This window comes from Lolium perenne, chromosome 4 (assembly GCF_019359855.2).
Source record: "Lolium perenne isolate Kyuss_39 chromosome 4, Kyuss_2.0, whole genome shotgun sequence".
In the NCBI taxonomy this organism is placed as follows: Eukaryota; Viridiplantae; Streptophyta; class Magnoliopsida; order Poales; family Poaceae; genus Lolium; species Lolium perenne.
In genome coordinates this window covers 226,680,436-226,752,524 of record NC_067247.2, presented here as the reverse complement: position 1 = coordinate 226,752,524, position 72,089 = coordinate 226,680,436, and the positions used below count along the sequence as shown (strand labels likewise).

Below are 72,089 nucleotides of genomic sequence, written 5' to 3'. Positions count from 1 at the left end.
CCCAAAACCACTTCTCTTCATGCTTGACTTCATAAGACATAGTTTAGGGGTTAGGGGGTAGATACATGATTTGTAAGGTTTGAATATGTCTAAACATTGTTTATCAACTTTAATGCTTACTATATGACATACAAGACTATGTGCTTTGGTTTTTGATTTTATTTTTTTTGAATTTTCTGCCAATTTGGTTTGACCAAGATTTAGACAAGTTTTACACGTGAAAACGAATAAGTAAGCCTGGTTCCTTCTTAGTCACTCCAAAATGTACCAATTGATAGGTGTGTTAACTCTGCTTCATGGAAAAAATAATGTCATGTAAATGAGTTAACTTGGATTTCCTACCCTTGAATCCATAGGAAACTTTGTTCTAATGCACTATAATAATCAACCGAGTTTTTACACCAACGGGTCTGTCACTTACGTGTGGTGCCCATGCGTGAGGTCCCACACTTCAGTGAGCACAAGTCACGTGCAATAGGTACGCAAACTCCCAGCCATTTTCTATGTCAAGAGAAGACGCATCAGGATTCAGGATGCGTATTGGGAGTCTGTGGGTCCTTCTAGATCCTTCGGTTGTCCCTCTCACAAAAAAAACAAATCTCTCTCATTCTCGGCCTCGCTCGACTCGCTCGCTCGCTCGCACCTCCTGCTCATCGACAAACCCTGCACAATAGTCAACATCGTCACCCGAAAAAGGGGAGACACCATAATGCTCTCCCTTCTTCTGTCCTTCCGAGTGATCCCTCTTCCTCCGAGTTTCACTAGCTAGACGGGCAAACACACATGTGCTGCATAGTAATAATAAAAAGGTGAGTAGAAAAATCGACCTACGAATCTATAATTTAATAGGTTAAACTAGGGTTTTGCCCAGTACTACAGATCAAGGTTCAAAAAAATCAAACTACGGGGTTCGAACAACCCCATTTCTAATCCAAGAATTTTTTCGACCTCATCCAATGGCCTCAAACTATAGGGTTAGCATCTAGTGCAGTATGTGTGAACATGTATGCACTATGTGTGCTATAACTTGTATGTCTTTCAAATTTGAACCAAATTTGAATAAGTTTGAAATATTTGAAATGGGGCTTTTGCTTTAAACGTTTGAAACCCAAAATGACTTCTCTTCATGCTAGACTTCATAAGACCGAGTTTAGGGTTAGGGAGTAGATACATGATTTGCCTAGTTTGAATATGTCTAGACCTTCTTTATCATCTTGAATGCTTACTATATGACATAAGAAGACTATGTGCATTGGTATTTCATTTTTTCATTTTCATGCCCATTTGAATCTTGGTGAAATCCTAGGTTTGAGCAAGATTTAAACAAGTTTAACACGTGAAAACGAATAAGTAAGCATGGATCCTTCTTAGTCACTCCAAAATGTACCAATTGATAGATGTGTTAACTTTGCTTCATGGAAAAATTAATGTCATGTAAATGAGTTAACTTGGATTTCCTACCCTTGAATCCATAGGAAACTTTTTTCTAATGCACTATAATAATCAACCGAGTTTTTACACCAAACAGGTCTGTCACTTACGTGTGGTGCCCATGCGTGAGGTCCCACACTTCAGTGAGCACAAGTCACGTGCAGTAGGTACGCAAACTCCCAGCCATCTTCTTTGTCAAGAGAAGACGCATCAGGATGCGTATTGGAAGTCTGTGGGTCCTTCAGGATTTAAACAAGCATAAACATGAAAATGAAAAGGTAAGCTTGGATCCTTTTTAGTCACTCTAAGATGACCAATCTAGTTTAGGGTTAGGGGGTAGATACATGATTTGTCGGGTTTGAATATGTCTAGACATGCTTGTTTATCAACTTGAATGCTTACTATATGACATAAGAAGACTATATGTGCGTTGGTTTTTCATTTTTTTTTGTTTTTTCTGAATTAATGTTTATGCCCATTTGAATCTTGGTCAAATCCTAGGTTTCACCAAGATTTAAACAAGTTTAAACATGACAATGAAAAGGTAATTAATCATGGATCCTTCTTAATTAACCAGTCAGTCTAATTAAAATGAAGCTTTTGGGAGGTTTTTGAAATTTCCATGTTTGAAACCCAAAACCACACTTCTCTGCTTCATGATTGACTTCATATACAATTAAGACAGAGTTTAGGGTTAGGGGGTACATGATTTGTCTGGTTTGAATATGTCTAGATCTTGTTTATGAACTTGAATGTTTACTATATGACATAAGAAGACTATGTGCTTTGGTTTTTAATTTTTTTTTTGAATTTTGATGCACATTTCAATCTTGGTCAAATCCTAGGTTTGACCAAGATTTAAACAAGTTTAAAACATGAAAATGAAAAGGTAAGGCTGGATCCTTCTTAGTCACTCTAAAATGAAGCTTTTGGGAGGTTTTTGAAATTTCCATGTTTGAAACCAAAAACCACTTCTCTTCATGCTTGACTTCATAAGACGAAGTTTAGGGTCGATAGGGGGTAGATACATGATTTGTCTGGTTTGAATATGTCTAGACCTTGTTTATCAACTTGAATACTTACTATATGACATAAGAAAACTATGTGCTTTGGTTTTTCATTTTTCTGATTTTTTTTGGAATTTTGATGCACATTTGAATCTTGGTCAAATCCTAGGTTTGACCAAGATTTAAACAAGTATAGAACATGAAAATGAAAAGGGAAGCCTGTATCCTTCTTAGTAACCCTAAATGAAGTTTTTGGAAGGTTTTTGAAATTTCCATGTTTGGAACCCAAAACCACTTATCTTCATGCTTGACTTCATAAGATAGAGTTTAGGGTCGATAGGGGGGTAGATACATGATTTGTCTGGTTTGAATATGTCTAGACCTTGTTTATCAACTTGAATGCTTACTATATGACATAAGAGGACTATGTGCATTGGTATTTCATTTTTTGATTTCTATGCCCATTTGAATCTTGGTAAATCCTAGGTTTGAGCAAGATTTAAACAAGTTTAACATGTGAAAATGAAAAGGTAAGTATGGATCCTTCTCTTAGAAACTCCAAAATGAAGCTTTTGGGAGGTTCTTGAAATTACCATGTTTGAAACCCAAAACCACTTATGTTCATGCTTGACTTCATAAGACAGAGTTTAGGGTTAGGGGTAGATACATGATTTTTCTGGTTTGAATATGTCTAGACCATGTTTATCAATTTGAATAATTACTATATGACATGAGAAGGCTATGTGCTTTGGTTTTTCATTCTTTCGATTTTTTCTAAATTTTTATGCCCATTTGAATCTTGGTCAAATCCTAGGTTTGACCAAGATTTCAATAAGTTTAAACATGACAATGAAAAGGTAATTAATCATGGATCCTTCTTAATTAACTAGTCAGTCTAATTAAAATGAAGTTTTTGGGAGGTTTTTGAAATTTCCATGTTTGAAACCCAAAACCACACTTCTCTGCTTCATGCTTGACTTCATATACAATTAAGACAGAGTTTAGGGTTAGGGGGTACATGATTTGTCTGGTTTGAATATGTCTAGATCTTGTTTATGAACTTGAATGTTTACTATATGACATAAGAAGACTATGTGCTTTGGTTTTTAATTTTATTTATTTTTTTTGAACTTTGATGCACATTTGAATCATGGTCAAATCGTAGGTATGACCAAGATTTAAACAAGTTTAAAACATGAAAATGAAAAGGTAAGGCTGGATCCTTCTTAGTCACTCTAAAATGAAGCTTTTGGGAGGTTTTTGAAATTTCCATGTTTGAAATCAAAAACCACTTCTCTTCATGCTTGACTTCATAAGACGAAGTTTAGGGTCGATAGGGGGTAGATACATGATTTGTCTGGTTTGAATATGTCTAGACCTTGTTTATCAACTTGAATGCTTACTATATGACATCAGAAAACTATGTGCTTTGGTTTTTCATTTTTCTGATTTTTTTTGGAATTTTGATGCACATTTGAATCTTGGTCAAATCCTAGGTTTGACCAAGATTTAAACAAGTATAGAACATGAAAATGAAAAGGGAAGCCTGTATCCTTCTTAGTCACCCTAAAATGAAGTTTTTGGGAGGTTTTTGAAATTTCCATGTTTGGAACCCAAAACCACTTCTCTTCATGCTTGACTTCATAAGACAGAGTTTAGGGGTTAGGGGGTAGATACATGATTTGTCTAGTTTGAATATGTCTAGACCTTGTTTAATTACCAACTTTAATGCTTACTATATATATGACATAAGAAGACTATGTGCGCTTTGGTTTTTCATTTTTCTTATTTTTTTTGAATTTTGATGCACATTTGAATCTTGGTCAAATCCTAGGTTTGACCAAGATTTAAACAAGTATAGAACATGAAAATGAAAAGGGAAGCCTATATCCTTCTTAGTCGCTCTAAAATGAAGCTTTTGGGATGTTCTTGAAATTTCCATGTTTGAAACCCAAAACGATCTTTCTTCATGCTAGACTTCATAAGATCGACAGTGGGTAGATCGATACATGATTTGTCTGGTTTGGATATATCTAGACCTTGTTTATCAACTTGAATGCTTACGACATGACATAAGAAGACTATGTGCTTTTGTTTTTATTTTTTTATTTTATTTTTTGTGCCCATTTGTATCTTGGTCAAATCCTAGGTTTGACCAAGATTTAAACAAGTTTAAAACATCAAAATGAAAAAGGAAGCATGTATACTTCTTAGTCACTCTAAAATAAAGTTTTTGGGAGGTTTTTGAAATTTCCATGTTTGAAACCCAAAACCACTTCTCTTCATGCTTGACTTCGTAAGACATAGTTTAGGGGTTAGGGGGTAGATACATGATTTGTATGGTTTGAATATGTCTAGACATTGTTTATCAACTTTAATGCTTACTATATGACATACAAGACTATGTGCTTTGGTTTTTGATTTTATTTTTTTTGAATTTTCTGCCAATTTGGTTTGACTAAGATTTAGACATGTTTTACACGTGAAAACGAATAAGTAAGCCTGGTTCCTTCTTAGTCACTCCAAAATGTACCAATTGATAGGTGTGTTAACTCTGCTTCATGGAAAAAATAAGGTCATGTAAATGAGTTAACTTGGATTTCCTACCCTTGAATCCATAGGAAACTTTGTTCTAATGCACTATAATAATCAACCGAGTTTTTACACCAACGGATCTGTCACTTACGTGTGGTGCCCATGCGTGAGGTCCCACACTTCAGTGAGCACAAGTCACGTGCAATAGGTACGCAAACTCCCAGCCATTTTCTTTGTCAAGAGAAGACGCATCAGTATTTAGGATGCGTATTGGGAGTCTGTGGGTCCTTCTGGATCCTTCGGTTGTCCCTCTCACAAAAAAAACAAATCTCTCTCATTCTCGGCCTCGCTCGACTCGCTCGCTCGCTCGCACCTCCCTGCTCACTGACAAACCCTGCACAATAGTCAACATCGTCACCCGAAAAAGGGGAGACACCATAATGCTCTCCCTTCTTCTGTCCTTCCGAGTGATCCCTCTTCCTCCGAGTTTCACTAGCTAGACGGGCAAACACACATGTGCTGCATAGTAATAATAAAAAGGTGAGTAGAAAAAGCGACCTACGAATCTATAATTAAATAGGTTAAACTAGGGTTTTGCCCAGTACTACAGATCAAGGTTCAAAAAAATCCAACTACGGGGTTCGAACAACCCCATTTCTAATCCAAGAATTTTTTCGACCTCATCCAATGGCCTCAAACTATAGGGTTAGCATCTAGTGCAGTATGTGTGAACATGTATGCACTATGTGTGCTATAACTTGTATGTCTTTCAAATTTGAACCAAATTTGAATAAGTTTGAAATATTTGAAATGGGGCTTTTGCTTTAAACGTTTGAAACCCAAAACGACTTCTCTTCATGCTAGACTTCATAAGACCGAGTTTAGGGTTAGGGAGTAGATACATGATTTGCCTGGTTTGAATATGTCTAGACCTTCTTTATCATCTTGAATGCTTACTATATGACATAAGAAGACTATGTGCATTGGTATTTCATTTTTTCATTTTCATGCCCATTTGAATCTTGGTGAAATCCTAGGTTTGAGCAAGATTTAAACAAGTTTAACACGTGAAAACGAATAATTAAGCATGGATCCTTCTTAGTCACTCCAAAATGTACCAATTGATAGATGTGTTAACTTTGCTTCATGGAAAAATTAATGTCATGTAAATGAGTTTTAACTTGGATTTCCTACCGTTGAATCCATAGGAAACTTTGTTCTAATGCACTATAATAATCAACTGAGTTTTTACACCAAAAGGTCTGTCACATACGTGTGGTGCCCATGCGTGAGGTCCCACACTTCAGTGAGCACAAGTCACATGCAGTAGGTACGCAAACTCCCAGCCATCTTCTTTGTCAAGAGAAGACGCATCAGGATGCGTATTGGAAGTCTGTGGGTCCTTCAGGATCCTTCGGTTGTCCCTCTCACAAAAAAATCTCTCTCATTCTCGGCCTTGCTTCGACTCGCTCGCTCGCACCTCCTGCTCACTAACAAAACCTGCACAACAGTCAACATCATCACCCGAAAAAGGGGAGACACCATAATGCACTCCCTTCTTCTCTCCTTCCGAGTGATCCCTCTTCCTCCGAGTTTCACGCGACGGGCAAACACACATGTGCTGCATAGTAATAATAAAAAAGTAGAAAAATCGACCTATGAATCTATGATTAAATATAGGTTAATCTAGGGTTTTGCCCACTACTACAGATCAAGTTCAAAAATATCCACTTGAATGGTTCGATTTTGGGCTACTAATGTGCGTTGGTTTTTTAATTTTTTCTGAATGTTTATGCCCATTTGAATCTTGGTCAAATCCTATGTTTGACCAAGATTTAAACAAGCATAAACATGAAAATGAAAAGGTAAGCTTGGATCCTTTTTAGTCACTCTAAGATGACCAATCTAGTTTAGGGTTAGGGGGTAGATACATGATTTGTCGGGTTTGAATATGTCTAGACATGCTTGTTTATCAACTTGAATGCTTACTATATGACATAAGAAGACTATATGTGCGTTGGTTTCTTATTTTTAATTTTTTTCTGAATGTTTATGCCCAGTTGAATCATGGTCAAATCCTATGTTTGACCAAGATTTAAACAAGTTAATTTAAAACATGAAAATGAAAAGGTAAGCATGGAACCTTCTTAGTCACTCTAAGATGAAGTTTTTGGGAGGTTTTTGAAATTTCCATGTTTGAAACCCAAAACCACTTCTCTTCATGTTTGACTTCATAAGACAGATCGAGTTTAGGGTTAGGGCCAGGGTAGATACATGATTTTTCTTGTTTTAATATGTCTAGACCATGTTTATCAACTTGAATGCTCATTATATGACATAAAAAGGCTATGTGCTTTGTTTCTTTTTGTTTTTTTTGATTTTTTATGCCCATTTGAATCTTGGTCAAATCCTAGGTTTGACCAAGATTTAAACAAGTTTAAAACATGAAAATGAAAAGGTAAGCATGGATCCTTCTTAGTTATTCAAAAATGAAGCTTTTGGGGGGTTCTTGAAATCTCAATGTTTGAAACCCAAAACCACTTCTCTTCATATGGTTGACTTCATAAGACAGAGTTTAGGGTTAGGGGGTAGATCGATACATGATTTGTCAGGTTTGAGTATGTCTAGACATGCTTGTTTATCAACTTGAATGCTTACTATATGACATAAGAAGAATATATGTGCGTTGGTTTCTTATTTTTAATTTTTTTCTGAATGTTTATGCCCATTTGAATCTTATTGGTCAAATCCTATGTTTGACCAAGATTTAAACAAGTTAATTTAAAACATGAAAATGAAAAGGTAAGCATGGAACCTTCTTAGTCACTCTAAGATGAAGTTTTTGGGAGGTTTTTGAAATTTCAATGTTTGAAACCCAAAACCACTTCTCTTCATGTTTGACTTCATAAGACAGATCGAGTTTAGGGTTAGGGCGAGGGTAGATACATGATTTTTCTTGTTTTAATATGTGTAGACCATGTTTATCAACTTGAATGCTCATTATATGACATAAAAAGGCTATGTGCTTTGGTTTTTTTTATTTTTTTGGTTTTTTTGAATTTTTATGCCCATTTGAATCTTGGTCAAATCCTAGGTTTGACCAAGATTTAAACAAGTTTAAAGGTAAGCATGGATCCTTCTTAGTCATTCAAAAATGAAGCTTTTGGCGGGTTCTTGAAATCTCAATGTTTGAAATCCAAAACCACTTCTCTTCATATGGTTGACTTCATAAGACAGAGTTTAGGGTTAGGGGGTATAGTAGATCGATACATGATTTGTCGGGTTTGAATATGTCTAGACATGCTTGTTTATCAACTTGAATGCTTACTACATGACATAAGAAGACTATATGTGCGTTGATTTTTCATTTTTTTTTGTTTTTTCTGAATTAATGTTTATGCCCATTTGAATCTTGGTCAAATCCTAGGTTTGACCAAGATTTAAACAAGTTTAAAACATAAAATGAAAAGGTAAGCCTGGATCCTTCTTAGTCATTCTAAAATGAAGCTTTTGGGGGTTCTTAGAAATCTCAATGTTTGAAACCCAAAACCACTTCTCTTCATGGTTAACTTCATAAGACAGAGTTTAGGGTTAGGGGTACATACTTGATTTGTCGGGTTAATTTGAATATGTCTAGACATGCATGCTTGTTTATCAACTTGAATGCTTACTATATGACATAATAAGACTATATGTGTGTTGGTCAAATCCTATGTTTGACCAAGATTTAAACAAGCATAAATCCTGAAAATGAAAAGGTAAGCTTGGATCCTTCTTATTCACTCTAAAATTAAGCTTTTGGGAAGTTTTTGAAATTTCCATGTTTGAAACCCAAAATCACTTCTCTTCATGCTTGACTTCATAAGACATAGTTAAGGGCTAGGGGGTAGGTACATGGTTTTTCTATTTTGAATATGTCTAGACCTTGTTCATATCGATCAACTTGAATGCTTAATATATATATATATATGACATAAAAAGGCTATGTGCTTTGTTTTTTTTTTGATTTTTTCTGAATGTTTAATGCCATTTGAATCTTGATCAAGTCCTAGGTTTGACCAAGATTTTAGCAAGTTTAAAACACATGAAAATGAAAAGGCAAGCCTGGATCCTTCTTAGTCATTCTAAAATGAAGCTTTTGGGGGTTCTTGAAATCTCAATATAATGTTTGAAACCCAAAACCACTTCTCTTCATGCTTGACTTCATAAGACAGAGTTAAGGGTTAGGGGTAGATACATGCTTTTTCTATTTTGAATATGTCTAGACCTTGTTTATCAACTTGTTGAATTAATGCTTATTTTATATGACATAAGAAGGCTATATATGTGCTTTGGTTTTTCATTTTTATGTTTTTTTTTAATTTTATGCCCATTTGAATCTTGGTCAAATACTAGCTAGGTTTGACCAAGATTTAAACAATTTAAAAACATGAAAATGAAAAGGCAAGCCTGGATCTTTTTTAGTCACTCTAAAATGAAGCTTTTGGGAGGTTCTTGAAATTTCAATGTTTGAAACCAATACGACTTCTCTTCATGCTATGCGCGCATGGCATACCTTGCATATCATTCGTGCATATATTTCAATATATATTTGAACATATTCTTGGGGATATATATATATATATTTCAATCTCTCTCTCTCGATCTATATATCGTTGGTGGCCAAGAAACACACTTATATATATACGCATGCACTTTATGCGCAAAGGCGCGGGTGCCTCCAATAATGTGTGTGTGCACTCGATCGATGATCCCTAAACCTTAAACCCAAAAACCCTAATCCCTAATCCCTAATTATACCCTAAACGTACACCCTAAACACCCTAAACACTAAAACCTAAACCCTAGACCCTGAACCCTAAACACTACACCCTAAGACCTAAACCCTAAACCCTAACCCTAGACCCTAAACCCTAAACCCTAAATATATTTCAATCTCCCTCTCTAGATCTATATATCGTTGGTGGCCAAGAAACACACTTATATATATACGCATGCACTTTATGCGCAAAGGCGCAGGTGCCTCTAATAATGTGTGTATGCACTCGATCGATGATCCCTAAACCTTAAACCCTATGTTTGACCAAGATTTAAACAAGTTAATTTAAAACATGAAAATGAAAAGGTAAGCATGGAACCTTCTAAGTCACTCTAAGATGAAGTTTTTGGCAGGTTTTTGAAATTTCCATGTTTGAAACCCAAAACCACTTCTCTTCATGTTTGACTTCATAAGACAGATCGAGTTTAGGGTTAGGGCCAGGGTAGATACATGATTTTTCTTGTTTTAATATGTCTAGACCATGTTTATCAACTTGAATGCTCATTATATGACATAAAAAGGCTATGTGCATTGTTTTTTTTATTTTTTATGCCCATTTGAATCTTGGTCAAATCCTAGGTTTGACCAAGATTTAAACAAGTTTAAAGGTAAGCATGGATCCTTCTTAGTCATTCAAAAATGAAGCTTTGGGGGGGGGGGTTCTTGAAATCTCAATGTTTGAAACCAAAAACCACTTCTCTTCATATGGTTGACTTCATAAGATAGAGTTTATGGTTAGGGGGTATAGTAGATCGATACATGATTTGTCGGGTTTGAATATGTCTAGACATGCTTGTTTATCAACTTGAATGCTTACTATATGACATAAGAAGAATATATGCGCGTTGGTTTTTATTTTTTTGTTTTTTCAGAAGTAATGTTTATGCCCATTTGAATCTTGGTCAAATACTAGGTTTGACCAAGATTTAAACAAGTTTAAAACATAAAATGAAAAGGTAAGCCTGGATCCTTCTTAGTCATTCTAAAATGAAGCTTTTGGGGGGTTCTTGAATCTCAATATAATGTTTGAAACCCAAAACCACTTCTCTTCATGGTTGACTTCATAAGAAATAGTTTAGGGTTAGGGGGTATATACATGATTTGTCAGGTTTGAATTTGTCTATACATGCTTATTTATCAACTTGAATGCTTACTAGCTATATGACATAAGAAGACTATATGTGCATTGGTTTTTTGTTTTTTGTTTTTCTGAATGTTTATGCCCATTTGAATCTTGGTCAAATTCTAGGTTTGGCCTAGATTTAAACAAGTTTAAAACATGAAAATGAAAAGGTAAGCGTGTATCCTTCTTAGTCACTCTAAAATGAAGCTTTTGTTGGGAGGTTTTTGAAATTTCGATGTTTGAAACCCAAAACCATTTCTCTCCATGCTTGACTTCATAAGACAAAGTTTAGGGTTAGGTGTAGATACATGATTTGTTTGGTTTGAATATGTCTAGACCTTGTTTATTAACTTCAATTCCTACTATATGACATAAGAAGACTATGTGCGCTTTTGGTTTTCATTGTTTTTTGATTTTTTCTGAATGTTTATGCCCATTTGAATCTAAAGGTGAGAGAACACGTTAATGGTTATTCTAACAAAGGTCATGCTTGGTATCTTACCTATGTATTATGGTACATCACAAATGTAAAATGAAAGTATGTACATCTCTATAAACCCTAAACCCTAACCCTAACTATATAGAAAAATATGAACAATCCATGCTTTTCAATTGCCTTTTTTGTTTGGCTTGATTTCAAATTTAGTGGGGAGGGGAGGTAGGAGACGAGTGTGTTTCTTTCGATGCCTCTCTCGTATTTGCTAGTTTTTGGGGGTCACACAAATTCAGGGTAGCATACTGCCCACTGATACGTCTCCGACGTATCGATAATTTCTTATGTTCCATGCCACATTATTGATGATATCTACATGTTTTATGCACACTTTATGTCATTATTATGCATTTTCTGGAACTAACCTATTGACGAGATGCCGAAGGGCCAGTTGCTGTTTTCTGCTGTTTTTGGTTTCAGAAATCCTAGTAAGGAAATATTCTCGGAATCGGACGAAATCAACGCCCAGCATCCTATTTTTCCACGAAGCTTCCAGAACACCCGAGAGTCGCCAGAGGGGGGGCCACAGGGGCCCCAGATGATAGGCCGGCGCGGCCCAGGCCCTGGCCGCGCCGCCCTATGGTGTCGTCGCCTCGTTGACCTCCTGACGCCGCCTCTTCGCCTATAAGAAGCCCCTCGACCTAAAACCTCGAGATGAAAAAGCCACGGTACGAGAAACCTTCCAGAGCCGCCGCCATCGCGAAGCCAAGATCTGGGGGACAGGAGTCTCTGTTCCGGCACGCCGCCGGGACGGGGAAGTGCCCCCGGAAGGCTTCTCCATCGACACAAACGCCATCTCCATCACCGCTGCTGTCTCCCATGAGGAGGGAGTAGTTCTCCATCGAGGCTCGGGGCTGTACCGGTAGCTATGTGGTTCATCTCTCTCCTATGTACTTCAATACAATAATCTCATGAGCTGCCTTACATGATTGAGATTCATATGATGATGCTTGTAATATAGATGTCGTTATGCTAGTCAAGTGAATTTTACTTATGTGATCTCCGGAGACTCCTTGTCCCACGTGTGTAAAGGTGACAGTGTGTGCACCGTGTGGGTCTCTTAGGCTATATTTCACAGAATACTTATTCACTGTTATGAATGGCATAGTGAAGTGCTTATTTATATCTCTTTATGATTGCAATGTGTTTTGTATCACAATTTATCTATGTGCTACTCTAGTGATGTTATTAAAGTAGTTTATTCCTCCTGCACGGTGTAATGGTGACAGTGTGTGCCCCGTGTTAGTACTTGGCGTAGGCTATGATTGTGATCTCTTGTAGATTATGAAGTTAACTATTGCTATGATAGTATTGATGTGATCTATGCCTCCTTTCGTAGCGTGAAGGTGACAGTGTGCATGCTATGTTAGTACTTGGTTTAGTTATGTTGATCTGTCATGCACTCTAAGGTTATTTAAATATGAACATCGAATATTGTGGAGCTTGTTAACTCCGGCATTGAGGGTTCGTGTAATCCTACGCAATGGTGTTCATCATCCAACAAGAGAGTGTAGAGTATGCATTTATCTATTCTGTTATGTGATCAAAGTTGAGAGTGTCCACTAGTGAAAGTATGATCCCTAGGCCTTGTTCCTAAATACTGCTATCGCTGCTTGTTTACTGTTTTACTGCGTTACTACTGCTGCGTTACTACTGCTTGTTTACAGTCCTGGGCAAAGCACTTTTCTGGTGCCGTTGCTACTGCTCATATTTATTCATACCACCTGTATTTCACTATCTCTTCGCCGAACTAGTGCACCTATTAGGTGTGTTGGGGACACAAGAGACTTCTTGCTTTGTGGTTGCAGGGTTGCATGAGAGGGATATCTTTGACCTCTTCCTCCCTGAGATCGATAAACCTTGGGTGATCCACTTAAGGGAAACTTGCTGCTGTTCTACAAACCTCTGCTCTTGGAGGCCCAACACTGTCTACAAGAATAGAAGCTCCCGTAGACATCAAGCTCTTTTCTGGCGCCGTTGCCGGGGAGGAAAGGTAAACGGCACACACACACTTGACCCCGGCAACTAGCACTTTTCTGGCGCTGTTGCCGGGGAGGAAAGGTAAAAGGCACTCATACTTCGGTTCCAGGTAACAGTACTCTTCTGGCGCCATTGTGTTTGTGCTCGAAGCTATTTCCTTTAGATCCTGCAATTGCATCTTTTTGTTTCTTGTTTACACTAGTAAGGCATAATGGAAAACAACAAAAATATGAGAGATCTTTATAAACTTTATCTTGAATTAGGACATGATGTGTTTGAAGAGAGAATTAAAAAACCCATGGAACTTTATATGCATGCTAATGGGAATGTTATTAATATGAATGCTTTGAACACTATTGTTGCTAATGCTATGGAAAATTCTAAGCTTGGGGAAGCTGGTTTTGATGAGCATGATCTTTTTAGTCCCCCAAGCATTGAGGAGGAAATTTTCTTTGATGATACTTTGCCTCCTATTTATGATGATTATAATGATAGTAGTCTTTTATTACCACCTATTATGGAGGATAAATTTGATTATGATTACAATATGCCTTCTATATTTAATGATAGCTACTTTGTTGAATTTGCTCCCACTACAACTAATAAAATTGATTATGCTTATGTGGAGAGTAATAATTTTATGCATGAGACTCATGATAAGAATGCTTTATGTGATAGTTATATTGTTGAGTTTGCTCATGATGCTACTGAAAGTTATTATGAGAGAGGAAAATATGGTTGTAGAAATTTTCATGTTACTAAAACACCTCTCTATGCGCTGAAATTTTTGAAGCTACACTTGTTTTATCTTTCTATGCTTGTTGCATTATGCTTCATGAACTTGTTTATTTACAAGATTCCTATGCATAGGAAGCATGTTAGGCTTAAATTTGTTTTTAATTTGCTTTTTGATGCTCTCTTTTTTGCTTCAAATACTATTTCTTGCGAGTGCATCATCAAATCTGCTGAGCCCATCTTAATGGCTATAAAGAAAAGAACTTCTTGGGAGATAACCCATGTGTTTATTTTGCTACAGTACTTTATTTTGTATTTGAGTCTTGGAAGTTGTTAGTACTGTAGCAACCTCTCCTTATCTTAGTTTTGTGTTTTGTTGTGCCAAGTAAAGTCTTTGATAGTAAGGTTCATACTAGATTTGGATTACTGCGCAGAAACAGATTTCTTTGCTGTCACGAATCTGGGAAAAATTCTCTGTAGGTAACTCAGAAAATTATTCCAATTTACGTGAGTGATCCTCAGATATGTACGCAACTTTCATTCAATTTGAGCATTTTCATTTGAGCAAGTCTGGTGCCTCAATAAAATTCGTCTTTACGAACTGTTCTGTTTTGACAGATTCTGCCTTTTATTTCGCATTGCCTCTTTTGCTATGTGGGATGGATTTCTTTGTTCCATTGACTTCCAGTAGCTTTGAGAAATGTCCAGAAGTGTTAAGAATGATTGTGTCACCTCTGAACATGTGAATTTTTGATTATGCACTAACCCTCTAATGAGTTTGTTTCGAGTTTGGTGTGGAGGAAGTTTTCAAGGGTCAAGAGAGAAGGATGATATACTACGATCAAGAATAGTGAAAAGTCTAAGCTTGGGGATGCCCCAGTGGTTCATCCCTGCATATTTCAAGAAGACTCAAGCATCTAAGCTTGGGGATGCCCAAGGCATCCCCTTCTTCATCGACAACATTATCAGGTTTCTCCCCTGAAACTATATTTTTATTCGGTCACATCCTATGTACTTTACTTGGAGCGTCTATGTGCTTTTATTTTTGTTTTTGTTTGAATAAATGCTTGTGTGGGAGAGAGACACGCTCCGCTGGTTCGTATGAACACATGTGTTCTTAGCTTTTAATGTTCATGGCGAAGGTTGAAACTGCTTCGTTAATTGTTATATGGTTGGAATTGGAAAATGATACATGTAGTAATTTGCTATAATGTCTTGGATAATGTGATACTTGGCAATAGTTGTGCTCATGTTTAAGCTCTTGCATCATATACTTTGCACCTATTAATGAAGAAATACATAGAGCTTGCTAAAATTTGGTTTGCATAATTGGTCTCTCCAAAGTCTAGATAATTTCTAGTATTGAGTTTGAACAACAAGGAAGACGGTGTAGAGTCTTATAATATTTACAATATGTCTTTTATGTGAGTTTTGCTGCACCGCTTCATCCTTGTGTTTGCTTCAAACAACCTTGCTAGCCTAAACCTTGTATCGAGAGGGAATACTTCTCATGCATCCAAAATACTTGAGCCAACCACTATGCCATTTGTGTCCACCATACCTACCTACTACATGGTATTTCTCCGCCATTCCAAAGTAAATTGCTTGAGTGCTACCTTTAAAATAATTCAAAATTTATTACCTCTGATTTGTGTCAATGTTTTATAGCTCATGAGGAAGTATGTGGTGTTTATCTTTCAATCTTGTTGGGCAACTTTCACCAAAGGACTAGTGGCTTCATCCGCTTATCCAATAATTTTGCAAAAAGAGCTGGCAATGGGATTCCCAGTCCCAAATTAATTAATAAAAATAGACACTCCTCCATGGTATGTGATTGTTGGACGGCACCCGAAGGATTCGGTTAGCCATGGCTTGAGAAAGCAAAGGTGGGGAGGAGTGTCATCATAATAAAACTAAAATAAAAAGGCACTCCTTCATGGTATGAGATTGTTGGCAGGCACCCGAGGATTCGGTTAGCCATGGTTTGTGAAAGAAAGGTTGGAAGGAGTGCCACCCAAAAATAAAAATAATTCATGGGAGCCGCTCTTTGAAGGTTTGTCTGGCAAGGGGGTTAGAGTGCCCATTACCATTCGTTGACAACAACATACACCTCTCAAAACTTTATTTTTGTGCTCTCTATATGTTTTCAAAACTAAAGCTCTAGCACAAATATAGCAATCGATGCTTTCCTCTTTGAAGGACCATTCTTTTACTTTTATTGTTGAGTCAGTTCACCTATCTCTCTCCACCTCAAGAAGCAAACACTTGTGTGAACTGTGCATTGATTCCTGCATACTTGCATATTGCACTTGTTATATTACTTTGCATTGACAACTATCCATGAGATATACATGTTACAAGTTGAAAGCAACCGCTGAAACTTAATCTTCCATTGTGTTGCTTCAATGCCTTTACTTTGAATTATTGCTTTATGAGTTAACTCTTATGCAAGACTTATTGATGCTTGTCTTGAAGTACTATTCATGAAAAGTCTTTGCTATATGATTCAGTTGTTTACTCATGCCATTTACATTGTTTTGATCGCTGCATTCATTACATGTGCTTACAATAGTATGATCAAGGTTATGATGGCATGTCACTCCAGAAATTATCTTTGTTATCGTTTACCTGCTCGGGACGAGCAGAAACTAAGCTTGGGGATGCTGATACGTCTCCGACGTATCGATAATTTCTTATGTTCCATGCCACATTATTGATGATATCTACATGTTTTATGCACACTTTATGTCATTATTATGCATTTTCTGGAACTAACCTATTGACGAGATGCCGAAGGGCCAGTTGCTGTTTTCTCATTGCTTTTGGTTTCAGAAATCCTAGTAAGGAAATATTCTCGGAATCGGACGAAATCAACGCCCAGCATCCTATTTTTCCACGAAGCTTCCAGAACACCCGAGAGTCGCCAGAGGGGGGCCACAGGGGCCCCAGATGATAGGCCGGCGCGGCCCAGGCCCTGGCCGCGCTGCCCTATGGTGTCGTCGCCTCGTTGACCTCCTGACGCCGCCTCTTCGCCTATAAGAAGCCCCTCGACCTAAAACCTCGAGACGAAAAAGCCACGGTACAAGAAACCTTCCAGAGCCGCCGCCATCGCGAAGCCAAGATCTGGGGGATAGGAGTCTCTGTTCCGGCACGCCGCTGGGACGGGGAAGTGCCCCCGGAAGGCTTCTCCATCGACACCACCGCCATCTCCATCACCGCTGCTGTCTCCCATGAGGAGGGAGTAGTTCTCCATCGAGGCTCGGGGCTGTACCGGTAGCTATGTGGTTCATCTCTCTCCTATGTACTTCAATACAATAATCTCATGAGCTGCCTTACATGATTGAGATTCATATGATGATGCTTGTAATCTAGATGTCGTTATGCTAGTCAAGTGAATTTTACTTATGTGATCTCCGGAGACTCCTTGTCCCACGTGTGTAAAGGTGACAGTGTGTGCACCGTGTGGGTCTCTTAGGCTATATTTCACAGAATACTTATTCACTGTTATGAATGGCATAGTGAAGTGCTTATTTATATCTCTTTATGATTGCAATGTGTTTTGTATCACAATTTATCTATGTGCTACTCTAGTGATGTTATTAAAGTAGTTTATTCCTCCTGCACGGTGTAATGGTGACAGTGTGTGCCCCGTGTTAGTACTTGGCGTAGGCTATGATTGTGATCTCTTGTAGATTATGAAGTTAACTATTGCTATGATAGTATTGATGTGATCTATGCCTCCTTTCGTAGCGTGAAGGTGACAGTGTGCATGCTATGTTAGTACTTGGTTTAGTTATGTTGATCTGTCATGCACTCTAAGGTTATTTAAATATGAACATCGAATATTGTGGAGCTTGTTAACTCCGGCATTGAGGGTTCGTGTAATCCTACACAATGGTGTTCATCATCCAACAAGAGAGTGTAGAGTATGCATTTATCTATTCTGTTATGTGATCAAAGTTGAGAGTGTCCACTAGTGAAAGTATGATCCCTAGGCCTTGTTCCTAAATACTGTTATCGCTGCTTGTTTACTGTTTTACTGCGTTACTACTGCTGCGTTACTACTGCTTGTTTACAGTCCTGGGCAAAGCACTTTTCTGGTGCCATTGCTACTGCTCATATTTATTCATACCACCTGTATTTCACTATCTCTTCGCCGAACTAGTGCACCTATTAGGTGTGTTGGGGACACAAGAGACTTCTTGCTTTGTGGTTGCAGGGTTGCATGAGAGGGATATCTTTGACCTCTTCCTCCCTGAGATCGATAAACCTTGGGTGATCCACTTAAGGGAAACTTGCTGCTGTTCTACAAACCTCTGCTCTTGGAGGCCCAACACTGTCTACAAGAATAGAAGCTCCCGTAGACATCACCCACTGTGGTGACCCGGCATACCACTGCATGGTGTAGTATGCAAGTCTGATATAACACCAATGAAACATCGTTCCACTCGTATTATATCGCTCAGAGTGGTACAACAGAAACATATGCGGGTCCAAGGCATGTCTATAGAATTACAACACTGACTCTGTTACATAAGATCATCACATCCTCCTACTTTACAATGAGGTAAAACTGCAAATAAATTCCAGAAGAACGACTCGTAGTCTAGTCTTATCACGGACTCTATTTGTAGAGTATTTAACTAGCTACAGAGGCTATGGATAGATTCTAGCTAAATAGGAGCTAGGTTTAGGAAACTAGTTCCTTTCTATTGCTAAGCTAAGTTTTATACTTGCTGGATGTGGTGTTTGACTCTTCTGACAGGTTCCTGTCCCTTGAAGTAGTTGTTGACTCCTCGGTCTTCGAGTTGCACTGTAGATCCTCCATCGTGCCTCCATATCTAAGCAGGGGATTTAAGAGTGGGATGAGTACGAGCGTACTCAACAAGTTCATTATAGGAAAGAGGTGTTTAATGCACTAGCTACGGCATTAGACCAGAAAGTCTAATACCCATGCAGGTTTTCATAACCATTTCTTAAAAAGGTTGCTTTTATTCAGAAGAACTATGTCCGTCAGCCTTCACCGGTTTACTAGAACTTCATGGAGCTCCTTTCCGGCCGCGTTCGCAGTTCCATATCCCGGAACAGGGAGTGACAGGTCACGATTCATTACACTCTGTAGAGGTGTGTTGCTTTACCCATAAGAGATCTTAACCTTGGTGCCAACCGAGTCTATAGTTCTCGTCCACACTTCCTTTGGTGTGAGGCCCGGTATAAGGTCATAGCCAATCATATTCCTCCGCTACCTCATACACCCACCCGTTGATGCAAACTCCGACCCTGGGTCCTCGCCGGTGCTCTTATACCAATTAAGGACGGCCCCCGACCACGACAACAGTTCAGGTCTCTACCATGAACTCCTTCGCCGGCAGCTGCAACCCATCATAGACCGCAATTACCGTGGGGACTTCATCGAGACCCCCACCCTACCACTTGTCCTCTCTTGGATCAAGGGTACCACTTGTCCTCTCTTGGATCAAGGGTCTACGGTAAAGCGCATCCGTTGATGTACAAGAGGTGGAAATACAATTGACTATTCCGTCCCACTCCAGATCTTATGGTTAACACGGGTGTTACGGCACAAGAATCACTGGCGACATTTGTTGTTTAATCCTAGATGGATATAAACCCTTGCAATGGAACCTCCACCATATCAACACAATCCATGGTTCCATTGCCCACCACATAGTCATATTCATAGTTATGAAAGTAGTGGTTTTGGTTTTTATGCAATAGTGATAACCATAGTACTTTGCAAGTAATTTGATAGAAATACTCAAATGACATGAGCAAGTGATGAACTTGCCTTTCTTGACTGCAAGATTATGCAGGCAAGGTCTTCGATACGCAATAACTCCAAATTCTGAAATAGCATCATCGTCCGGTAAGGACGATGTTTAAAAGATTGGCAAGGATGCAATAATGCATAAAAATGAGATGCAATTGCTCTAAGCGTGACCTAACCCCGATGACTTAGGATTAGTGAGTGGTAATGATTGGTTTAGGGTGTGTTGCACTTTCTAGAGTGATTTACAAACAAGGTTCTTATTCAGGTGTGGTTACTTGGAATCATAAACATGTGCTGCAATATATCATAACAATAGCATTAATAGCACATAACAATAAGATTTGGTTTGATTCTAACATGTAATGAATAGTGGTTGGTTTTAGCACTACATGGCATGGTTAATGATTAGTTATCATATACTTCAAAAGAATAATTTTTGAAGAACATGTTCTTTAATAAAGAACAAGTATGATATTTAGGTTGATGGGGTTCTATGGTTGACTATGGTTTCATTTAGTTTCTGGAGTAAGTATTTGATGGATCACAACCTAGTTGGATTCATCAGCTACTAGGCTTGTATTGTTGAATTAAGCCTAAACATCTTAATTACCAATAGTTGCTATCAAGGTGGCATACCTTGTTGGTGATAGTTGGCTAGGGTTTATAGGTCCTTATAAGCAGGGTTGATGATGATTCTTTATTTACTTCAAAAGAATAACTTTTGAAGAACATACTTCTTAAGTAATAAGAAGTATTACAATTAAGGTTGAGGTTGGCTTGTATTAGCCATTGGATCTCTAAGTAGAGAATGGTTGGTTCCAAAATAGGATGGTTCATAAGTATCTCACACTAGTAGGGTTTAGTGGAACAGGGTTATGTAATGCAATATATTAGGTATGGGTGCTGTTAGGGTTCATCACAATGGTGTGATGATAATTGAAGTTACTTAAAGATGATAATTCTAAGGATATGATCTAGGGTTTGCAATTGGTTGACCTTATTTGATCAACCCTGTTGGATAGAGATGCATATATGGGATACTAAATAATTGATAAAAGAGCTCCTACATTTTATGTGGGCATAACAAGTATTAATTGCTAATCATGGTTTTGTGGATCAGAAGTAAGTACATGATCATATATTCTAACCTAAGTCTAGGTTTAGAAGCAATTTAGGTTTCACATGTAATAATGGAACTAGGTTCTAAATGTATTTAGGGTTTAGGGTTTCACATGAAATGATGAGTTCCTGGTTTTATTACTTATGAAATTAGGGTTTTCTAAATACCCTAAAGTTCTTGAATTAATAACTTCACTTTAAGGTTGAAGTTATTAATAACTTTGAAATAAAATTAATATTGGATTTGGCATTTTATTATTTTTAATGAATTAATAATTAAGGTAATTATTAATTAGGGTTTAAATCCCTCTAATAAGGATTTAACAAAATAATGAATAAAGGAAATTACTTTTAATGTTTTCTTTATTCATGTACTGGTTCTTATTTAATTTGAAAAGTTTTTACTAATTATTGAATTTAAGTGAATTTAGAATTAAACTTAAAAGCTTAAATAACAAGTATTAAATAATTGAATTTTTATTAAAAATAAAAGTTTCATATTATATTTTTATTGGATAGAGTTTTCTTTTCTAAGAATTTTAATATCTTATTTATATTTTTCCGAGCTAAATTGAATTAGATATGAATTTTTAAAGTTCCTACTATTTTCACGAATATTGAAATATCTGTAAATACTAAATGTACCGGTTGGGTTTGTACCCACAGACGCAGACACGTGGGGACAAGGCCAGGTCAGATGCCACATGGGCAAAGACTGGTCAAAGGCCAAGCGATGGCCCCACGGCCACGTCGGCCATGCCGGCGACTCAACGCCGGTGACCTGTTGGAGGCGGCGCCGCCGTTTTTAAGGCCCCCGGGAGATGAGACTAGGCGTTTCGGAGCCTCCTCAACTCCCTGAGGCTGATGGCGGTGACGGTTTGTGGAATGGATCACCGGAGCTAGCTCCGGTGAGCACTACCGCGGCGGCGTGACTCCGTCGACTATCGATCGGACGCTAGGAACATCTATTTAGCGTAATAGGGGGTGCAGAAGATTCGCAGACTCACCACAAAGCTGATAGGCTGCTCGAGGAAGACGGGGATGGTCGGAGTTGCCCTCACGGACATGGTTTCCGATGAGCACCTGAGAAAGGGAACGGGCAATTTCTACCGATTGAGCACGCCGTTTCTCGATTCCTTCCACCAGATCGATCCTCACACTCCTGCGCTTCTTGTGGACTACCTATGAGCTCCTGGGGTGGTCTCCTCCGACGAGTTCATGCTCGACGCCGGCGACTACTGTGAGGTGGTGGCGACAAATATGGAGGCTAGCGAGCAATTGATTGAGCGGAGGGGCATTAGGGTTCTACGGCGGAGCTTATCGTGGCCTTTATAGCACAATGCGAGGCTGGGCTCGGCGTCTCGCCGGCGGCAGTGGCCTGGATGCAATCGACGATGTCGGTCGTGTACTGGGCGCGAATCTTGGTGCACCGATTAGTAGCGGATGCCACTAGAGTTCGCCACGGCTCTGGAGTGGAGGTTGACGTCCGGGGCTCGTCCATATCGGCGACGAGGACGTGGCCGGCGAAGTGGCTCACGCCTTCGCCGTGTCGACCATGCGGAGAAAGAAGATGGTTCCTTCCTCTGCGAATCGTTACGATGGGCCTGTTCTGGTGCTGGCTCTTGGGCTGATAATGGGTTATATTGCTGGGCTGCGCCACGGGCTGCACGGCCAGGTGAGCCTGGTAAGTCTTCTTTTCTTTTCAGTTTTTATTTTCTATTTTCAATTCTGTTTTAAATTTCATTTCATGTTTTGTTGATTTAAATTTAACATGAATTTGCAGGTATCTGGTTATTTAACTCCCCTTAAGTCTATTTAGAATAATCACTATGTCACTGGTTTGTTTAACACAAATATATGGTTCTATTTGTTTGTTTGGGAGCTTTTGTTCCAAATTTCGATTGGGCATGAGTTTATGTATTCATTATAATCTTAGGTTTTTCTTGTGAAACAAATCCTTTGGAATATTTATAGTTTATACTTTGAACTCAGAGTATATTAGAGATTATTATTAGGACTTAGTTTCCATTTGGGGGAGTGATCCCTTGCTTATTATTTGATGTGCATAATTATGTGTTAACAAATTGGAACCTAAGGTTTAATTGATGGACAATTCTAGGGTTCCAATACTATTTACCTAATGACACATGGGTTGGAACTTAATTTTGGTTTAAGTTTTAGTTGTGATCACCCAAGTGATATACAAATTAGGTTTAGGACATAATTCTAAGTTATAGAGGTGAAATGATACCATATTGCATGTGCTAGGTTTTAATCTCCTCTAACCATGATAAGAGGGTTTATTACTTAACATTTTATGTTCTCCTCTAGTTACTAAGATGTTGAGAATTGGTTTTATCCTCTACCAATAGATTTCTATTATTATCCTTAATTTATTATTGAAGTAACTAAAGTAGCTATACTTCTTTTTTATAGTCAACTTTGGTTATATTGATGAAGGTTTTCTCACCATATAAATTATAGACTTTAACTCTAAGCTTTTCTTATGTGCTTATATCTTCTACTTCAAGTTCTTAGGGTTTATGATCATTACTAAATTTATAATGATCAAGGTTTGGATTCCTAGGGATCTCTCATTGCATGGGTTTCTCACTTCTATGATCAAGCATTGTCTTGATCAAATAAGGTATAGTACTTCTAATTTACCTTCTTGAATGGGACTACTATGGTTGTCTCATTAGTTTATATCCCAGGAGAATGCCTGAGATATTACTTAGGATTCTTTCCAGGGAATGATGATATAACCATCTGGTTATATAAATAGTTCTCTTCCCCAAGTCCAAGTGTTGCCTCATTAGCTTGAGTGTAACACCATAACTTGAGCTCTCTTATATAATGAATGGATTATTCTAGGTTCTATGGTATGTTCACAAGATCTCAATAAGTATTTAGTCTAAAACTCCACTTGGCTATCTTGATTGAATTATTCTCCTCCTTACTTTATCAATTCATGGATATGATATTATTCCATGAGATATTAGGTTATCTCACCCCTCCTAGATGAAATGGTTGATCTCGTCATACTTTGGTTCAAAGGTTGTCCTTTATTCTTAAATAGGTAAAGTTAGAATTAGTATGATTGGTCTCTCTCATTTGGGAAGGTCTTTAATACTAACCTAAAGTTATTCTCCAAAGATAATGATGTGGTCACCAATATCCATGGTTAACATAAATGGGTTCTCTCTTTAGGAAATGTCTTGAATAATATCCTAGGGTTCCTCTTAAAGATGATGATTTAAATACTTGGATGTATATCCAAGGTTTAGCTCAAAGTTTATCATTGCTTCTCTAATAAATAATATAGAACTCTCACCTCTCTAGGTTTGATGTGTAATAACTTGGAATGGAGAAGAACATATACTTCTAGAGTTGATCTCCTTGTCTTGTTTCCAAGATTGAAATAGAATGAATACCATGAGGTTCATGGTAAGGTCAAGGATTAGATTAAGACATGGAAAAGACTAGTCAAGAATGGTTTCTCCATTTTATTGTTACTTGGTTTGTAATTGAGCAGATGTTCTTATGTTATGGCAATGATTACCATATTATGATCTGTTATAAGATCAAATAATTGATCATTGTGTAAAGTGTTGTTGTGTTGATTATTAGTTCCATTTGATCTAACCCCTTAGATCAAATCATCTCTTTCCAAAACAAGGTTTTAACAAAGTCACATTGAGGTTTATAGCGCTTGACTTGATGAGATACTTCAATTCCACCAAGGTCAAGTGAAACTTCAGTTACTGTGACTGTTTTACTTTAAAGCGCGAAAATTCCCCGGATTTTCTATGCATGAATGCAATGCACACATCTATTTACTCTATTTTTGTAACCCCAATACCTGGGATATTACACCCACCCCCTCCCTTCACGCGCGGAAAAATGTTAGGCGAGTAGTAAAATGGCATGACCAACAAGTTTCAAGTAAAATTTCGAATATAACCAGAATGTACCAATTGATAGATGAGTTAACTTGGCTTCATGGAAAAAATAATGTCATGTAAATGAGTTAACTTGGCTTTCCTACCCTTGAATCCATAGGAAACTTTGTACTAATACAGTATAATGATCACCTGAGTTATTACACCAACAGGTCTGTCACTTACATGTGGTTCCCATGCGTGAGGTTCCACACTTCAGTGAGCACAAGTCATGTGCGTTAGGTAGGCAAACTCCCATCTTCTTTGTCAAGAGAAGATGCATCAAGACTCTCTCTCTCTCTCTCTCTCTCTCTCTCTCTCTCTCTCCAGTTATCCACCTCTAAAATCGATGCATATGTAGCGGCTACATATATATTCTTGGTCATAATCCCCTTATCTAAAGATGATGGATGCATGGCTTCACGTCGTCGTCGCTTTCATCATCATTATCTTCGTCGTCCGAGTAGTAGTACTTCCTGCACATTGTTCCGTCGAACACCTTCACTGTGAGCACATCATCGCCTTCATATTTGAAGTGTACGAAGCAGCCGAAATCCACACCGTGCGCGATGGCGAAATTCTCCCAGCCCTTGTCGAGGTACATCCGGCCTTGTCCGTCAAATAGGACCTCCACGGTCCTGAGACGAGGACCGCAGTCAGCTGCTCGCAGATACACCTTAGCTGGCTCCCGTCAAGATAGTTCGCAAACTTTTTTGGGAGAGCCTGCAAAGAGATCGAGCGCCGATCGTTTGAAATTAAAGGTTTTTTAGAACATGCCCATAATCAATCACATGCATCATATATGTGGGAACGCGTACGTACCTTCTTGACCAAAGGGTCTTCATAGACGACGATGAAGAACTCCTCTATGATCAAAGGCAGTGTTGACGGTGGTGGTGGCTGTCACACCCCAATTTTGAAACCTTGATTTATTGTCCTTAGTGCAAAAATTAGGGGGAACAAAAACTTTTTCTATAAACTAATTGGATGAGTTGCCTTGATCTGTTTGTTATGATGAATTGCTTTGACCTGTTGGTAGACGTATTATCTTGTTTTGCTTGTTGAGTTTTGTCTTGAGCTAACCCAAAGAACAACACCTCTAGTGGTCAAACAAACAACTCACCAAAATAAAACACATATGTGACTTAGGAAAACTTGTTTTCCTTTTTACTACATCAAACCCTTCTCCTGATGGCAACATGAGTGTGTCATCTTAATATTCCTCTTTGTGAAAATCTAGCTCAAATCATCCTTAATTCAAAACTTGGTATCATCTACCCCTTGCTACATCTTTCTCTTATACCCACTCATCCTGGTTGATTCTGAAGCCAAGTCAACCATCTGTGTTGACAGGCTTAAAATGTCCAGACTATGGCGATTGATTCTCTAAGCACCCACAACTGTTATTGTTGACTTCAAGGCATGGATCCCATCTATGCAACACCCTCTTCAACCTCCACGTCCTGCATGTCTCAGTCAATCCTTGCAACTCATATATTCAACTTGATCTGGTATCCTATCCCATGTTCTAGCACCAGATCACTTCTTCCTCTTTTACCTCTTGTTTTTGTTTTCATCCAAGTTTATCTTCACAAAACCAAGAGTGGGAATGATGGATACATTTTGTAGCCATCATCTACCCTTGAGAACACTTCTCCCTAAATTAGTTCTCTTTCTCAAAACCCTACTGTTTCCTTCTCTGGTTTTGACCACAAAACCACTTCTAGTTTTATTAAAGCTTCCCAAAATATTTCTTCAAAGAAAACAAGGAACTAAAATGGGTTTTGTTTTTCATCTCATTTCTGCCAAGTACTGATTTCTAAAACATTATTTTCTATCTTACTTTCTTTTCAGCAAAGGGCTTGTTTATGATACCTATACCATTTCTTGTTTTTCCTCTTGCTTATTTTACATTTGAGAAAACTCTACTTTACTTGAGGAAGTAAGTAGAACATTTTAAACTCCTATGTTCCAATTAGTTCTCTCAACATTTTCAAATTCCATTCCACTTGAGTTCATTCCCAATTGTCCCTAGACAATTGAGGTGTTTCAAATACTTTTCAAACAAGTTCTATTTCAAATGACAACTCTTGCACATCTTGTGTACATCTCTGATCTACCCCATAATGTTCCTTCATCCTCCAACTCTTGATCAAGTATATGATCTCTTGATACTTTCTATTGGACTCCCTTCAACTAAACCCTAGACTCAGGGAGTAATTCAAATCCCTCCCAATTGACCTCTTATTTGAAGAACAAGTTATATTTCATCATACCCATCTCGATCCTCTATTCTTTTCCATCACTACCTTGACCTCATGAATTGAAGATTTATGTCACCTTCATACTCCTTTTTATCTATATGTATCTACCCCTATCTTTTATCATCATCAAAGTCACTCATTGACATTATCTTCTCAACATCATGCCTTGGTCTATACACATGAATGTTGTGCACCTTTCTCATTGTTCACTTGTTTGGCAAGATTGTAGCCGGCCAATTTGGGTATGCATTCAAATTTCGGCCAGCCATTTCCTCCTTACTTTCTTCTCTTGCAAGCCTTGACTCCCAACTACCCCAACAAATAAATGGGCAGCCACCCACCATAGCCAATCAAAGAAGGAGGCAGCCACCATCCTCCCTCTTTATAAGGAGGTTGGCCGGCCACTCCACCTCCCCTTTGCTCATTTTTCTCACTCTCCACTCCCTCACACTCTCCCCCTGCCCTCCACCACGAGCTGCTGCTCCTCCTAGCAACCATGGCCGGCCATGGCCATGAATATCCACCAAGATGAAGCTCCCCTCCTCCCTCAAGCTCCTCCTCACCATGAGAGCCTCCCTCTCCATCTTCTCCCCAACCCTAGATGGTTTAATCTCCTCTTCTTCTTCCTCCATTGCTAAGATTGGATCTTGATGCAGGTGCATGTTGGTCCAAGCATGGAGAAGCTTGAGCAATCCTCAGATCTGAAGTTCTTGAGCAAAGTTCGTCCAAATCCCTGCAGTAATTTCTGCTATCTTGCTGTTTCAGATTCTGGTACGAACTTGTAAAATCCACCAAATCTCGCGTGCAGATGCAAATCGAGTGATTCAAAGTTCCGCGGATAGGTATTCAAAGGATCTACAACTTGGCGTTGGTCTCATCCTCAAATTCGTTACAGATTCTCCCTGGTAAATAAAGTTCTGGAAACATGCAGATTCACTGTTTCTTAGATTTGTTCCGTTTTACAAAACCTTTTTGAGCAAACTCAACTGCGGGTGAAAGCCCTCTTCAATACCTTCATTTTGGCGGTAGTTTCACTTCGATTAACCTCCTGAAACTGAAATGGTTCACAGATCAAGATCTGGACAGATCTAGCTTTGTCGAATTAAACCAGGAGCTTGGGAACGAATTTTTGAATGAAACAAATTGGGTAAGAACCAGCTTTTCAATACCTTTCCGATGCAGTTGACCTAATATTTTTATGAGTCGTGTACGATTTGTGGTGAATTAAACTTGTTCTATGTGTTCTGCAGACATGGCTGTTAGCTTTTAAATCACCAAAAATCCATTTTTGAACCTAATTGAGTGATTCCAGTTCTGTAGGACTACGGAATGTTTTCTTAATCATCTCAAACAAGTTTAAAACCTTTATCTGTTCTGTAACTCTAGAGGTAAAGCAAATGGTATAGACATGCAGTAATCTTGTCAATCCATTTGTGAGAGTTTCAGAAACAATTTTAACCCAAATCCAATTGTGTATGCCTCTCTGTTTAAATACCTTTCAAATGCCAGTGGTCCCATAGTTTTAGGATTTTTCTACGATTTATGGCTTACAGATCTTGTTTTCTGTACAGTCAGATTCAAACAAATTCCTAAATTTGTAGGTTTAATATTTTTGAGTGAATCCAATTGGGTTAGTCTTGTATTAGTACTGGCCATCTAGGAAAAATAGTGTTAGTCTCTGTTCATGCATTTTTGTTACTGTTAGTAATGTGTATGTGTGACATGGGTTGTTGTAGCAAAACTTTTTGGTTTATTTGGAAACCTTAACCACCTCTTTGCATTAAAAATTGGTCAACCAATGTTTTATTCTTACAAAACAAAACCTCTGCAACTTAACCTTAGTTCTATTGTTGGCTTAAGTTTTCCAATGATGTGGAATATTGTTTACTTCCTATTCTTGTGTAGTGTTATGTAAGCTTTATAAAATAGAGAGAATGATTTCCCGCTTTTCCAAAAATGTTTCAAATTATAATATGAACGTTTGTGATGCCAAACTAATGCACTTGTTCTCTTTATGATGTTATCTACCAGGGGATATTTGGTTTATACCATGGTGATAACCGAGAGAGGCAATTGCTAAGCATGGTACTCTCATACCTTTATTAGGTAAATAAAATGGCGTTTCTTCTAGATGCTTTGTAGTATCTATATGTCCTTAATATGTTAGCCTTAGTAGAGTGGTTAGTTTTTGATTGATGCTTGTTGCTTATTGTTTTGTTGGTGCTATGTGTTTGATTGTGTTCCTTTTATATTTTCCGGCGATAGATGCGAACAATTACGGAGAAGAAGAAGAAGTGGATTGGACAAGGTTTTTATTTATATTGTTGGAATTCTTTTGATGGAGTTGAAGAAGTCCAGGGAAAAAAAAAGCCAACCAAGGCAAGCCATCTCTTGATCTCTAAATGTTGAATCACATACTGTGGTTACTTTGTTGTTATTATTGTCTCTCAATTTATCTTGTGTTGTTTCTACTTTTGTTGTTGGAGCATGCTCACCGTGAGCATGTTTAGTCTCTTTGGCACCTCACCGACAACCCCCTTTAGTGACATGGTGGTTGTCATCATCATGATCTCGGTGTACCCTCTAAGTGTGATGGGTATGCCCACTTACCTTGAGTGTGTCGACCTCTCGACACCCTTTTTGCACCCCTTCGTGGTATGATAGTTAGTATCGTGCCCTTGTTATATCTTCTACTTTGAGTTATGCTATGCATACTTACTCCCAAGTGGGCCGAACCTCTTGTTGATGCTATACATACTTACTCTCAAGTATGTTGCACCCTTGTTGATGTTCTGCATACTTACTCTCGAGTATGTTGAACCCCTTGTTGATCTTATGCATGCTTACCCTAAGCATGTATGCCCCCCCTTTGACTGCCTATATTATCATCTTCTTAGTGGTACGATGATTAACATCATGACCCTTGTTTAATCATCCTACTTATATTGTCCCTACACATGCTTATCCTAAGTATGTATGATCCCCTTGACACCTCATTTATCACCTCCTTAATGGTATGATGGCTAGCATCATGCCATTGTTGTCTCGTTCTTACATGAAACTATAGGTTGGGAACCCCTTGGAAAAATACCTTGTTGAAAAGAACTTTTGAAAAACCTTGGGTGAGTTGGACTTACCTAAGTGTGTGATTATGAAAGAAAAGGATCTTGGCAAAGATGGTTGGAAAGAGAATCTTGTTTATGAAAACTTTGGCGTCTAAGTATTCACCCGTGACAATTAACCCGCGCAACCACAGCTACTCCAACGTGGGCACGGAGCTTAGCGTGACGTTTGTTCTTCTTAGCATGAGGCACCGCACAACTATACAAGGGTACGGTTACCCCCGAGTCCGGGTTGTCATTGTTGGGACAATAGTATAACAGGAGGCCTTCGGGGCTGACCCGTCCGGAAGACACTATGGGTCTCCTGGCTTGGCGGTGGAGCCACGCTCAAAGGGAGGTGAGCTGCCACGGTGACGGGGAGGTACATACTCCATAGGGTAGGACCTCTTGCTAAGTCGAATGGGCGAAAGGCTATGTTCGGGTATCCGTCGTGGCATATGTTGTTATGCGGGGATGATGCCCACACGATAGGTATCCGGATAGAGGTGGGGAAAGTGTGCAAACTCTGCAGAGTAAAATCTATTCGAATAGCCGCGTCCGCGGTCATGGACGGTTGGAATGGCTGTTGCTTAGCCTGATGAGCTTTGTTTTACAAAATTGTTTGACAAAGGAAAGGAAATAACTTGTTTGAAGTACCGGAAGGGTACGGGAAAGGATGTGTCAACCATATGGAGATGGTCGGGAAGGATAAATAAAATTGGGTTACCCCATCCTAGTGTTTTATGTTGTGGAACTCTTTTGAAGTATCTTCTTCAACAAAAATATAGAGATGTCATAGGATATCTTTTGAAGTATCTTCTTCAACAAAAATATAGAGATGTCATAGGATATCTTTTGAAGTATCTTCTTCAACAAAGATATAGAGATGTCATAGAACCCTCTTAGTGTCCCCTTCAACTGTGATGTGGGATGCTATATCCACAAGAGAAACTGATTCTCGTTCACATGCTATATCCACAAGAGAAACTGATTCTCTTTCACATGTTATATCCACCAGAGAAACTTTTCTTCCTCTCTTGTCTTCTGTAGTTAGAATTGTTATCACCTTCTTGATGGTTTGCGAGTACAATTCAAATGTACTCACGGCTTTGTCCCTGGCTATTTACTTGGCCAGACCTGGAGGACTTCGACAGATGAAGAAGGAGTTGACGACGTCTATGCGAGCTAGGAACGTCTTCCCAGTCAGTTGCCTGTAGGGTTAAGGCAGATGACTTGGGCTCTACGCTGCTGAAGTGATTCTGCTACTCTGATGATTAGATTAGGCCCTTCGAGGCTATCTTGTAAAGATGGGTCATGTGACCTTATTGTAATTTTCTTATTCCGTTTTGTAAAGGATGATGTATTTGATATCAGTTCGGTTATGTGTTCACGGCACACTGATCATGGGAACGTGAACTGTATACATAATAGGGTATTTCGGACAGCTAGTCTGGGGTCCCCACAGAGCTGGTATCAGAGCTATCCTGACTGTAGGAGACCTTAGTTAGCATGGACGTTAGTTAGGAAACAAGTACTTGGGGAAAAACTATTTACAAAATAAATTCTTTCCTTAGTCGGAAGCATAGCTTCTACTCCTCTTATTTTTTTTCAAAACTTCTAAATTCTTATCTCTCCGGTTTATAAAAAGGATTGAAAATTCTTACTCTATTGTCTCATCCACTTCAAACTTACATATTGGACGATGTCCCCAACTCAGACCGGAGAGTCGAACTCAAAGATGACTCAATCCTTCGGGAAGACTCAAGTAGCTCCAACTGCAGTTATTGAAGATTGGATGTCGACTTAGCCGTACGCATAAAGGGATAGGAAGATCATGTATTTGGTTGTCGCCAAAGTCTGTCGATGAGCTGACCTTGTTCCTCCGTGGACTTGCACTTTTTGCAGTCGTCAGGGATCAAGTCCTCTGTTCTTGACTAGTAATTTTTAGGCCAGCCACAAGAAGATCTCGACTTCGGAGAGCACCTCAGCGGCTACCCCTTCGAAGACCTCTCGTCCTCGGGATGTTGAGAACAGAAGACTATGCAGTTTTCGTCTCCACCTCAACATCGGAGACTCAACACCAGGCCTGCTTTACCACCAACAGCTTCAAAAGTCCTTATTGAAGCCGATGCCGGCGGTATGAAGACATCAACATATGTGACCAGCTCAAACCAATAGGATGGATAGGACAAACTCAATCGCTTTGATTGAGCTACCCCCGCGCATTAAGAATTTCTGGGTACTTAGAGTACCATGTTTGGTTTGATGATTGTTTGTTGTTTCCTAGTGTGTTGCCTTGAGTGTTTTTATCTGTTTGTTGTGTGCATAATTGTCTTGATCCTTCGGTTTGAAAAACACCCTCGGTGTGATAACCTAGCTTAGACAACCTCCCTAAGATGTTTTTACCCTCATCAACCACGCCGTTAGAATACTAACTGCTAGTTACTGGATAAGTTAACTCTGTTAACCATCGATTCTCAACCGTCAGAGAAACTAACCCAGACCCCTATCCACGCCGACTACTTTCAAGATCAGCTGGAGCATCTCTACTACGCCAAGAAAGCAGAAGCCCGCACCTTCATAAGTGACTACACATCTGCGAGAAGACATACTAACTTGGTCTAACCTTGGAGTATAATCGCGCTAACCTCGAGGATATCTTTTTGAAAACCACCCCCTAACACACCGTCTAACGAGCTGAGCGAACAATAGCGTCAAAGCCAAGCTACATCACATGGTTCATTAGGTCCTCATCAAGTGAAGCTCCTGAAGATACTTCAAGACTCAAGAGTTTAGGCGTAGTTACCCGCTAACTACTTAGCTGGTAGAAGTCAGCATCGACCCTCAAGCTGAAGATTGTCTTCGACGACCTCTATTGGTGCTTAAAATAGATACCAACCAGGCGTTTCGTCGACTTACTAACTCACCGCATGTCCCAAACGGTTTAGTTAACACCGTGAGTGCCTCTTGAAGTTGTGGTCTGCACGTCGCCCCTGAAGGTTCTTCAACTGAATACGGAAGATCGATGACTTCTTCAGAAGCCCTAGGCAGAACCACAAGGCAGAAGCTCTGAGTTTTTCCGAGAACCCGATGAAAAATCTTAAGGGTGGAAGACTCTGTCTTCCACTAAAAGTTGGAGCTAACCCTAGAATTTTAAACCTTTCTAAAAACACCGTTGGAAACGTGGGATTGCACTAACTCCCCTCGAAGCCGTGGACTACACAACGCTCTCTGAAGATGTTCGACTCAAGACGAGGGATCAGTGGCTTCTCCAAGAATCGCCAGACAAGACCCGTGGCCGAAGCTTACAGTTTTTAACGCCCTCCCTGATAAACAATTTTAAGGGTGGAAGACTTTGTCTTCCACTAAAATCAAGCTAACTCTAAAAGGTTTTCAACCCTGCTAGAGCACCGTTGGAGTGCACTAATCTTGAACCCCCGCTAGGATGGCTTAGAAGTTTCAGGTCTAACACCTACATGGAGTAGTCAACCTCTTCATGAAGCTCGCCATCGGCAGGAATCCATCATGCCTCCCAGAAGATGAAGCCACGACCATCTCAACAATGGCGCATCTACAGAAGAATGGAGTCTAACTTTAGTTGAACTTTACAACCCTCTAGTTCTACGCTTAGTAATCTCGGGACGAGATCATTTTAAGGGTGGAAGAGTCTGTCACACCCCAATTTTGAAACCTTGATTTATTGTCCTTAGTGCAAAAATTAGGGGGAACAAAAACTTTTTCTATAAACTAATTGGATGAGTTGCCTTGATCTGTTTGTTATGATGAATTGCTTTGACCTGTTGGTAGACGTATTATCTTGTTTTGCTTGTTGAGTTTTGTCTTGAGCTAACCCAAAGAACAACACCTCTAGTGGTCAAACAAACAACTCACCAAAATAAAACACATATGTGACTTAGGAAAACTTGTTTTCCATTTTACTACATCAAACCCTTCTCCTGATGGCAACATGAGTGTGTCATCTTAATATTCCTCTTTGTGAAAATCTAGCTCAAATCATCCTTAATTCAAAACTTGGTATCATCTACCCCTTGCTACATCTTTCTCTTATACCCACTCATCCTGGTTGATTCTGAAGCCAAGTCAACCATCTGTGTTGACAGGCTTAAAATGTCCAGACTATGGCGATTGATTCTCTAAGCACCCACAACTGTTATTGTTGACTTCAAGGCATGGATCCCATCTATGCAACACCCTCTTCAACCTCCACGTCCTGCATGTCTCAGTCAATCCTTGCAACTCATATATTCAACTTGATCTGGTATCCTATCCCATGTTCTAGCACCAGATCACTTCTTCCTCTTTTACCTCTTGTTTTTGTTTTCATCCAAGTTTATCTTCACAAAACCAAGAGTGGGAATGATGGATACATTTTGTAGCCATCATCTACCCTTGAGAACACTTCTCCCTAAATTAGTTCTCTTTCTCAAAACCCTACTGTTTCCTTCTCTGGTTTTGACCACAAAACCACTTCTAGTTTTATTAAAGCTTCCCAAAATATTTCTTCAAAGAAAACAAGGAACTAAAATGGGTTTTGTTTTTCATCTCATTTCTGCCAAGTACTGATTTCTAAAACATTATTTTCTATCTTACTTTCTTTTCAGCAAAGGGCTTGTTTATGATACCTATACCATTTCTTGTTTTTCCTCTTGCTTATTTTACATTTGAGAAAACTCTACTTTACTTGAGGAAGTAAGTAGAACATTTTAAACTCCTATGTTCCAATTAGTTCTCTCAACATTTTCAAATTCCATTCCACTTGAGTTCATTCCCAATTGTCCCTAGACAATTGAGGTGTTTCAAATACTTTTCAAACAAGTTCTATTTCAAATGACAACTCTTGCACATCTTGTGTACATCTCTGATCTACCCCATAATGTTCCTTCATCCTCCAACTCTTGATCAAGTAGATGATCTCTTGATACTTTCTATTGGACTCCCTTCAACTAAACCCTAGACTCAGGGAGTAATTCAAATCCCTCCCAATTGACCTCTTATTTGAAGAACAAGTTATATTTCATCATACCCATCTCGATCCTCTATTCTTTTCCATCACTACCTTGACCTCATGAATTGAAGATTTATGTCACCTTCATACTCCTTTTTATCTATATGTATCTACCCCTATCTTTTATCATCATCAAAGTCACTCATTGACATTATCTTCTCAACATCATGCCTTGGTCTATACACATGAATGTTGTGCACCTTTCTCATTGTTCACTTGTTTGGCAAGATTGTAGCCGGCCAATTTGGGTATGCATTCAAATTTCGGCCAGCCATTTCCTCCTTACTTTCTTCTCTTGCAAGCCTTGACTCCCAACTACCCCAACAAATAAATGGGCAGCCACCCACCATAGCCAATCAAAGAAGGAGGCAGCCACCATCCTCCTCTTTATAAGGAGGTTGGCCGGCCACTCCACCTCCCCTTTGCTCATTTTTCTCACTCTCCACTCCCTCACACTCTCCCCCTGCCCTCCACCACGAGCTGCTGCTCCTCCTAGCAACCATGGCCGGCCATGGCCATGAATATCCACCAAGATGAAGCTCCCCTCCTCCCTCAAGCTCCTCCTCACCATGAGAGCCTCCCTCTCCATCTTCTCCCCAACCCTAGATGGTTTAATCTCCTCTTCTTCTTCCTCCATTGCTAAGATTGGATCTTGATGCAGGTGCATGTTGGTCCAAGCATGGAGAAGCTTGAGCAATCCTCAGATCTGAAGTTCTTGAGCAAAGTTCGTCCAAATCCCTGCAGTAATTTCTGCTATCTTGCTGTTTCAGATTCTGGTACGAACTTGTAAAATCCACCAAATCTCGCGTGCAGATGCAAATCGAGTGATTCAAAGTTCCGCGGATAGGTATTCAAAGGATCTACAACTTGGCGTTGGTCTCATCCTCAAATTCGTTACAGATTCTCCCTGGTAAATAAAGTTCTGGAAACATGCAGATTCACTGTTTCTTAGATTTGTTCCGTTTTACAAAACCTTTTTGAGCAAACTCAACTGCGGGTGAAAGCCCTCTTCAATACCTTCATTTTGGCGGTAGTTTCACTTCGATTAACCTCCTGAAACTGAAATGGTTCACAGATCAAGATCTGGACAGATCTAGCTTTGTCGAATTAAACCAGGAGCTTGGGAACGAATTTTTGAATGAAACAAATTGGGTAAGAACCAGCTTTTCAATACCTTTCCGATGCAGTTGACCTAATATTTTTATGAGTCGTGTACGATTTGTGGTGAATTAAACTTGTTCTATGTGTTCTGCAGACATGGCTGTTAGCTTTTAAATCACCAAAAATCCATTTTTGAACCTAATTGAGTGATTCCAGTTCTGTAGGACTACGGAATGTTTTCTTAATCATCTCAAACAAGTTTAAAACCTTTATCTGTTCTGTAACTCTAGAGGTAAAGCAAATGGTATAGACATGCAGTAATCTTGTCAATCCATTTGTGAGAGTTTCAGAAACAATTTTAACCCAAATCCAATTGTGTATGCCTCTCTGTTTAAATACCTTTCAAATGCCAGTGGTCCCATAGTTTTAGGATTTTTCTACGATTTATGGCTTACAGATCTTGTTTTCTGTACAGTCAGATTCAAACAAATTCCTAAATTTGTAGGTTTAATATTTTTGAGTGAATCCAATTGGGTTAGTCTTGTATTAGTACTGGCCATCTAGGAAAAATAGTGTTAGTCTCTGTTCATGCATTTTTGTTACTGTTAGTAATGTGTATGTGTGACATGGGTTGTTGTAGCAAAACTTTTTGGTTTATTTGGAAACCTTAACCACCTCTTTGCATTAAAAATTGGTCAACCAATGTTTTATTCTTACAAAACAAAACCTCTGCAACTTAACCTTAGTTCTATTGTTGGCTTAAGTTTTCCAATGATGTGGAATATTGTTTACTTCCTATTCTTGTGTAGTGTTATGTAAGCTTTATAAAATAGAGAGAATGATTTCCCGCTTTTCCAAAAATGTTTCAAATTATAATATGAACGTTTGTGATGCCAAACTAATGCACTTGTTCTCTTTATGATGTTATCTACCAGGGGATATTTGGTTTATACCATGGTGATAACCGAGAGAGGCAATTGCTAAGCATGGTACTCTCATACCTTTATTAGGTAAATAAAATGGCGTTTCTTCTAGATGCTTTGTAGTATCTATATGTCCTTAATATGTTAGCCTTAGTAGAGTGGTTAGTTTTTGATTGATGCTTGTTGCTTATTGTTTTGTTGGTGCTATGTGTTTGATTGTGTTCCTTTTATATTTTCCGGCGATAGATGCGAACAATTACGGAGAAGAAGAAGAAGTGGATTGGACAAGGTTTTTATTTATATTGTTGGAATTCTTTTGATGGAGTTGAAGAAGTCCAGGGAAAAAAAAAGCCAACCAAGGCAAGCCATCTCTTGATCTCTAAATGTTGAATCACATACTGTGGTTACTTTGTTGTTATTATTGTCTCTCAATTTATCTTGTGTTGTTTCTACTTTTGTTGTTGGAGCATGCTCACCGTGAGCATGTTTAGTCTCTTTGGCACCTCACCGACAACCCCCTTTAGTGACATGGTGGTTGTCATCATCATGATCTCGGTGTACCCTCTAAGTGTGATGGGTATGCCCACTTACCTTGAGTGTGTCGACCTCTCGACACCCTTTTTGCACCCCTTCGTGGTATGATAGTTAGTATCGTGCCCTTGTTATATCTTCTACTTTGAGTTATGCTATGCATACTTACTCCCAAGTGGGCCGAACCTCTTGTTGATGCTATACATACTTACTCTCAAGTATGTTGCACCCTTGTTGATGTTCTGCATACTTACTCTCGAGTATGTTGAACCCCTTGTTGATCTTATGCATGCTTACCCTAAGCATGTATGCCCCCCCTTTGACTGCCTATATTATCATCTTCTTAGTGGTACGATGATTAACATCATGACCCTTGTTTAATCATCCTACTTATATTGTCCCTACACATGCTTATCCTAAGTATGTATGATCCCCTTGACACCTCATTTATCACCTCCTTAATGGTATGATGGCTAGCATCATGCCATTGTTGTCTCGTTCTTACATGAAACTATAGGTTGGGAACCCCTTGGAAAAATACCTTGTTGAAAAGAACTTTTGAAAAACCTTGGGTGAGTTGGACTTACCTAAGTGTGTGATTATGAAAGAAAAGGATCTTGGCAAAGATGGTTGGAAAGAGAATCTTGTTTATGAAAACTTTGGCGTCTAAGTATTCACCCGTGACAATTAACCCGCGCAACCACAGCTACTCCAACGTGGGCACGGAGCTTAGCGTGACGTTTGTTCTTCTTAGCATGAGGCACCGCACAACTATACAAGGGTACGGTTACCCCCGAGTCGGGTTGTCATTGTTGGGACAATAGTATAACAGGAGGCCTTCGGGGCTGACCCGTCCGGAAGACACTATGGGTCTCCTGGCTTGGCGGTGGAGCCACGCTCAAAGGGAGGTGAGCTGCCACGGTGACGGGGAGGTACATACTCCATAGGGTAGGACCTCTTGCTAAGTCGAATGGGCGAAAGGCTATGTTCGGGTATCCGTCGTGGCATATGTTGTTATGCGGGGATGATGCCCACACGATAGGTATCCGGATAGAGGTGGGGAAAGTGTGCAAACTCTGCAGAGTAAAATCTATTCGAATAGCCGCGTCCGCGGTCATGGACGGTTGGAATGGCTGTTGCTTAGCCTGATGAGCTTTGTTTTACAAAATTGTTTGACAAAGGAAAGGAAATAACTTGTTTGAAGTACCGGAAGGGTACGGGAAAGGATGTGTCAACCATATGGAGATGGTCGGGAAGGATAAATAAAATTGGGTTACCCCATCCTAGTGTTTTATGTTGTGGAACTCTTTTGAAGTATCTTCTTCAACAAAAATATAGAGATGTCATAGGATATCTTTTGAAGTATCTTCTTCAACATAAATATAGAGATGTCATAGGATATCTTTTGAAGTATCTTCTTCAACAAAGATATAGAGATGTCATAGAACCCTCTTAGTGTCCCCTTCAACTGTGATGTGGGATGCTATATCCACAAGAGAAACTGATTCTCGTTCACATGCTATATCCACAAGAGAAACTGATTCTCTTTCACATGTTATATCCACCAGAGAAACTTTTCTTCCTCTCTTGTCTTCTGTAGTTAGAATTGTTATCACCTTCTTGATGGTTTGCGAGTACAATTCAAATGTACTCACGGCTTTGTCCCTGGCTATTTACTTGGCCAGACCTGGAGGACTTCGACAGATGAAGAAGGAGTTGACGACGTCTATGCGAGCTAGGAACGTCTTCCCAGTCAGTTGCCTGTAGGGTTAAGGCAGATGACTTGGGCTCTACGCTGCTGAAGTGATTCTGCTACTCTGATGATTAGATTAGGCCCTTCGAGGCTATCTTGTAAAGATGGGTCATGTGACCTTATTGTAATTTTCTTATTCCGTTTTGTAAAGGATGATGTATTTGATATCAGTTCGGTTATGTGTTCACGGCACACTGATCATGGGAACGTGAACTGTATACATAATAGGGTATTTCGGACAGCTAGTCCGGGGTCCCCACAGTGGCAATGATGATGATCCATCACCCCGGCCGCCCCTTCCCCTTCCCCTTCCCCTTCCCCTTCCCCTTCCCCTTCTGGTCGGCGTCCGAGACGTGGAAGCCATGGCAATGGGATCAAGTGTATGTGAACGAAGAAGAGAGAGGCAGAACCTATTGACACAAGGGATGGCCGTTGTGGTTGTTTATAAGGAAGAGATGACCGCTGTAGGGGTTAACACAATAAATTAAGGAGGAGGTGACCGTTGTGGGGGTTTTACACAATAAATTAAGGAGGAGATGGCCGTTGTGGGGGTTTATATCTCAACAAAAAAGTAACGCGGACTATTTTGACGGAAATGGAACTTCGTGATATAGTTTATCATTTTACCGTGAAAAGTAATGCCTAAAATAAAAGGTAATTCGTGATAGTTTATCATTTAACGAATGGGGTACATACGATACGGGTCAAAATGGCGCCTCTACATTTTTAAGATAAACTATGACATATTTTAGTGCCAATTCCCAACTCTTTACGATTTTTAGTGTTTTTAGCCAGTTTCACACATTTAAATGACTATATGCTGATTTATTGGAAGTAATTCAAATTTGAAATGTAGGTGTGTTATAACTTGGTCATAGAAATCCCCCAAAATCATTTTTAGATTCATATTACTTACTATATAAGAAGGCTATGTGCTTTGGTTTTTCATTTTTTTTCTGGTTTTTTTTTTGAATTTTATGCCCATTTGAATCTTGGTCAAATACTAGCTAGCTAGGTTTGACCAAGATTTAAACAATTTTAAAACATGAAAAGGAAAAGGCAAGCCTGGATCTTTTTTAGTCATTCTAAAATGAAGCTTTTGGGAGGTTCTTGAAATTCCCATGTTTGAAACCAATACGACTTCTCTTCATGCTAGACTTCATAAGATCGACCGAGTTTATGGTTAGGGGGTAGATACATGATTTGTCTGGTTTGAACACATGTCTAAACCTTGTTTACCAACTTGAATGCTTTCTATATGACATAAGAAGACTATGTGCTTTTGTTTTTCATTCTTCTATTTTTTTTTGAATTTTATGCCCATTTGAATCTTGGTCAAATCCTAGGTTTGACCAGGATTTAAACAAGTATAAAATATGAAAACGAAAAGGTAAGCCTGGATCCTTCTTAGTCACCCTAATATGTACCATTTTTTGGGAAGTTTTTGAAATTTTCATGTTTGAAACCCAAAACCACTTCTCTTCATGATTGACTTCATAATTAAGACAGAGTTTAAGGTTAGGGGCAGATATATACATGATTATCTGGTTTGAATATGTCTAGACCTTGTTTATCAACTTTAATGCTTACTATATGACATAAGAATGCTATGTGCTTTGGTTTATCATTCTTTTGGTTTTTTCCTGAATTTTTATGCCCATTTGAATCTTGGTTAAATCCTGGGTTCGACAAAGATTTAAACAAGTTTAAAATATGAAAATGAAAAGGTAACCATGGATCCTTCTTAGTCACTCTAAAATGAATCTTTTGGGGGGTTTTTGAAATTTCCATGTTTGAAACCCAAAACCACTTCTCTTCATGGTTGACTTCATAAGACAGAGTTTAGGGTTAGGGGTAGATACATGATTTGTAGGGTTTGGATATGTCTAGACCTTGTTTATCAACTTGAATTCTTACTTTATGACATAAGAAGGCTATGTGCTTTGGTTTTTCATTTTCTAATTTTTTTGAATTTTATGCCCATTTGAATCTTGGTCAAATACTAGCTAGGTTTGACCAAGATCTAAAATGAAGCTTTTGGGAGGTTTTTGAAATTTCCATGTTTGAAACCCAAAACCACTTCTCTTCATGCCTTACTTCATAAGACAGAGTTTAGGGTCGTTAGGGAGTACATACATGATTTGCCTGGTTTGAATATGTCTAGACCTTTTTTATCATCTTGAATGCTTACTGTATGACATAAGAAGACTATGTGCATTGGTATTTCATTTTTTCATTTTCATGCCCATTTGAATCTTGGTGAAATCCTAGGTTTGAGCAAGATTTAAACATGTTTAACACGTGAAAACGAATAATTAAGCATGGATCCTTCTTAGTCACTCCAAAATGTACCAATTGATAGATGTGTTAACTTTGCTTCATGGAAAAATTAATGTCATGTAAATGAGTTTTAACTTGGATTTCCTACCGTTGAATCCATAGGAAACTTTGTTCTAATGCACTATAATAATCAACTGAGTTTTTACACCAACAGGTCTGTCACTTACGTGTCGTGACCATGCGTGAGGTCCCACACTTCAGTGAGCACAAGTCACGTGCAGTAGGTACGCAAACTCCCAGCCATCTTCTTTTTCAAGAGAAGATGCATCAGGATGCGTATTGGAAGTCTGTGGGTCCTTCAGGATCCTTCGGTTGTCCCTCTCACAAAAAAAATCTCTCTCATTCTCGGCCTCGCTTCGACTCGCTCGCTCGCACCTCCTGCTCACTGACAAAACCTGCACAACAGTCAACATCATCACCCGAAAAAGGGGAGACACCATAATGCACTCCCTTCTTCTCTCCTTCCGAGTGATCCCTCTTCCTCCGAGTTTCACGCGACGGGCAAACACACAGGTGCTGCATAGTAATAATAAAAAAGTAGAAAAATCGACCTACGAATCTATGATTAAATATAGGTTAATCTAGGGTTTTGCCCACTACTACAGATCAAGTTCAAAAATATCCACTTGAATGGTTTGATTTTGGGCTACTAATATGCGTTGGTTTTTTATTTTTTCTGAATGTTTATGCCCATTTGAATCTTGGTCAAATCCTATGTTTGACCAAGATTTAAACAAGCATAAACATGAAAATGAAAAGTTAAGCTTGGATCCTTTTTAGTCACTCTAAGATGACCAATCTAGTTCAGGGTTAGGGGGTAGATACATGATTTGTCGGGTTTGAATATGTCTAGACATGCTTGTTTATCAACTTGAATGCTTACTATATGACATAAGAAGACTATATGTGCGTTGGTTTCTTATTTTTAATTTTTCGAATGTTTATGCCCATTTGAATCTTGGTCAAATCCTATGTTTGACCAAGATTTAAACAAGTTAATTTAAAACATGAAAATGAAAAGGTAAGCATGGAACCTTCTTAGTCACTCTAAGATGAAGTTTTTGGGAGGTTTTTGAAATTTCCATGTTTGAAACCCAAAACCACTTCTCTTCATGTTTGACTTCATAAGACAGATCGAGTTTAGGGTTAGGGCCAGGGTAGATACATGATTTTTCTTGTTTTAATATGTCTAGACCATGTTTATCAACTTGAATGCTCATTATATGACATAAAAAGGCTATGTGCTTTGTTTATATTTTTTATTTTTTATGCCCATTTGAATCTTGGTCAAATCCTAGGTTTGACCAAGATTTAAACAAGTTTAAAACATGAAAATGAAAAGGTAAGCATGGATCCTTCTTAGTCATTCAAAAATGAAGCTTTTGGGGGGTTCTTGAAATCTCAATGTTTGAAACCCAAAACCACTTCTCTTCATATGGTTGACTTCATAAGACAGAGTTTAGGGTTAGGGGGTAGATCGATACATGATTTGTCAGGTTTGAGTATGTCTAGACATGCTTGTTTATCAACTTGAATGCTTACTACATGACATAAGAAGAATATATGTGCGTTGGTTTCTTATTTTTAATTTTTTTCTGAATGTTTATGCCCATTTGAATCTTATTGGTCAAATCCTATGTTTGACCAAGATTTAAACAAGTTAATTTAAAACATGAAAATGAAAAGGTAAGCATGGAACCTTCTTAGACACTCTAAGATGAAGTTTTTGGGAGGTTTTTGAAATTTCCATGTTTGAAACCCAAAACCACTTCTCTTCATGTTTGACTTCATAAGACAGATCGAGTTTAGGGTTAGAGCCAGGGTAGATACATGATTTTTCTTGTTTTAATATGTCTAGACCATGTTTATCAACTTGAATGCTCATTATATAACATAAAAAGGCTATGTGCTTTGTTTTTTTTTGTTTTTTTGATTTTTTATGCCCATTTGAATCTTGGTCAAATCCTAGGTTTGATAGTGATTTAAACAAGTTTAAAACATAAAATGAAAAGGTAAGCCTGGATCCTTATTAGTCATTCTAAAATGAAGCTTTTGGGGGGTTCTTAGAAATCTCAATGTTTGAAACCCAAACCACTTGTCTTCATGGTTAACTTCATAAGACAGAGTTTAGGGTTAGGGGTACATACATGATTTGTCAGGTTAATTTGAATATGTCTAGACATGCATATGCTTGTTTATCAACTTGAACGCTTACTATATGACATATAATAAGACTATATGTGTGTTGGTCAAATCCTATGTTTGACCATGATTTAAACAAGCATAAATCCTGAAAATGAAAAGGTAAGCTTGGATCCTTCTTATTCACTCTAAAATTAAGCTTTTGGGAAGTTTTTGAAATTTCCATGTTTGAAACCCAAAACCATTTCTCTTCATGCTTGACTTCATAAGACATAGTTAAGGGCTAGGGGGTAGATACATGCTTTTTCTGTTTTGAATATGTCTAGACCTTGTTCATATCGATCAACTTGAATGCTTAATATATATATATATATATATATGACATAAGAAGGCTATGTGCTTTGGTTTTCATTTTTTGATTTTTTTTGAATGTTTAATGCCATTTGAATGTTGGTCAAGTCCTAGGTTTGACCAAGATTTTAGCAAGTTTAAAACACATGAAAATGAAAAGGCAAGCCTGGATCCTTCTTAGTCATTCTAAAATGAAGCTTTTGGGGGTTCTTGAAATCTCAATATAATGTTTGAAACCCAAAACCACTTCTCTTCATGCTTGACTTCATAAGACAGAGTTAAGTGTTAGGGGTGGTAGATACATGCTTTTTCTATTTTGAATATGTCTAGACCTTGTTTATCAACTTGTTGAATGCTTATTTTATATGACATAAGAAGGCTATATATGTGCTTTGGTTTTTCATTTTTATGTTTTTTAAATTTTATGCCCATTTGAATCTTGGTCAAATACTAGCTAGGTTTGACCAAGATTTAAACAATTTAAAAACATGAAAATGAAAAGGCAAGCCTGGATCTTTTTTAGTCACTCTAAAATGAAGCTTTTGGGAGGTTCTTGAAATTTCAATGTTTGAAACCAATACGACTTCTCTTCATGCTATGCGCGCATGGCATACCTTGCATATCATTCGTGCATATATTTCAATATATATTTGAACATATTCTTGGGGATATATATATATATTTCAATCTCTCTCTCTCGATCTATATATCGTTGGTGCCCAAGAAACACACTTATATATATACGCATGCACTTTATGCGCAAAGGCGCGGGTGCCTCCAATAATGTGTGTGTGCACTCGATCGATGATCCCTAAACCTTAAACCCTAAAACCCTAATCCCTAATCCCTAATTATACCATAAACGTACACCGTAAACACCCTAAACACTAAAACCTAAACCCTAGACCCTAAACCCTAAACACTACACCCTAAGCCCTAAACACTAAATCCTAAACCCTAACCCTAGACCCTAAACCCTAAACCCTAAACCCTAAATATATTTCAATCTCTCTCTCTAGATCTATATATCGTTGGTGGCCAAGAAACACACTTATATATATATACGCATGCACTTTATGCGCAAAGGCGCATGTGCCTATAATAATGTGTGTGTGCACTCGATCGATGATCCCTAAACCTTAAACCCTATGTTTGACCAAGATTTAAACAAGTTAATTTAAAACATGAAAATGAAAAGGTAAGCATGGAACCTTCTTAGTCACTCTAAGATGAAGTTTTTGGGAGGTTTTTGAAATTTCCATGTTTGAAACCCAAAACCACTTCTCTTCATGTTTGACTTCATAAGATAGATCGAGTTTAGGGTTAGGGCCAGGGTAGATACATGATTTTTCTTGTTTTAATATGTCTAGACCATGTTTATCAACTTGAATGCTCATTATATGACATAAAAGGCTATGTGCTTTGATTTTTTAATGCCCATTTGAATCTTGGTCAAATCCTAGGATTGACCTAGATTTAAACAAGTTTAAAACATGAAAATGAAAAGGTAATCATGGATCCTTCTTAGTCATTCAAAAATGAAGCTTTTGGGGGGTGCTTGAAATCTCAATGCTTGAAACCCAAAACCACTTCTCTTCATATGGTTGACTTCATAAGACAGAGTTTAGGGTTAGGGGGTAGATCGATACATGATTTGTCGGGTTTGAATATGTCTAGACATGCTTGTTTATCAACTTGAATGCTTACTATATGACATAAGAAGACTATATGTGCGTTGGTTTTTCATTGTTTTTTGTTTTTTCTGAATTAATGTTTATGCCCATTTGAATCTTGGTCAAATCCTAGGTTTGACCAAGATTTAAACAACTTTAAAACATATAATGAAAAGGTAAGCCTGGATCCTTCTTAGTCATTCTAAAATGAAGCTTTTGGGGGGTTCTTGAATCTCAATATAATGTTTGAAACCCAAAACCACTTCTCTTCATGGTTGACTTCATAAGAAATAGTTTAGGGTTAGGGGGTATATACATGATTTGTCGGGTTTGAATTTGTCTAGACATGCTTGTTTATCAACTTGAATGCTTACTAGCTATATGACATAAGAAGACTATATGTGCATTGGTTTTTCATTTTTTGTTTTTCAGAATGTTTATGCCCATTTGAATCTTGGTCAAATCCTAGGTTTGACCTAGATTTAAACAAGTTTAAAACATGAAAATGAAAAGGTAAGCGTGTATCCTTCTTAGTCACTCGAAAATGAAGCTTTTGTTGGGAGGTTTTTGAAATTTCCATGTTTGAAACCCAAAACCATTTCTCTTCATGCTTGACTTCATAAGACAAAGTTTAGGGTTAGGTGTAGATACATGATTTGTCTGGTTTGAATATGTCTAGACCTTGTTTATTAACTTCAATTCCTACTATATGACATAAGAAGACTATGTGTGCTTTTGGTTTTTTATTGTTTTTTGATTTTTTCTGAATGTTTATGCCCATTTGAATCTAAAGGTGAGAGAACACGTTAATGGTTATTCTAACAAAGGTCATGCTTGGTATCTTACCTATGTATTATGCTACATCACAAATGTAAAATGAAAATATGTGCATCTCTATAGACCCTAAACCCTAACCCTAACTATATAGAAAAAGATGAACAATCCATGCTTTTCGATTGCCTTTTTTGTTTGGCTTGATTTCAAATTTAGTGGGGAGGGGGGGGGGGGTAGGGGACGAGTGTGTTTCTTTTGATGCCTCTCTCGTATTTGCTAGTTTTTGGGGGTCACACAAATTCAGGGTAGCATACTGCCCACCCCCTCCCTTCACGCGCGGAAAAAGTGAGTTACTAACTTGGCTTTCCTACCCTTGAATCCATACGAAACTTTGTACGGAGTTCTAATACAGTATAATGATCACCCGAATTATTACACCAACAGGTCTGTCACTTACGTGTGGTTCCCATGCGTGAGGTCCCACACTTCAGTGAGCACAAGTCACGGACAATTTTTTTGCATATGTTGCAAAGGATAAAAGGTGGAAGAGGGATCACACGGAAGGAGAAGAGGAAGGGAGAGCACTCACGGCCTCGAAATGCTTCAACCTTTCCGGGAAGTGATGTTGACTGGCACGCAAGGTTTTTCAAAGGCCGCAAAACCTGCAGTGCGGCGATTTTGACAGAAATAACCCTTTTGGCAAAGAAAAGCACGGACTGACCCTCTGAGCAATCTATTTCACTGGACTAACCTTTTTGTGTGGCTCATTCTGTGTTTTTCTTCGCCAAAAGGGTTACTTTGTCAAAATCACCCCCCTGCAGTGCAGGCTAGGCCCCCGTCTAATATTCTTTTTTTTTCAATGACAAAAGGGGGGAGATAGAGAGAGAGAGAGTCTTGACGACGTGTCTTCACTTGACAAAGAAGATTGTTGGAAGTTTGCCTACCTACCGCACATGACTTGTGCTCACTAAAGTGTGGGACCTGCATGCATGGGACCCTGCAGCCCTCTTAGGGCAGACGTGTGAGACGCAAAATATGGGTTTTAGTTTAGTAAGGCAAAAAAAATAAGCCTTAGAGGGCCGAGGCGGGGCGGCCGTCCGCCATTTTATACCTTTACGCCCCCCACACCTCGTTTCATTTGTCATGTCTACCAAGGAAGAGCTCGGAGGAGAAGATGCAGTCCTAGCTTCTCGACCCCCTGGCGCCCCACGCATAAATACTACTACCAGAAGTACACTGTCTCTAACAATCCTGCCTGCGAAGGGAGATCTCGGAGGAGACGATGCGGGCTCAGCATCCCCGCCGTTGATGAGCCAGGACACAAGGGTTACTATGCCTCTTTTAATTACCTTCGTTTTGCTGGTAATACTCAGACTTATATCTGTTATCTTCCGCAGGAGAGGGTCGATATCGCCGGAGAAGATGATGTGAGGCAGATGATCAAGCTCGCAGGAGAAGATGATGTAAAGGAGATGGTCAAGCTCGGAGCAGAAGATGATGTAAAGGAGATGGTCAAGCTCGGAGAAGATGATGTAAAGGAGTTAGTCAATCTCGGAGAAGATGTGGTGGCATTGGACCAACCGCGGTCGTTGGGCGAGATCCCGGAGATTCACTTACCTCGTTTGCACTGGTAATGATATGCCTGATCTATAACATTTTGAACATTTTTCGTCGGCTTACACATGAGCTATCTCGGCTTAGGGTCAACAAGGCCCCGGGAGCGGAACTTCCGCATCTCGGCGCCGAGAACTCCGAGTTACGCCAGAAGCGCCCTGGGGAATCGCACGCGCAGGCGCAGCACATCCGTTCGCAGGATCTCTCATCCTTCGACGTCAGGTTCCAGCGAGAGGTCGTAGAAGAAGATAAGTTGCCAGCTTCCCCGCCGTTCAAGAGGATGAAGGAGCTGAAGACGGAGGTTAATATTAGCTGACTTTGGGTTGCTGGTTTTTGGTACTTCGAGTCACTGACATGTAGACACCACTTAAGTCTGTCCTACATGTTAGTGACCACATTCGTTAATCAGCTAATTTGTGCATTTCGTTTGCCGGTAACGCTCGATATGTTTGTTGTTACCTTTGGCAGGATCACTCCCCTTGCTTATCCTGTCGGAGGATGAAGTTGGATCTTGCCAGCATGCGGGAGGAGAACAGAGAGTTAGGGATCAAGATATTTCGATGCACAGGCAGGCGGTGTCTTTCCTAGAAGTGGATGAGATCACGGCCTGCGCTCGTAGGAGTTGTGACGAGGCCATTCATCTGGGAGAACGGATCAAAGCTCAGCTTGTCTCTTTGATGGAAGTCGCAGAACGCGTGATTTTCAATGCTAGAGAGGCGCGGGAACGACTTCTGGTGGCTGAAGATCTCGCATAGCAGTTTAATCATGTGCGCTTATTAGTTGCCTACTACTTTTGTAATTATTCACAATTAAGTATGAATCAATGGCTTGCCTTTTGTGTGACGGAGGAAATTGCACATACCACCACTTGTTGGTGCAGTTTTTGCACATAACACAATTTGAGATTCTTTTTACACAAATAACCAGATTTTGACGTAAACTTTTGCATAAAAAACAACCTTACTCCATGTTTTCTTTTGTCTTCTAAAGACATGTATGTGCTTCGAAAAATACCTCCGTTCCAATGCTTAAAGCTTAGTATATTTTTCTTGAAAAGTCAAACCAAGTAAAGTTCGACCAAACCTATCAGCACATATAATATTTTGTAGACACCATATGAAAATATAATTTATTTTCTATCTAATAATATTGATTTTGTATCTTTCATATTAATGCATTTGGTAAAAACTTAGTCAAACTTTCTATCTAATAATATTTTCGACTTTGTATTATTTTTATTCATTTTCCCCCTGGTTGTCATGTTTTCTGTCCGGCTTCCCCAGCCCATCCATCCGTAACCCACATGCGCGCGTGACACGAGTAGTGGGAGACATGGTGCCCAAAGGGATAGCTTTTATTAATGGTGGCGACGGTTCCCTAGGCCAATGTCATGGCGATACGTTCGATCGTCGCTAGCCGTGCCTTCCCATGCGGCCGTATTAATGCACACCACTGCTCCTTTGCGCCTCCGCGGCTGATCAAGTAAGTTTGATCATAAAAGATGATCACATAAGCTCGATGATTACCTATAACCTAAAAATTATTTTAATTTGTAAACGAAGACATAAAATAACTAGTTGTTTGATTAGGAAAGACAAAGGAAATTTCTATTGAGATTGAGTTCTTTTCATAGTTGTTATAGACACATAGCAATATTACCAAGAGATAGGATTGTAGAGAAAGCAATCCATAGGTATTTTGGAGGGTTCTCAATCCTTTGAATCAAGCAAGCTCTATAGGAAAAATCCCTATGTGTAAAAATCCTACTCCGTACAAGATACCTTTAGAAATCCTTTGAACCAAACAAACTCCGATTCATATTAGTTAACTATAATATGGATATATCTAGACACATTTTAGTTCAAGATTCATCCATATCATTTGACAAGTAATATGAATCGGAGTGAGTATATTAAATGGAGTAGTATATATTGTTCGAAAAAATTAAGTTATACTGTACTAATAAAGAAACCATTTCGTGGTCAAACTGATTTGACGGGACAAGAATCGCACCAGGACGTAGTGGCGTGCTATCCTAGCCGAAGTTTTACTCGGCGCCTCGATATGCTGCTGAAGAATAAAAAAAGTCATATCCACTCCTACTCTTCACCTCCATCGTTTCCATCCTTGGCTCTCCACTTCCATCATCGTTCTCCACTCGCCAAGCGCTGCTAGCAAATTTTTTCATCCTCTAGATCTCCCATTTGCATAGCTTTCTCTCCTCACCCCTCCGCAGAACCGCAGCACTCCTCCTTCCCGCTCGACTCTCCTACAAAACTCCAATCACACATACTTGCTTCCGCCCTCTTAAATCCTTCTCGTCTCCATGGCGGCATCGAACGATGACCAACTGTATGGCGACTGGGGGAAGCTCCCCGCCGAGCTGTTCAATCTCATTGCCCAGAGTCTGGACGTTACAGTCGACGTCCGGCTGGCCGCATGCTCCAAAACGCTGTGCCGCCATGTCGCCGACAACATGGATCTACACCATTGGGATGGACCCTGCTTGCTGATGCCCGATTCTGCCCATTGGCACTATGATGATAGTAGTGTGCACCACACGGTGTACCACGTTGTGCCCCTCGACCATCCTCGGCGCACAGCCATCCTGCCGTTCATGGACAATAGATTCTGGGTTGGCATGAACGGCGACTGGATCGCCGGCGTGGACAGTGGTGGGAACTGGTTCCTCGCGAACATCTACACGCACCAAGAAATCTCCCTACCATCGTCGGAAACTTGCAACATTTTTTGGGAGGAATGGATTGGCTTCCCCGACTTGCCTCCTGAAAGGTACATGACGTATGGGCGTGCCATGTTTTTGTTGAAGATTGTAATTTGCGAAGTGCCCACAAAAGCTGGACATTACTCAGATTACAAGCTCATCGCTCTATTCAATTCTGGACTCGCTTACCTGGCTAATGGTAGCCAGGAGTGGAGGTTATTCTCTCTTGCTAGTTGGGGTGTAGATTACAGTGACGCCATCGAGCACAACGGCTTCATTGTTGCGGTGGATGGGTGGACCGGCACCACATATTGCTGGGATCAATCACAGGCCGGTAATTCTTCAATCCATATGATATACTTCACAATAAATTTTAATATCAAGCCCATTCATGATATATTGTAACTGAATTAACTAATTGGTCAATAAGATTTTTTTTCACCTTTCAAATGACTGTGCACCATTTAATTATCCTAACCTGACTGAACCATTGCTACAAACGAATTACAGTAGTATATGCAGTGCACTAATCTGTCAACCCAAACCAGATTATTGCAGTATATGAATGCATTCCTGAATTAGTTACTGCATGCTCTTATCAGAATATGAATAAGGAGCTTAGCCCTGGCCTCTTCATCAATTGATGCATGCAAACTTTCAATTTATTTGAATATTCGATGTACTCAAAGCATTACAATCATGGATCAGATAAGGTTGAGACATGTATCTACCATCAATGAATATGAGTGTAATTAACATACATCTCAAATGGGAACAATTTTATTTCTTCGAGTTTTTATACAAGTATAATGACTGCATCCTCCATTTGATCCTACAAATGTGAAGTTGCAGCTACTGGTATTTTTGTCTTCCTGAGCCATTCAAACACTATTTTTTTTTTGTCTCCGTTTACAATGCAGATGCCCACCTTGCCCTGCCATTCGTGATCCCATCACCGATGAAGGAACCGTCTGGTAGATGGTTTTTAGCTCGATCAGCCGATGGCAAGCGCTTGATGATCATCCATGAAGATCGGTATATACGTAGCAATGATCACCTTGAGCCTGCAGAAGTTCTGCATCATGGTAATGGCCTTATCCTGGGAGAGTATCCTTCCCCTGTCATACATATTTTTTGAGAAAGATCTATCCCTGATTGGACCCAATTGGAGTCGAGTTGACAGCCTTGGCACACACTCTCTGTTCATTGGACTGAATTATCCAATGAACCTGAAGATAAATGATGGCAATGCTCCTGATGGAACATTGACTCCGTTCATGAGATCAAATTGTGTGTACATCGCGCACTATGCATTTCGGGAACCAGCATTTAGTTGTATTTGTCGTTGTAACCTGCAGCAAGGGGAAAATGAGCTCATGGGAGTTATCACCCTTCCAGAAGATGGTTGGGGATTTCCCCGACAGGCGACAATGTGGTTTAAGCCTAGTCTGAAAAATATCCGCATGTTGATGCAACCCTAAACTGAGCCATGAATCTTTCTGGAGAAAATAATCTTTTTTGTACGATATGTTTGAACAATTCAGTAATCTGCTCCGTATCTTAAGATGCTCTTCCTTTTTTCTGAATCTTATATACCTGGACCCATTTCAGTGTGTCTGTTTACTCATTTTAGTGTGTATGTAGCCCACATTGAAGTAATCTAATCTTATAATTTAAAACGGATGGTGATGAACTCTGTATTTCCATCCTTCGTAAACCGTGCATGTCTGTTTATTTTTAGTTTCATTTCAGCAACTGTTATTAGTATATGCACACCTTTTTTTTAATGTTGAGAGGAGTATAAGGGCATTACAATGCTATATACTATATGGCGCTAATAGAGAACAAATGAATGTCAAAAGATTGTAAAATCCTCCAGGTACTCTCCTTGCAGCGCTAATTGCTGATGGCATGAGATCGACTTCTGTTGGTTAGGTGCTTTAGCTAGGACAGGTGAAAAGAGTTTAATGCCCTGCTTTCTTTTGCGTCGATAGTAGGCCTACCGCAGGTATTCACCTCTCCAACCGCCAAACGACGAGGAAATAATTCCTAGCGCCCTTGCAGTAGCGCCTGTGTTGGACGTGCCCTAATGTTTTCCTGCTAAAAGGTGCAATCTTTTAAGCACTTGGGTATGGTATTTCCCCACCAGCCTGGATGCAGGCCGCCAAACGCGTCTTAAGTTTTAAAATAGCGTGCTAAATGAATTAGCGGCAGCCTCCTTCAAACGATATGAACGCTATATCGTGGTAATAGTGTGGTATATTTTAAATAGCATTTTCAAAATAATACTAAATATAGCCTAAAAATAAATAATTTTACTAGAGCGAATAGATATATATAGTCCAAAAGTGACTGAATCATACATACATAACCACATATAGAAATAGATCTCAAGTATTTTAGAAGGCTAACATCAACATTTCACAAGGCAACAACATAGTATAAATTATTTATTAAAACATATTAGCATTAGCGATATTATCTTCTGACTTAGAAGTGGAACCAACAGATTGTAGTTCATCACCATGAAAAAGTGAAAGCAACTTGCCTGAAAAAAATAGCGCGCTAACACTATGAAGTTTTAGGGTGATATAGCATGCTGTTTCGCAAATAGCGCCTCAGCGAGCAAAATTACTAAGCGTGGACCCTCTAGATATGCTATAGCGCGCTTTTAGCGGAGAAATAGTTAACTGGGCTTCATTGAGGCCCTGGTTTGACAAAGCAGGCTGAGTACCCATCTAAAGAAAAATCTGCCTGAGGACGCATGCTTGTAAAAAAGAGAGAGCAGACTACAATTACTTCAGTCCCGAACCCTCTATCTCTCCCACCTACTTCACCTCTTTTACACTAATGACTGCCATGAACGGCTCGCCTCCTCCCTCCACCGGCAGCTGCCTAGCGGTAACGGCCGCCGACACAGATGAACATCGCCGATATTTCCTGAACTCAGCCGATTTGATCCACCGCATCCTCCAGCAGCTTGATGGACGTCCAGTCTCTTCTATCCAGATCGTGACTAGAGAAGGATCTACGGGTACATCCGTTTCTTACCCTTTGGCAGCGTCGGTTCCATCGCTTTCGGTAGTTTCTTCTCCGCCGGAAGCACCATCCGGCTCGGCACCGATTTCCTCGGCGGCGGCACCAGCTTCTCCGGTTGCGCCGACCCCAACCCCCGCGGCACGGTCTTCTCGGTGGCGGCACCACCAAAAGTGGTCGTAAGTTGTCCCGAACTCACTAGGATGCAGGTGTAAGTAGTCAATGATAGTTGGGGTTTTAACAAGTTCTTTTTCTTTAATGATGGGAAACCGTAGTAGTATTCTTACGCAAATGTTTTTTAATGACGGGAAACAGAGATGTTAAGTACTAGTTACTGGCAAAAAAGATGTTAAGTAATAGTATCCAACACAGAGCAGGGTTTCGCAGTCTGAACATACAAATATATGCTCCATGTTACCTGTTTCAGAAAGTCTGAAAGCTTGCTCAGTACATGTAAAATCAAATTGTCTTGCTGCAGCTAGATTTTGTGCAAACTAATTAAAGAGATAGCTAGATGCATTTTCTCCATGTATGTTACGTTCTGATTTATATGCTATTGATTGATATATACCGTGCTTAACTAGATGCAGAAGCAAACTCGCTCCAACGTCAATGAGCAACTACGTCTTAGGACTGTCGATTGTACATGTCCTCTGCACCCCCCCGAGTTCAGAATTCAAAGAAATTCACTAGCCAAAAAGCCAAAGGTGACGGGCAGGCGTGATGCAGCAATTCAACGTTGTATATTAAAAGGGCGAGGGAAAGGCCGCCCTAAACGGGTTGGTCACTCGGCGGACCCTCCTCAGCCCTCGCGCTTCTATGTGCAACTGGACGGCAACGATGACATGTATATGTTGGTCATCCCCAGAGAATTCAAGCAATGTCTGAAAGGGATTCTTCCCAGGCCTATCAAGCTCAAGACCAGCGTAGGCTGCGCCTGGTATGTGCACATCGATGAGTACCAGGGTGAACTGGTCTTGAAGGATGGTTGGTTCGGGTTTGCAGAGGCGCATGAACTGCAGCTCGATGACATTCTCGTCTTCGAGGTGAAAGACACTTCCTTGATGAATGTGTTGATCTACGACTGTAACACCTCCACCCAGAGAGGTTAATATTTTGTGATGATCACCCTTAGTTGCATGCATGATCTGCAGTGCTTTTAGGAAGAGGGGATCAGAAACACCTCAATATTTTATTGAATTAACTAGATGCTGCTTTTGGACCTAGGGTAGTGCCCTGCTGATGTTCATGCTGAACTTGGTTTTTGTATTAAGCTGAACTGGGGATCAGATACAATGTGATGAGACTTTGTTAATTAGCTAATATAGTATATGTTAGACATGTTTTATTTTACTTTAATTTACTGTGATATGCTGCGGTAGTTTCAATGTGCGGTCTGATGATTTGTATTATACCTAGCTACATGGAGCTCAACATTTTATTTTAGAAAGTGTAAAAGTGACCAATTTTTTTGATCTGATTGTAGCGAACGATTGTAGCGAACACAAGTGCAGATGGTCAAACCCCCAAAACTTCTCATATTCATTGTTACATGGTCGAGATATAAAGGTATTTTACGCACTGGTTTAATACTCAACTGCTTACATCCATGTTTGTTTGCAGTTTTTTTTGACACCTCTTAATGCTCCCTCCGATCCATTTTTTTTGAGATACTGTTAGTTGTAGAGATATCCATTTTATCATCAAGTAATGAGGATCAGATGGAGTATCGTTTTCATTTTACCAAAATAAATGGATATACTGTATAGTACAACGTAGCCTGAGGCCCTTAGCTCTGAATGCAATTTCTGTGTGCACACTGATCGGATCATAACCCACACGACCTGTCTCACTGGTATGTAGGTCCGGGCCCCACCAGATACTGATAAAGCCCAGTGACCCGCCGGGTGAAGTTTTCTGTGTGGATTCCTGCGTACCTGGCTTCGTTCCTCCAAGAAACGCGCATTTTTTTGACCGGGGGGACACGCACATTTATTCCCTTGTTGATGTATCATTCTCAGTTTCTCACAGCCCTCTCATGTTCAGATCTCCCCAGATCCCTCGCCGTCCATCTCCCCTGAGTCCTCTCCCTACACCACCGGCGTCCACCACCGCTCGGACTACGCGGCTTGGACTCCGTCCTCTACGGATGCGGCGACGTCGCACCTAAAAACTCCACTAAGGCGGCGCGGCATCCCCGATTCTCTCGGTCCATGGCTGCAATGGCGGTATGTTTCCCCCAAATCACTAGCGTTGCCGGTCACATCTTTATTATATCTAAGCTGTATTGCCGGTTACTTAGCATTGTTTGATATAGACTATTTCTCTCATCCAGTGTATATATTAATCCTCTGGTAAAGACTCGGGCTACACATGCACGCATGCTAGCTAGGTTGGGACTGGATCTAATGTGTGCAATAATAATAGTTCAAATATGATATTGGTCAATCCGCGGCCGATAATCACATATGAGGACACCGAGCATGCATGTCTGGCTTATGGACTCTTTAGGCCGACGCTGATTTTTTGTTTGTTTGCTTGGTCGATCTGTACTGGCAGATGATGAACTGCAGATGCATTACTCTGATGCTAGACCTAGCCAGCAAGCATGCATGGCTCATGCTAGCTTGATTTCTATTCTCATAGCTACTATTTATATCGATTTGGCTTCTGCGATACAATGATACACTATGCTGAATAATTTGATGATACAAGGTTGTACATATCATCCTAGCTAGATTCAGAAGCTTATTGTTCAGACTGTGTGTTCGATAAGAACAATGATCCGCTGACTTTGCTAGGTGCCTTTGATTATGCATTTGCTTGGAATTACGGTCAGAAGCTAGATGCATTATCTAATTGAGGCCTCTTTTTTGCAGTGTTCAAACAAGAAGCTCAAGCTTGGAGAGAGCTTATCATGGAAGGAGACATCTGTAGAGCCAGCCCCAGTGTGCAAGGTGTTTAGGCGCATCGATGAGGAGAATACCGCTGACAGCTTCTGCAAGGTACTATGTACATCGGAGTTAGAGGTGATTACCATCCCCAGTCGTGTTCTACCATGGTTTTACGGTGGGTGTCCAGAGTCCATCAACCTGAAGATGTCCACTGCATGCACCTGGATTGTGGACCTGAAGCAACAAGATGGCAATGTTTTAATGGACGCGGGATGGCCAGAGTTTGTCAAAGCACATGACTTGAAGGTAGGATACCTCCTGACCTTCAAGAAGATTGACACTAAATCATTGCAGGTGCTCATATTTGGTTACAATTGCTGTGAGAAGGTTATATGGTGTTCAGGTTATCACCCATCGCTGGGGCAACAAAATGAATCACAGCTGTATTAAGTTGTCTTACAAATGTTCTGTAGAGAGAGCTGGTCTATAATAGTATAATGATGCATTGTGGTGAACATGATGGTACCATTACTGGATTAGTGGATTGCCTAGCCCTTTCCATTAGTTCGGACTTTTGGTTGTGTTGGCTTGTGTATGAAGCTTGGCATGGTATCAGAGCCCAGGGTCTCGAGTTCGAGACCTGGCTTTCGTAATTTATCCTAAAAATTGGTGCTGCCCTCCGTTGCCCTCCTCGGAGTCCACGTATATGCCTCTTGAGAGTCTCCTTGTGTTGACCTCTTCCCTTCTTCTGGTCACACGTGAGGAGGAGTGTTGAGATGTATAAGTGGATTGCCTAGCCCTTTCCATCAGTTCTGACTTTTGGTTGCGTTGGCTAGTGCATGAAGCTTGACAAACCTTATTTATATGTACAGCTCTCTAGTTGTACTATTAATTATTATGTGCTTATGTTGGCTGGATTGTGATGAACATGAGATGTTCTGTTGTTTCCGTAAATAAAAAAACGTGATGTTTTTTCGAATCTACTTATTTGGATATGTTTTGCACAAACTAGTGAAGTGCCCGCTGACAAAACATATTATGTGCAAATAGGCAACCCTCAGTAACGATCATGGGTTCAAGCGTCCAGGATCCAGTGCCTTGACATCAGCAAGCACAGATGAACAGTTGGTTGACTTGTAGATTTGGACGTTGGATCGAAAATAGATAGCTAAGAACTAAGTACTGTAGCATGTAGCATATGTACTGTTCATGGTCTCATTCCGGGTTCAAGTGCTACCCCATGTAGCACCACTTTTTTTTTTGGGTTAGCCCAGACAACCTTCCCAATAAAAAAAAGTACTACCTTCCCTGCATGGGCCAATTGTTTGTACTTTTGGGCTGCCGCCGGCCATGTACATGGTGATTGCTGTCAGCCTGCTTACTTCGCTGATAACAATCCAAAAACATTTAATGGGCCTCCGACTCATGCCATTGGGGCCCTTCCTAATTTAAACACGGAGATCCTATGATTGGCCCTCAAGAAACCGAGATTCTACATATAAAGTTATTTTTATTTCGTATCAATTATGATTATGATTCTTTTTAAATGCGCATAGCAAGTATGCGCATCTACATGGGATTTATATTTTTATATATTCATATAGTCGATTTCAAAATTTTCATAAATTATTTAAAGTTCCAAGATTTATTCTATCGGTTTGCAAGATCTTTGAGTGTATTTGTAGTTTTAAAAAATGACAAACCTCTTCATCAGATTGTTGTTAACAAGTGTAGTGTTGTGAACCCAGAATATATTACATACTTCCTCGTAGATCAAATTTGAACTAATTAAGTTGAACTAAAACCTGGATCAACAGTTAGTATGGATTAGGTGCATGGAGTACAAAAAACAAATGAATAGGCAATATTTCAGTTTTTCCTTCAGTTGAGAATGCTAGAGCAGGACCCATTTGCCAGTAGCGTCCCTCAACATTTGAAGGTAAAGACAAACAGAAGGGATCGAAAAAAGCAAGTATCCTACATATCTCGGGTTAAAACATATCGAGAAATCACATATTTCTTGTACATAGAGGCTGACATCGTGGACCCATCGACCAGCCGTGGAAAAAAAATCCAAGAAAGGAAACAATTATCGTACAGAGAAGCTGACATGTGGGACGCATTTTGCAGCAGCGTCCTCAACTTTAACAAAGGCGGCAGGGGATCGAAAGAAAAAGCAAAGTTGCCAGAAATCAGCGGTCAAAAATAAATCCAAGAAATGAAATGTTTATTGTTCATAGAGGCTGACATGTGGGACCCACGAGCCAGCAGCGTCCTCAACGTTTCAAAGGCGGCAGGGGATCGGAAAAAAGGCAAGTGACCATATATCAGGTGCCAAAAATAATCCAAGGAAAGAAACTTTTATTGTACATAGAGGATGACATATGGGTCCCGTTTTGCAGGAGCGGTCTCACCGTTTCCAAGGCGGCACTGGATCGAAAAAAAAGAAAGGAAAGGTTTATCGTTCAGAGAGGCTGAGATGTGGGACCCATGGGCCAGCAGCGTCCTCTTAGTTTCAAAGACGGCAGGGGATAAAAAAAACGCAAATAGCCAATAATTAGGGTCAAAAATAAATCAAACAAAGGAAACTTTTACTGTTCATAGAGGCTGACAGGGACCCAAGAGCCAGCAGCATCTCAACGTTTCAGAGGCGGCATGAGATCGAAAGAAAAAGGCAAATACCAAGAAATTATGGGTCAATAATAAATCAAACAAAGTAAAGGTTTATTGTTCATAGAGGCTGACATGTGGGACCCCTGAGCCGGCAGCGTCCCCAACGTGTTAAAGGCGGCAGGAGATCGAAAGACAAAGGCCAAAAATCAGTTGGTAAAAAATCCAAGAAAAGAAACATTTACCGTTCTGAGAGGCTGACATGCGGGACCCATGAGGCAGCAGCATCCTCAACGATTCCAAGGCGGTAGGGGATCAAAAGGGGTCAAAAATAAATCCATCATAGGAAACTTTTATTGTTCATAGAGGATGTGGGACCGACCTGCCAGTAGCGTCCTCATCGTTTCAAAGGGGGCAGGGGATCAAAAGAAAACGGCAAATAGCCAGAAATTAGGGGTAAAAAATAAATCCAATTTAGGACACTTTTATTGTTCATAGAGTATGACATGCGGGACCCATGAGCCAGCAGCTTCCTCAACGTTTCTAAGGCGGCATGAGATCGAAAGGAAAAGGAAAGTGACCAAATATCAGGAGCCAAAATAATCTAAGGAAAGAAACTTTATTGTGCATAGAGAATGACATGCGGGTCCCATTTTGCAGCACCGGTCTGAAGGTTTCAAAGTCGGCATTAGATCGAAAGAAAAAGACATGTGCCAAATATCAGGAGCCAAAAATAATCCAAGAAAAGAAACTTCTATTGTACATAGAGGATGACATGCGGGTCCCAATTTGCAGCCGCGGTCTCAATGTTTCCAAGGCGGCACATGACCAAAAGAAAAAGGAAGTAGCCAGAAATAAGGGTGTCAAAAAATCCAAGAAAAGGAATATTTCAATTGGGCTGTTTCTGGCCATCTGGGCCTTCAAACTATCCCGCTGGACGCCTTTTGATTCGTACAATTTCAGCCCATTCCAAAACAGGAAAGTCCTATGCCTCGCAAAAACAAAAAAAACAAGGAGATTCAACATATAAGTTTGTTTATGTAAAAATAAAGATTTAATTTATCCCTTTGCAATAGCTCAGAGCAAAATACACTGTTTATTGTCTGCAAAATAATCAAGATATCACATGTTTCTTAATACGGGGAGGCTGACATCGGGGACCCATGCGACAAAGTCGTCAACGTTTTAAAGGCGGCAGGGATGGAAAGAAAAAATAAACCAAAAATCTGTTGGTACAAAATCCAAGAAAAGAAACATTTTTGTTCTGAGAGGATAACATGCGGGACCCATGAGGCAGCAGCATCCTCACTGTTTAATGTTAGAGGCTGACATGTCGGACCTGTGAGCCAGCAGTGTCCTCAACGTTTTAAAGGCGGCAGGAGATCGAAAGAAAAAATAAGCCAAAAATCATTTGCTATTCAAAATCCAAGAAAAAAAACATTTACCGTTCTGAGAGGATGACATGCGGGACCCATGAGGCAGCAGCATCCTCAACGATTCCAAGGCTGCAGGGGATCAAAAGAAAAAAAGGAAATATCCAGAAATTAATTAGGGGTTCAAAATAAATCCATCAAAGGAAAGTTTTATTGTTCATAGAGGATGACATGTGGGACCGACCTGCCAACAGCGTTCTCATCGTTTCAAAGGGGGCATGAGATCAAAAGAAAAAGGCAAGTAGCCAGAAATTAGGGGTAAAAAATAACTCCAAGAAAGGAAACTTTTATTGTTCGTAGAGGATGACATGCGAGACCCATGAGCCAGCAGCTTACTTAAAGTTTCAAAGGCGGCATGAGATCGAAAGAAAAAGGCAGGTGACAAAATATCAGGAGCCAAAGATAATCCAAGAAAAGAAACTTTATTTACATAGAGGATGACATGCAGGTCCCATTTTGCAGCAGCGGTCCCAACGTTTCAAATGCGGCTTGAGATCAAAAGAAAAAGAAAGTAGCCAGAAATTAGGGGGTCAAAAAAATCCAAGAAAATAAAGTTGATGGACATAGAGGATGACATGCGGGTCCCATGAGCTAGCAGCTTACTCAACGTTTCCAAGGAGGCAGGGGATCAAAAGAAAAAGGAAATAGCCAAAAATCAGAGGGTGAAAAAAAACAAAGAAAATGAACTTTTATAGTACATAGAGGATGACATGCGGGTCCCATGAGCCAGCAGGTTCCTCAACGTTTCAAACGTGGCATGAGGTCGAAAGAAAAAGGCAAGTGACCAAATATGAGGAGCCAAAAATAATTCAAGAAAAGAAAGTTTTATAGTACATAGAGGATGATATGCGGGTCCCATGATCCTGCAGGTTCCTCAACGTTTCAAACATGGCATGAGATCGAAAGAAAAAGGCAAGTGACCAAATATCAGGAGCCAAAAATAATTCAAGAAAAGAAAATTGATTGTACATAGAGGATGACATGCGGGTCCCATTTAGCAGCAGCGGTATCACCGTTTGAGAGGCTGCACGGGATCGAAAGAAAAAGGCAAGTGACCAAATATCAGGAGCCAAAAAAATCCAAGAAAAGAAATTTTATTGTACGTAGAGGATGACATGCGGGTCCCATTTTGCAGCAGCGGTCTCAACGTTTCCAAGGCGGCACAGAACCAAAAGAAAAATGAAGTAGCCAGAAATCAGGGGGTGAAAAAAATCCAAGAAGAAAGATTTCAATTGGGCTGCATCTGGACATCTGGACCTTCGAACTATCCTGCTTGGCCTTTTGACTCGTACAATTTCAGCCCACTCCAAAACAGGAAAGTTCCGAGTTTTCTAAAAAAACAGGAAAGTCCTATGCTTCGCAAAGACAAAAAAACAAGGAGATTCAACATATAAGTTTGTTCATGTAAAAATAAAGATTTAATTTTCCGTTTGAAATAGCTCAGAGCGCAATACATTGTTTATTGTCTGCAAAATAATCAAGATATCATATGTTTCTTGTACGGGGAGGCTGACATCGGGGACCCATGAGCCAGCAGCGTCGTCAACGTTTTAAAGGCGGCAGGGGATGGAAAGAAAAAATAAACCAAAAATATGTTGGTACAAAATCCAAGAAAAGAAACATTTTCGTTCTAAGAGGATGACATGCGGGACCCATGAGGCAGCAGCATCCTCAGCGTTTATTGTTCATAGAGGCTGACATGTGGGACCCGTGAGCCAGCAGCGTCCTCAACGTTTTAAAGGCGGCAGGAGATCGAAAGAAAAATTAGCCAAAAATCATTTGGTAAACAAAATCCAAGAAAAAAAACATTTACCGTTCTGAGAGGATGACATGCGGGACCCATGAGGCAGCAGCATCCTCAACGATTCCAAGGCGGCAGGGGATCAAAGGAAAAAAAGGAAATATCCCGAAATTAATTAGGGGTTCAAAATAAATCCATCAAAGGAAACTTTTATTGTTCACAGAGGATGACATGTGGGACCGACCTGCCAACAGCGTCCTCATCGTTTCAAAGGGGGCAGGAGATCAAAAGAAAAAGGCAAACAGCCAGAAATTAGGGGTCAAAAATAACTCCAAGAAAGGAAACTTTTATTGTTCGTAGAGGATGACATGTGGGACCCATGAGCCAGCAGCTTACTCAACGTTTCAAAGGCGGCATGAGATCGAAAGAAAAAGGCAAGTGACAAAATATCAGGAGCTAAAGATAATCCAAGAAAAAAAACTTTATTGTACATAGAGAATGACATGCGGGTCCCAATTAGCAGCAGCGGTCTCAACGTTTCAAATGCGGCTTGAGATCAAAAGAAAAAGAAAGTTGATTGTACATAGAGGATGACATGCGGGTCCCATGAGTCAGCAGCTTACTCAACATTTCCAAGGCGGCAGGGGATCAAAAGGAAAAGGAAATAGCCAAAATTAGAGGGTGAAAAAAAACCCAAGAAAATAAACTTTTATAACACATAGAGGATGACATGCGTGTCCCATGAGCCAGCAGGTTCCTCAACGTTTCAAACGTGGCATGAGATCGAAAGAAAAAGGCAAGTGACCAAATATCAGGAGCCAAAAATAATTCAAGAAAAGAAACTTGAGTGTACATAGAGGATGACATGCGGGTCCCATTTAGCAGCAGCGGTATCACCGTTTGAGAAGCGGCAGGGGATCGAAAGAAAAAGGCAAGTGACCAAATATGAGGTGCCAAAAAGAATCCAATAAAAGAAAGTTTTATAGTACATAGAGGATGACATGCGGGTCCCATGAACCTGCAGGGTCCTCAACGTGGCATGAGATCGAAAGAAAAATGCAAGTGACCAAATATCAGGAGCCAAAAATAATTCAAGAAAAGAAACTTGATTGTACATAGAGGATGACATGCGGGTCCCATTTAGCAGCAGCGGTATCACCGTTTGAGAGGCTGCACGGGATCGAAAGAAAAAGGCAAGTGACCAAATATGAGGTTCCAAAAAAAATCCAAGAAAAGAAAGTTTTATAGTACATAGAGGATGACATGCGGGTCCCATTTAGCAGCAGCGGTCTCACCCTTTGAGAGGCGGCAGGGGATCGAAAGAAAAAGGTAAGTGACTAAATATGAGGTGCCAAAAAAAATCCAAGAAAAGAAAGTTTTATAGTACATAGAGGATGACATGCGGGTCCCATTTAGCAGCAGCGGTATCACCGTTTGAGAGGCGGCAGGGGATCGAAAGAAAAAGGCAAGTGACCAAATTTGAGGTGCCAAAAAAAACTCCAAGAAAAGAAAGTTGATTGCTCATAGAGGATGACATGCGGGTCCCAATTAGCAGCAGCGGTGTCAACGTTTCCAAGGCGGCAAGGGATCAAAAGAAAAAGGAAGTAGCTAGAAATCAGGGGGTCAAAAAAATCCAAGAATAGAAAGAATTTTGGTTCATAGAGGATGACATGCGGGACCCATGATCCTGCATCGTAAACGGCTTGATCGGAGAGCGTTGAATGAGATGGCGCGATCGAGAAAAAAAACAATGCCAGAGAGGCTGCCATCTGGGCCCTACATCCCTCGGTGGTGCGGATTTGCGTTGACTCGGCCGGCGAACCCGAGAATTCGAGATGCACCATGTCCCGGGCCACCATACGCAACGTTTTAGCCGGTTTAGTCGGGCTAGGTGGCCTCAAAAACGAGAAAAAACTTTTTGACATGCACAACGGACAGACCCAAAATCGTCGGCCATGGTACACCAGCAACCACGGCGCGACTTCAACTTCGTCGGCCATGGCAACTTTTCTTGTAGTGTCACCCAAAAATAAAAATAAACTACATCATGGGAGCCGCTCTTTGAAGGTCTGTCTGGCAAGGGGGTTGGAGTGCCCATTACCATTCGTTGACAACAACAAACACCTCTCAAAACTTTACTTTTATGCTCTCTCTATGTTTTTAAAATGAAAGCTCTAGCACAAATATAGCAATCGATGCTTCCCTCTTTGAAGGGCCATTCTTTTACTTTTATGTTGAGTCAGTTTACCTACTTCCTTCCATCTTAGAAGCAAACACTTGTGTTAACTGTGCATTGATTCTTATATACTTGCTTATTTGCATTCATCATATTACTTTATGTTGACAATTATCCATGAGATATGCATGTCGAAAGTTGAAAGCAACTGCTGAAACTTAATCTTCCCTTGTGTTGCTTCGATGCCTTTACTTTGAATTTATTGCTTTATGAGTTAACTCTTATGCAAGACTTTTGATGCTTGTCTTGAAAGTACTATTCATGAAAAGTTTTGCTATATGTTATCTATTTGTTAGCAACTATAGATCATTGCCTTGAGTCACTTCATTCATTTCATATGCTTTGTAATAGTATGATCAAGGTTATGTAAGTAGCATGTCACTACAGAAATTATTCTTTTTATCGTTTACCTACTCGGGGACGAGTAGGAACTAAGCTTGGGGATGCTGATACGTCTCCAACGTATCCATAATTTCTGATGTTCCATGCTTGTTTTATGACAATACTTACATGGTTTGCTCGCACTTTATAATGTTTTTATGCGTTTTCCGGAACTAACCTATTAACAAGATGCCACAGTGCCAGTTCCTGTTTTCTGCTGTTTTTGGTTCCAGAAAGGCTGTTCGGGCAATATTCTCGGAATTCGATGAAACGAAGACCAAACATCATAATTCACCGAGACGGACCAGGACACCGAAGGGGAGTCCGAGGGGAGGCCTGGGGCCCCCACACAATAGGGCCGCGCGGGCCAGCCCCTGGCCGCGCCGGCCTATGAGGAGGGCACCCTGTTGCCCCTCATGCGCCGCCTCTTCGCCTATATAAGCCCTTTCGACCTAAAAACTCGATACCTTTTGACGAAACTCCAGAAAGACTCCAGGGGCGCCGCCGCCATCGCGAAACTCCAATTCGGGGGACAGAACTCTCTGTTCCGGCACCCTGCCTGGACGGGGAAGTGCCCCCGGAAGCCATCTCCATCAACGCCACCGCCTCCATCATGCTCCGTGAGTAGTTCCCCCATGGACTACGGGTTCTAGCAGTAGCTAGTTGGTACTCTCTCTCCCATGTACTTCAATACAATGATCTCATGAGCTGCCTTACATGATTGAGATCCATCTGATGTAATCGGTGTTGTGTTTGTTGGGATCCGATGGATGATACATTAGGATTAGTCTATCTATAAAGTTTGTGAAGTTATTGTTGCTGCAATATTGTTATGCTTAATGCTTGTCACTAGGGCCCGAGTGGCATGATCTTAGATTTAAGCTCTATACTTATTGCTTAGATTGTATCTACAAGTTGTATGCAGATGTCTATGTCCGGAACCAAAGGCCCCAAAGTGACAGAAATTGGGACAACTGGAGGGGAAGGCGTAGGTATGAGGATCACATGTTTTCACCAAGTGTTAATGCTTTGCTCCGGTACTTTATTAAAAGGAGTACCTTAATATCCAGTAGATTCCCTAGAGGCCCGGCTGCCACCGGCTGGTAGGACAAAAGATGTTGTACAAGTTTCTCATTGCGAGCACGTATGACTATATATGTAAAACATGCCTACATGATTAATAATCTTGATGTTCTGTCTTAATGCTATTTCAATCCTATCAATTGCCCAACTGTAATTTGTTCACCCAACACTTGTCACTTGTTATTGGAGAGTTTACCACTAGTGTAGATCGCTGGGAACCCCGGTCCATCTTTCATCATCATATACTCGTTCTATATGTCATTGGAAGTAGTATCAACTATTTTCTGGTGCCATTGCCTACGTATTCTGCTCTGCTCTTTGTGTTACTATTACTAGTGCTCTCATATTACTGCTGCTTTCACATCACCCCTGTTACTAGTGCTTTTCCAGGTGCAGCTGAATTGACAACTCAGTTGTTAAGGCTTATAAGTATTCTTTACCTCCCCTTGTGTCGAATCAATAAATTTTGGTTTTACTTCCCTCGAAGACTGTTGCGATCCCCTATACTTGTGGGTCATCAAGCATAAATACTCCCTCTTGGAGTTACAAGTATCAACTTGGCCAGAGCCTCTACTAGCAACGGAGAGCATGCAAGATCTTAAACAACACATATATGATAGATTGATAATCAACATAACATAGTATTCCATATTCATCGGATCCCAACAAACGCAACATGTAGCATTACAAATAGATGATCTTGATCATGTTAGGCAGCTCACAAGATCCAACAATGATAGCACATGAGGAGAAGACGACCAACTAGCTACTGCTATGGACCCATAGGCCAGGGGTGAACTACTCACACATCAATCCGGAGGCGATCATGGCGATGAAGAGTCCTCCGGGAGATGATTCCTGATACGTCTCCAACGTATCGATGATTTCTTATGTTCCATGCTACTTTTATGATGATACACACATGTTTTATACATACTTTATGTCATATTTACGCATTTTCCGGCACTAAGCTATTAACGAGATGCCGAAGAGCCAGTTGCTGTTTTCTACTGTTTTTGGTTTCAGAAATCCTAGTAAGGAATTATTCTCGGAATTGGACGAAATCAACGCCCAGGATCTTATTTTTCCACAAAGCTTCCAGAAGTCCAAAAGGGAAACGAAGTGGGGCGACGAGGCGGCGACACGCCCGGGCGGCGCGGCCCACCCCCTGGCCGCGCGGCCCTGTTGTGTGGGCCCCTCGCGTCGCCCCTAAACCTACCTCTCCGTCTATAAGAAGCCTTCGTTGATAATAACTCCAGTACCGGGAGCCACGATACGGAAAACCTTCCAGAGACGCCGCCGCCGCCAATCCCATCTCGGGGGATTCAGGAGATCGCCTCCGGCACCCTGCCGGAGAGGGGAATCATCTCCCGGAGGACTCTTCACCGCCATGGTCGCCTCCGGATTGATGTGTGAGTAGTTCACCCCTGGACTATGGGTCCATAGCAGTAGCTAGGTGGTCGTCTTCTCCTCATTGTGCTATCATTGTTGGATCTTGTGAGCTGCCTAACATGATCAAGATCATCTATCTGTAATGCTACATGTTGCGTTTGTTGGGATCCGATGAATATGGAATACTATGTTATGTTGATTATCAATCTGTCATCTATGTGTTGTTTAAGATCTTGCATGCTCTCCGCTATTAGTAGAGGCTCTGGCCAAGTCATTACTTGTAACTCCAAGAGGGAGTATTTATGCTCGATAGTGGGTTCATGCCTCCATTAAATCTGGGACAGTGACAGAAAGTTCTAAGGTTGTGGATGTGTTGTTGCCACTAGGGATAAAACATCAATGCTACGTCTAAGGATGTATGTGTTGATTACATTACGCACCATACTTAATGCAATTGTCTGTTGTTTGCAACTTAATACTAGAAGGGGTTCGGATGATAACCTGAAGGTGGACTTTTTAGGCATAGATGCATGCTGGATAGCGGTCTATGTACTTTGTCGTAATGCCCAATTGAATTTCACACTACTCATCATAATATGTATGTGCATTGTCATGCCATCTTTATATGTCAATTGCCCAACTGTAATTTGTTCACCCAACATGCTATTTCTTATGGGAGAGACACCACTAGTGAACTGTGGACCCCGGTCCATTCTTTACATCGAATACAATCTACTGCAATACTCGTTCTTACTGTTCTCTGCAAACATCATCATCCACACTATACATCTAATCCTTTATTACAGCAAGCCGGTGAGATTGACAACCTCACTGTTAAGTTGGGGCAAAGTATTTTGGTTATGTTGTGCAGGTTCCACGTTGGCGCCGGAATCCCTGGTGTTGCGCTGCACTACACTCTGCCGCCATCAACCTTCAACGTGCTTCTTGGCTCCTACTGGTTCGATAAACCTTGGTTTCTTACTGAGGGAAAACTTGCTGCTGTACGCATCACACCTTCCTCTTGGGGTTCCCAACGGGTGTGTGCTTTACGCGTCATCAAGACTGTTTTTCTGGCGCCGTTGCCGGGGAGATCAAGACACGCTGCAAGGGGAGTCTCCACTTCCAATCTCTTTACTTTGTTTTTGTCTTGCTTTATTTTTATTTACTTCTTTGTTTGCTGCATTATATCAAAATACAAAAAAAAAATTAGTTGCTAGCTTTACTTTATTTACTATCTTGTTTGCGTACCCCATATTAAAAACACAAAAAAATAGTTACTTGCATTTACTTTATCTAGTTTGTTCTATTTACTATTGCTAAAATGAGTAATCCTGAAGTTGATGTTCGTTCGTTTAAGCAACAAGGGGGAGAATGTTTAAAAGATGCTTGGTATAGAATTAGTGATGCTCATAATAGGTGCACTATGAAACACTCCACCACTATCCTACTCAGGAATTTTTATGTTGGTATATCTAGCTGGAATAGGTATGTTCTTGATTGTCTTGCGGGAGGTAATTTCCTAGGCACTCCTGCTTTAGAAGCTAGTTGCATTATTGAGAGTCTATTTGGAATACCACCTATTAATTAAGTTAAAATTGAAATCTCTCTTGAAGATGTCATGAAAAAGTTGGAGACCATAGAGCAAAATCTTGCAAGTATTGAGACTAAATTGGGAGAATTACTTAATAGCACTGATAAACTTGACAAATCTCTAGGTGGAACTAATGAGAGAATTGCCATCTTAGAAGCTTGTGCTACTCATGATAATCAAACCCATAGGATTAGTGAACTTGAAGAAGCTATGGGAACCTTGGGTTCAACTTTTTCTTCTCTTAAGTTTAAGGAGAAAGCTTATGTGGGTAAGGAGCAAAAATTCATGTATGTCTCTAAGGTGCCTAAACCAAAAAACTATTATAGGCCTAAAATTGACAAAGCCCTTAATACCACTATAGATAATGGAGCATCTAATATACCTATTGTGACAAGTTGTGAAAATTATAATGTTGATGCTTCATCTCTTGATAATACTTGATACACACTTTCTGCGCCTAGCTGAAAGGCGTTAAAGAAAAGCGCTTATGGGAGACAACCCATGATTTTACTTCTGCACTTTTGTTTTATATTTGAGTCTTGGAAGTTGTTACTACTGTAGCAACCACTCCTTATCTTATTTTGTTGCATTGTTGTGCCAAGTAAAGTCTTTGATAGTAAGGTTCATACTAGATTTGGATTACTGCGGAGAAACAGATTTCTTGCTGTCACGAATTTGGGCAGTGTTCTCTGTAGGTAACTCAGAAAAATCTGCCAATTTACGTGAGTGATACACAGATATGTACGCAACTTTCATTCAATTTGGGCATTTTCATTTGAGCAAGTCTGGTGCACCTAAAAAATTTGTCTTTACAGGCTGTTCTGTTTTTGACAGATTCTGCCTTTTATTTCGCATTGCCTGTTTTGCTATGTTTGATGGATTTCTTTATTCCATTAACTTTCAGTAGCTTTGTGCAATGTCCAGAAGTGTTAAGAATGATTATGTCACCTCTGAACATGTGAATTTTGATTATGCACTAACCCTCTAATGAGTTGTTTTGAGTTTGGTGTGGAGGAAGTTTTCAAGGATCAAGAGAGGAGGATGATACAATATGATCAAGGAGAGTGAAAGCTCTAAGCTTGGGGATGCCCCCGTGGTTCATCCCTGCATATTTCAAGAAGACTCAAGCATCTAAGCTTGGGGATGCCCAAGGCATCCCCTTCTTCATCGACAACATTATCAGGTTCCTCTAGTGAAACTATATTTTTATTCCATCACATCTCATGTGCTTTACTTGGAGTGTATGTTTGCTTTTGTTTTTTTGTTTTGTTTGAATAAGTTGGATCCTAGCATTCATTGTGTGGGAGAGAGACACGCTCCGCTGTTGCATATGGACAAATATGTCCTTAGCTTTATTCTTAATGTTCATGGCGAAGGTTGAAACTGCTTCGTTAATTGTTATATGATTGGATACAGAAAATGCTACATGTGGTAATTGGTATAATGTCTTAAATAATGTGATACTTGGCAATTGTTATAGCTCATGTTTAAGCTCTTGCATCATATACTTTGCACCTATTAGTGAAGAAATACATAGAGCTTGCTGAAATTTGGTTTGCATGATTGGTCTCTCTAAGGTCTAGATATTTTCTAGTAAGGGTTTGAACAACAAGGAAGACAGTGTAGAGTCTTATAATGCTTGCAATATGTTTTTATGTGAGTTTTGCTGTACTGGTTCATACTTGTGTTTGCTTCAAATAACCTTGCTAGCCTAAGCCTTGTATTGAGAGGGATTACTTCTCATGCATCCAAATCCTTGAGCCAAATACTGTGCCATTTGTGTCCACCATACCTACCTACTACATGGTATTTCTCTGCCATTCCAAAGTAAATTGCTTGAGTGCTATCTTTAAATTTCTATCCTTTGTCTTTGCAATATATAGCTCATGGGAAAAATAGCCTAAAAACTATTGTGGTATTGAATATGTACTTATGTATCTTATTTCTTATTAAGTTTCTTGTTGTGCGATAACCATGTTCCTGGGGACGCCATCAACTACCCTTTGTTGAATATCATGTGAGTTGCTATGCATGTTCGTCTTGTCTGAAGTAAGGGCGATTTGCCATGAGTTGAATGGTTTGAGCATGCATATTGTTAGAGAAGAACATTGGGCCGCTAACTAAAGCCATGATCCATGGTGGAAGTTTCAGTTTGGACAACAATCCTCAATCTCTTATGAGAATATTATTTGTTGTTGAATGCTTATGCATTAAAGAGGAGTCCATTATCTGTTGTCTATGTTGTCCCGGTATGGATGTCTAAGTTGAGAATAATCAAAAGCGAGAAATCCAATGCGAGCTTTCTCCTTAGACCTTTGTACATGCGGCATAGAGGTACCCCTTTGTGATACTTGGTTAAAACATATGTATTGCAATGATAATCCAGGTAATCCGAGCTAGTTA

At 39.9% G+C, this 72,089-nt stretch overlaps 2 long non-coding RNA genes across 2 annotated transcripts; both read left to right on the top strand.

Moving 5' to 3' along the window:
• Positions 1–27,664: 27,664 nt before the first annotated feature.
• LOC127323282 (uncharacterized) lies at positions 27,665–29,912 on the top strand. Its single transcript, XR_007865514.2, has 5 exons — positions 27,665–27,954; positions 28,044–28,140; positions 28,306–28,382; positions 29,267–29,341; positions 29,501–29,912. It is a non-coding gene; the product is annotated as an uncharacterized lncRNA (long non-coding RNA).
• Positions 29,913–35,797: 5,885 nt separating this feature from the next.
• LOC139829835 (uncharacterized) lies at positions 35,798–38,044 on the top strand. The gene is made up of 5 exons (XR_007865513.2): positions 35,798–36,086; positions 36,176–36,272; positions 36,438–36,514; positions 37,399–37,473; positions 37,633–38,044. It is a non-coding gene; the product is annotated as an uncharacterized lncRNA (long non-coding RNA).
• The last annotated feature ends 34,045 nt before the right edge of the window (positions 38,045–72,089 follow it).